The sequence below is a fragment of the Trichomycterus rosablanca genome, chromosome 17, assembly GCF_030014385.1.
Source record: "Trichomycterus rosablanca isolate fTriRos1 chromosome 17, fTriRos1.hap1, whole genome shotgun sequence".
NCBI lineage: Eukaryota > Metazoa > Chordata > Actinopteri > Siluriformes > Trichomycteridae > Trichomycterus > Trichomycterus rosablanca.
This window is the reverse complement of record NC_086004.1, coordinates 14,931,987-15,004,075: the sequence shown is the minus strand read 5'-3', so window position 1 is coordinate 15,004,075 and position 72,089 is coordinate 14,931,987. Positions and strand designations below refer to the sequence as shown.

The 72,089-nt window shown below is 40.6% G+C and overlaps 1 protein-coding gene across 1 annotated transcript; it reads left to right on the top strand.

The window, feature by feature from the left end:
- Positions 1-22,294: 22,294 nt before the first annotated feature.
- Positions 22,295-71,818, top strand: atp8b3 (ATPase phospholipid transporting 8B3). Its single transcript, XM_063013409.1, has 26 exons — positions 22,295-22,375; positions 22,568-22,681; positions 23,169-23,267; positions 24,255-24,316; positions 24,429-24,501; positions 24,608-24,678; positions 36,638-36,729; positions 45,342-45,500; positions 48,501-48,589; positions 51,031-51,224; positions 51,337-51,545; positions 55,900-55,928; positions 56,040-56,196; positions 60,609-60,797; positions 61,218-61,330; positions 61,492-61,656; positions 63,147-63,258; positions 63,364-63,439; positions 63,543-63,666; positions 63,832-64,018; positions 64,126-64,349; positions 65,910-65,993; positions 66,082-66,306; positions 66,401-66,539; positions 69,862-69,992; positions 71,409-71,818. The coding sequence occupies exons 1-26, from the start codon at positions 22,295-22,297 to the stop codon at positions 71,601-71,603; spliced, it is 3,393 nt and encodes a 1,130-aa protein (XP_062869479.1). The 3' UTR covers positions 71,604-71,818.
- The last annotated feature ends 271 nt before the right edge of the window (positions 71,819-72,089 follow it).

Here is a 72,089-nt window from a genome sequence, read left to right as displayed (position 1 = left end):
AAAAATGTGAGACACAGTATTCTCAATTATGATGATTACATAAAAATAAGAATAAGAATAAGATGAATAAGAAGAAGATGATGAAAGAAGAAAAAGTAGATGAAAAATAGAAGGCATGGTGGCACATCTAATACTGCACAGCAAAGTCCTGATGACTTGGTTTTGATGCTTATTTCCAGTCAATGTCTATTGTTCTGTCTGTTTTTCCAATATCTGTGTATGGTTTCTTTTGGCACTCAGGTTTCCTCCACTGCTCAAAACAAAACAAAAGTAGATTGGCTGATATAAACTGCTCATAGATGTAGGCCTAAGTGAGAGAATGGGTGTCCAGAGGGTATTTCTGCCTGTATTCCGAGTAGTGCTCAGTAATAATAATAATAATAATAATAATAATAATAATAATAATAATAATTAAAATGTAATAAACTGAATGCCATTTGACAAATGTACATATTGTTATGGAACACTTTATGCATTGAAATAGGTTTAATAGAATGTGGGTAAACATTGTAAATGTAACGTTATTAAATGTATGGCTAACTATTTTGATGAGCAACATAAATTAATTTAGAATTTTTTGCTTTATAATTTTTACAATTTTGTTGTTTTTCTACATGTCCTTACATAATAAAAATACAAAACTTACCAAGTAACTTAAAATATAACGTGGTTAAGTAGGTTTTTATTATTTCAAATCATTTCGATAGAAGGATAATTTGTGCCACAATGCGGTGTAAAACAAACCCTGTTGCTTATAGATAAGCGGTGTCTCACTGTATCTAATTTATCTGGTTGCATTGAACAAAAATACAAATTTCAAAAGTTTTTCTAGTTTGCTTTTGAGCTTTACTTTCTAAGTTATTTAAATTTTTTCGCATTCTTTTGCAGTAATGTTTCGGCAAGGCTGCCTGTTTTACCTGTAGTTGCGGTGTTGAATTACTGCTGAGAAATGATGAAGTGACCGGAGTGGAGTGCTTCAGCTTCAGTTCAATTAAATCAAAATCAGCGTATAAAGATCCGTTTAGCTGACTGGCCAGTGGGCGTTTGATAAGAAAAATCACGATTGTAAAGTTAAAGTTCTGTAGGCTGTGAGAGGAAAAAAATAGCTGATGTTTGGGTAAGGGGTTCATTTTTCCACCATAGCCGTTTATGGAGGCGGAAACTTTCAAACGTTTCTTTTATCGTCGGTATGACTCGTTGACTGTCCTGCTTGCCCTACTTTTAAATCTGTCACAGAAGCACCTACATTAGTTAACCGCACGAAGGCAATCTGCTGCACCATCACCCATTCAGCCTCGCACCAGAGCAGTTTGGGGCAATCAACACTCTTACCGGTTTGTCTTTTGGAAAGTTGGAAGAACACTAGAGTACCCAGAACCTACTTACTACACAGTGGTAGCATAATTCCTAACCTCAACAGTGTAACCCAAGTCCTGACCCTGCTGCTGTGTGGCACTTACACTATTTGCTGCCATAAGTTTTTTATTTATTTATTAATATATAAGCAAATGAGTTTCAATGCTAAAAAATAAAACTTCCCATGTCTTTAGCCATATATAAGGATCTGTGACAAATTATAAATATCCAACTTAATATGATCCAACTTGCTATCACATATTATAAACATCACAATCAACACCGCATGCTACTGAGCTGTACCAGTAGAATTGTTTTTATTCTGAGGTGGTTCTGACGGAAACCACCCGAGGTTGAAGCCTGTAAGACGAGACTGCTGTGTCAGCAATGCTGCTTCTGTTAGATGTGACTGGAACCTGGCATGTTTTGTCTTGAACTTTATTTGCTAGTTATAACTTTTAGTTCAATTTAATTTTGTATGATTTGTGTGAATCGTATTCATTCAAATTATTCTCCAGGCCACCCAAGGAGGATGGGGGTCCCTGCTGAGTCTAGAGAGTTTTTCCTTGCCACTGTTGCCCTTGGCTTGCTCAACAGGGGGGTTTTTGCTCTGTCAGTCCTGGATTCTGTAAAGTCGCTTTGAGACAATGTCCATTGTAAAAAGCACTATACAAATAAATTGACTTGACTTGATTACCACCAACAGAGACATAATCTAATACTCAGTGTAGATTATACTCAGCTAACCAGCTGGTTCTTTTGTGACCTCCTGGTTGAGTCATTGATGTGTTCTTGAATACATTTTGGCAGGCAGGCCATTCCTGGAAAGATTCACCACTGGTCCAAGTTTTCTCCATTTGTGGATAATGGCCATCACAGTGGTTTACTGGATTCCCAGAAATGTAGTAACAGCTTTGTAACCCTTTCCAGATGGGTAGATATCATTGGCTTTGTTTCGCATCTGTTTTGAATCTCTGCAGAGTGTGGTTAATGTGCTGCTTTTTGAGACCGTTCAGCCTGCCTCACACTGCCAGATTGTTAACTGGTTGCTAATGGGGCATTTCCGGAGGCAGGTTTCAAGTTCAAGAGGCTTTATTGTCATTTTAGCTATATACAAGTACATTTTGAAACTAAACCATGTTCCATCAGAATCAGGGTGCAAAACAAGTGCAAAGCAATACAATATACATAGTGCAGATAAAAACAGTACAATAAATACAAGAACCTACAATAAATACAAGAGACATTTCTAATCTAAAGAAATAAAGGGGGATGGGTCCAAAGACACATATAGTGTTGGACACTATATGTATAGTATGGTACTAAGTAAATGCTAAGTGAGTTACAAACATATTCTGATATACAATTAGCAGTGTAGGGTTAATATAACAGCAGAGATATTAAATACTTATGTGCAAAAATGCAAAATTGTGCAAAGATACAAGTGATATAGTCACTAAGCAGTTGTAGGTATTGGATTGTGCATGAGTGTGTGTATGTATGAGTGTGTATATGTGTAGGTAATTATGTGGCATAGTGTAAGTATATGCATGTGAGTTTGTGTGTGTGTACGTGTATGTATGTGCAAGTGCGTGTGGTTGTAAGTGAGTTTGTAAGTGGATGTAAGTGACTTTGAGTGTTAGTTTATGTATTTATGTGTAGGTGTGAGTGTGTATGTTAGTGTTAGTGGGTGTGTGTATGTGCATATGCATGTGTGAGTATGAGTGTATATATGTGGATGTATGCATGCAAGATTTTGCGTGTTTATGCATGTGTGTGTTTGTAGTGTGCGTATGTTTAGTGCTACAAATGACTAGCCCTACAAATAGAGCCAAGTATGGCTAAACAACGTTTTTCTTTCAATAAATAGTTTAATTTTTTATTTTATTTCACCAAAGGCTTAGTCTGTACAAGCAATCAAAATGAAGTTTTCTTAATACAAGATTGCAAATAGTTTAGGTCCTTTATCTACCTTACAAAAATATTATGAAATGATTCAAGGAATCTGGAGAAATCTTAGTCTGTATAGTGCAAGAACAGTAGCCTCTACTGAATGTGTGTGACTTTCGGGCCTTCAAATGACACTGCGTGAGAAACCATCATGCTACTGTGATAAATACAGGCACATAGGGAGTATACTTCAAAAAACTGTCAATGTCACTTAACACAGTGGACCACTGCATTAGGCAACCTAAAATCCTATTACACAAAGAGAAAGACAGACATTAATTCTATGCAGAAACACCACTGAGTTCTCTGGGCCTAAGCTCATCTCAGATAGATGAGCTGTACTGTGATCAGATGAACCCACATTTAAACTTGTTTTCTGAAAAAAAAGGACAGTGAGTTCTCTGTGACAATGACAAAAAGGGCCATCCAGACTGTTATTAGTGAAAGCTGCTAAAGCCAACAAGGTGGAACTTTTTGGAAGACATGGGTAGGACTAAAACTGCAATGCTCCATATGGCCATTATACCAACAGTCAAACAGTGGTGGTATTGTGATGGTCTGGGGCTGCTTTGCTTCCACAGGACCTGGTCAACTTTTCATAATTAATGAAACCATGATTTCTGCTGATCTTTCAGAATTAGAAAAATCTGAAGTATTTTCACCTGTCAGTTTGTGACCTAAAGCTACAGCGCAGTTGGGTTATGCATCAGGACAATGCTTTGAAGCACACAAGCAGGTTCATCTTTGAATGGCTCAAAAGAAACCAAATAAAAGTTGTGCAGTGGCCAAGTCAAAGTCCTGTCTTGAATTTCAATAAGATGCTGTTACATGACCTTAAACTGGTAGGTCAAGCTCAAAATCTTTATTTTCAATAAATGATGAACTTGTGTTGTCTTTATTATATATTAAAATTAGTTGGAAATTTTGAAACATTTAATGTCAAATCAACAAAAATAGCAGAACTTTTGTGGGGGGAAAAAGTTTTTACAGCACTGTGTTTATGTTTTCCATGTGACTAAAGCCAACACTGTGGGTGGTTATTTAGAGTGGTAATTGAATTTAATTGAATAAAAACCACTAGCCAAATCAGACCAAGGCTAAATAATAAATGTATGTATTGCACTACATAGAAGTGTAATTTTTGTGACTGATGTGGCGATCCTAAAATGCTGTACACGGTGGGAGATTCTTTGAAGTGATGCGATAGAAGTAGCAATTTAGTTATCTAAAAAAAATGATGGATGTTTTTTAAAGAAATTTTTTTTGTTTTCTGCCACAAAGTTCCATTTTTGGTTTCATGAAGAAATTTATCAAGAAAGGTTCATAGTTTTTTAAAAGGAACATTTTCTAGAGTGTGGTTAGTAGCAAAGTATTATCAAAAAAATAAACAATAAATAAATATTGCACCTGCAACACCAATACTTAACATTTCTCAGCAGTTTAAAAAGACAGGGTACACAGGTGTTAAAGTAGGGACATTTTGTATATTCTGGGTTAAAAGCAGGGAATGTTACTGTGGTAATTTGTGGGGTAGTCCAAACCATGTGGGGAGTGTTGGGTGTTGCAGCTTTGTGATTGGGGTAAAATTTTGTGGTTTTTGCTTATGTGGTTGTATGAATACGTGAGTATGTGAGTTTGGTAGGGTTGGTTTGTATCACTGAGTTACTCATCAAATCTTTGGTTACTGTGATTGTGTTGCTGGAAGTGACTCATAGCGGCTTAAGGTTCCTTAGAAAAAGACATTTTGAGTCAAAGATGAAAAGTGATTTTTAATGTAAAAGGCTGTCCGTTTAACAGAAAATAATGTATGTTAGGCAAAGACAAATATTAAACCCCACATGGACACAGTGAGAACATGAAGCTCGACTGAAAATTCAAACCCAGACCTTTCTTGCTGTGAGGCAACAGTGCTACTCACTGCACCACTATGCCGTCCGATCAAATAACAAGGTAACAAACAAAAGAAAACAAAAAATGCAAACCACTGTATGTAGATATCTTATTGTTCTTTATTTACTTTTGTTATTTATTTATTTACTCTTTATATTTATATGATATTTATATACTCTTTTTTTTTACATTCTCTTATGGACACTTTGTATTTGGCACCATGTTGTGTTTATTGTACTGTTGATAATGTGTAAGTATTGTGCAGGTCATGCCTCTTTGTTGAACTGTGTAATAAGTATAGGTATTGTGAGGGTCCTGACATACTCTTTTATTATACCATGGGTCTGGGAAAAATGTCATTTTGTCTCTGTACAGTGTATCACAAAAGTGAGTACACCCCTCACATTTCTGCAGATATTTAAGTATATCTTTTCATGGGACAACACTGACAAAATGACACTTTGACACAATGAAAAGTAGTCTGTGTGCAGCTTATATAACAGTGTAAATTTATTCTTCCCTCAAAATAACTCAATATACAGCCATTAATGTCTAAACCACCGGCAACAAAAGTGAGTACACCCCTTAGTGAAAGTTCCTGAAGCGTCAATATTTTGTGTGGCCACCATTATTTCCCAGAACTGCCTTAACTCTCCTGGGCATGGAGTTTACCAGAGCTTCACAGGTTGCCACTGGAATGCTTTTCCACTCCTCCATGACGACATCACGGAGCTGGCGGATATTCGAGACTTTGCGCTCCTCCACCTTCCGCTTGAGGATGCCCCAAAGATGTTCTATTGGGTTTAGGTCTGGAGACATGCTTGGCCAGTCCATCACCTTTACCCTCAGCCTCTTCAATAAAGCAGTGGTCATCTTAGAGGTGTGTTTGGGGTCATTATCATGCTGGAACACTGCCCTGCGACCCAGTTTCCGGAGGGAGGGGATCATGCTCTGCTTCAGTATTTCACAGTACATTTTGGAGTTCATGTGTCCCTCAATGAAATGTAACTCCCCAACACCTGCTGCACTCATGCAGCCCCAGACCATGGCATTCCCACCACCATGCTTGACTGTAGGCATGACACACTTATCTTTGTACTCCTCACCTGATTGCCGCCACACATGCTTGAGACCATCTGAACCAAACAAATTAATCTTGGTCTCATCAGACCATAGGACATGGTTCCAGTAATCCATGTCCTTTGTTGACATGTCTTCAGCAAACTGTTTGCGGGCTTTCTTGTGTAGAGACTTCAGAAGAGGCTTCCTTCTGGGGTGACAGCCATGCAGACCAATTTGATGTAGTGTGCGGCGTATGGTCTGAGCACTGACAGGCTGACCCCCCACCTTTTCAATCTCTGCAGCAATGCTGACAGCACTCCTGCGCCTATCTTTCAAAGACAGCAGTTGGATGTGACGCTGAGCACGTGCACTCAGCTTCTTTGGATGACCAACGCGAGGTCTGTTCTGAGTGGACCCTGCTCTTTTAAAACGCTGGATGATCTTGGCCACTGTGCTGCAGCTCAGTTTCAGGGTGTTGGCAATCTTCTTGTAGCCTTGGCCATCTTCATGTAGCGCAACAATTCGTTTTTTAAGATCCTCAGAGAGTTCTTTGCCATGAGGTGCCATGTTGGAACTTTCAGTGACCAGTATGAGAGAGTGTGAGAGCTGTACTACTAAATTGAACACACCTGCTCCCTATGCACACCTGAAACCTAGTAACACTAACGAGTCACATGACATTTTGGAGGGAAAATGACAAGCAGTGCTCAATTTGGACATTTAGGGGTGTAGTCTCTTAGGGGTGTACTCACTTTTGTTGCCGGTGGTTTAGACATTAATGGCTGTATATTGAGTTATTTTGAGGGAAGAATAAATTTACACTGTTATATAAGCTGCACACAGACTACTTTTCATTGTGTCAAAGTGTCATTTTGTCAGTGTTGTCCCATGAAAAGATATACTTCAATATCTGCAGAAATGTGAGGGGTGTACTCACTTTTGTGATACACTGTATATTAAACATTGTACATGACTGTGGCCACAATAAAGTCTTCATGTAACATAAAGTTACAAATTTAATTAAATAAAAAGGAAGAAAAATGAGTTCTATAACTTTATATTATTATCTTATGAAGTAACAATAGAAAAATTAATTATATATTTTTATATATGTGTGTGTGTGTGTGTGTGTGTGTACTATTTTGTTGAATGGTTAACATAAATATTAGATTTAGATTCATATATACACACACTTTTCATGCAAGAAGCATAGCAATAATTAATTCATTTAGCAACAATACAACCTACATACGCACATTATATTTTTACATTAACAAGCAGTGTAGTGACTGTAGGTGAGTGGTGCAATATGTGAGCAATATGTGCAATACACTAGAAATGTTTTCTTTCCTGCAATGACTGCTCAGGTATTATGCCATTGCACACTGCTGTGTACAGTACTACCAATCACACTGACTCATTTTCAAGAAAATGAAAACCACTTCCTTTGAGTTCTAACCACCTTTTATGATGACCTCATTTAATCTGGTCCAAATCCCATTGGTTTTATGTCAACATGAAGAACAAAGAAATCTACTTTGGTCATGAACAATGGCCATGAATCTAAAACTGTATATAGTCGTACCTTACACAAATAACAGATTAACCTTATGTGGAGATGCAAAGTCCTGATATCAGGACATTTTATTGTATTCCCTTCAATAATGATAATTGTAGATTGTCTTATAGAGAAGTATTTAGCCCCTAACCCTTCATTCCACTTAAATAATTGTCACAACCTGATTTGTAGATTTGTATAATTCAGCTTGGATCTGCAACATTTGAATCAGTTTTCTTTTCTTATAAGCATTTGTGCTCTCATCCTCAACATCCTTAGCAAGTGTTGAGTAGATATTCATCTTTATTTTGTATTCTTTGTAATGAAAGCTTTTTAGTGGCCATGGTAAATTTTCAAAGTAGCCCCCTACAACCTTCGAACACGATTGCATTTTCAAACAAGCACAATTTGCCGAGAAAACGAGGATATTACATTGCCTGGACATAAGGAGGAGCACTAAGTGCATCTACTCATTCAAAAGGCCAAAAAGAATGCATTTTTGATGACCAATGACAAAGTTACAGAAAACTATGAAGGCTCAAAAGTATCTATAACAGAGATTTGGATAAACAGATGATTCCTCTGGGTGGACAATTCTTAACTCTGGGTGTTAGCCTACCCGTAGACATGCCCCTGAATTGCATTAATTTAAAAATCAATGTAATTATTGTAATTACAGTACAATTCTTCACCATTTTTGATCATTTACTAATGTGAACTACGTTCATCGTTCATGATTTTCCACAATTTAATCTTTTTTTCTGCTTTTGAATTCATTTGAAAACAATTTCCACCATAGTGGAGGGCTTTAAACTGTAATTAAATTGACTGAACCGACAGAGTAATATGTTGCGTAAAGAGAGATAAATACTTTTAAAATCTAATATACAAACCCTATTTTGTATATAGCATTGCATGAGAAACCATCAAGCTATTGTGATACATATAGCCACATGGGCTCTGAAGTACAGGGTGAGTCAAAAGTCGCAGGACATTCTTTTATTTCAGAAACGAAAGGGAAAATGACATATCTGAATACACCAGCAAGTAATGGGTATGTAATGGGCAAGTAATCTCAATTTGTTTGAGATGACCCCAGAGATAAAAGTCGAGTGGTGTGAGGTCGGGTGATCTGGGCGGCCATTCCACAGGACCACGACGGCCAATTCAATGACCAGGGAATTGAATATCCAGCCACTGACGAACACCTGCTCCGTAGTGTGGTGGAGCCCCATCCTGTTGGAAATAACAGGGGAAACTGCCATCTTCGATCAGAATGGATGGGAACACTGTTTCCTGTAGCATTGTCAGGGTCTGGTCGATGAAAATGGGTCCGATTACACGGGTGCCCCATATTCCACACCACACCATAACCTTCACATCACCTACGACTTTGGTGTCTGCCGTCCAGTGAGGGTTTTCGTCACTCCAGTACCTCACGTTCTGGTGGTTGACCTCACCACTGACATAAAAATTGGCCTGGTCACTGAACAGAATGCCCTGTGCGAATGCCGGATCCCGTTGATGTTGGTCTAATGCCCAGGTGCAGAACTCAACACGTCTATCAGGGTCATCCTCTGATAGTTTCTGCTGCAGCTGGATCTTGAAGGGGTGCCACTTATTGGTATGAAGAATCCGTACAAGGTATGACTGGCTGACGCCACACTCTGTGGCGAGACGTCGCGTGCTGCGTCGTGGACTTTTCGCAAAGGCTGCCAAAACCATTGTTGAGGTTTCTTTGTCGGTAGCGGTCTTCGGACGACCACTACGTGGCTTGTTGTCCACAGTCCCGGTTTCTTGGAATTTGGCTATGAGGGATGCAACAGTGCTGTGTGAAATTGGTGGTCTTTCTGGGTGTCGGTTGTTGCGTTCCCCGGACATCAGAATCACCTCAATCCTCTCTTCTTTCATCAATTCCAACAAAAGTTTTGAACTTTTGAACTTTCTGTGTTGAGAACCACAAGAGATATTGCAATCGATTTCTGAGAAAATTCTGGTCTTCTTTGATATGCTACATGATATGCTTTGATATGCTACCTTCCCATTGGAAAAACTTGTCTTTGATCCAATATGGCGGCTTTCAAGATGGTGGCCATGTTTCGGACATAGCCTAAAAGATAGGCCCCTTCAACCATTACTTGCTGGGGTATTCAGATATGTAATTTTCCCTTTCGTTTCTGAAATAAAAGAGTGTCCTGCGACTTTTGACTCACCCTGTTCTTTGGAAAACTATTATAACTTAAATTATACAGTCCCCTCCTGCATTAAGAAATGCACTCTAAAGTTCTATTACCCAAAGAGAAGAATTTAAGAGTTGTGTCCTTCTGCAGTACCATTTGGCAGCAGAGAAGGCCTGAAGGCACAGATGATTGATGTGTCAGTTTCTCTTAATTGACAATTACTTGCACCTCTTAAGTGCACAGTTTTTCTTCCTCGCCAGCTTCTCTTGAACTTTTGATACCTGACTTGCTCTGTGCAATGAGAGCATACTTATCTCTTTCTGGGAACTTACCCAATGCTGTTTGGGGCCTCCTGACTGAACTGCCCTGGGACAGCAGATTGCCCCAGAGGGGCATGATGTCGGAATGGACCCCATCAGTAAATCCACATTATGTGCAGAGTGCTGATTGTGCATTGCCAGTGCCAATCTTTTCTTTTTTCTGAGAACCAAATTAAACTAAAAACGGCCAGAGCAGCCTGTCATATTGTGATAAGCAGTTCTTAGTTCAGCGTTATCCCTGTTCTATCCATTTTCTCCTTCGTATCACTTTCTCTCTCTTTTTGTGTCTTTCATTCATTTATTAGTAAATTATTACATTAATAGATATGCTTATGTTCAGTAAAAATTACTAACAAGCACAAAAACTATACTGTTTCAAAAAATATAAAACAGGTCAGGTAAATAGTGCATTTTCTTAATAAAAAGTTGGGCTTTTCTCTTTTAGAGTCAGTGGTACATATGCGTTTGTGGTGCTTTTTGTAACTCTTTGTTCTTGGTTAACAATGAGATTTGATTGCTTCAGAGCACCTGTGGACCTGTTTTTGGAGATGGTTTATATACAAATTGAGATATGTGTGCACTGCGGTTTAACAGGTTGTGAAGAGCAGTTAAACTGTAGTGGAAACATACAAGCCAAGCAGGGTCAATTGGTCACAATAGCTATGAAGGCCTGCAACTGTCTGCTACCAGCTCCTGCTCATCTCACAAACCACTATGTGACAAAAAGGCCACATTTAAAAATAGATAGGCCTGATAGCCTTTGACACACACTTTTTTTTTTTATCTCTGTCTGTCTCTCTCTCTCTCTCTCTCTCTCTCTCTCTCTCTCACACACACACACACACACAAACATAGATGTATGTATCTATCGATAGATAGATAGATAGATAGATAGATAGATAGATAGATAGATAGATAGCTATGTACATAAATAGACAGACAGACAACAGACAGACAGGCAGACAGACAGAGAGATAGATACTATATTAATCCTAAAGGAAATTAAGTAGCCTCAGTAACTTGTTACATACATTAAAAGTAATAGTACACACTACAAAGACTCACAGCAGACAAACAAGTACCTGCATAATAACACACCACGACAACATGGTATTTTATAATGTAATCTGTACAAATTCTGTTTACACTGGATAGGCCTCCAAATGCGCTTTGTATGCCGTGATTAAGATGTAGTGTAAATAAACAGCCACTAGATGGATGCAAAGTTAAGTAAAATGCACAAGACCAACAGTCATTGAAATTGTGATTGCTTTTGCTAATAGGCCGAGCTTTTCTATTTAAGGCTGTCGGGTAAATGATCTATTTGTAGTCATTATTTATGACTGGGACAGGATGTGAATTTTTGCTTTCTGGGCGTGACATAAAACCAGCCTTCACAAAAAATTACAGCAGAGCACTTTTTTTTGATTAACTGACATTGTCTAAAAGCAACTTTACAGATTACATGTCCAAAAACTCTCCAGCATCCAGGACAGGTAACCCAAAAACCTCTGTGGAGCAAGCCGAGGGCAAAATATCGGGAAGAAACCTTACGAGGAACCAGATTCAGCAAGGAGACATCGCCTTTGGGTGACCTGGAGGATCATTTGAATAAATTAGAATTAAACAAACCATAGATACACAAAAAAAGTTTTAAATAAAAGTTATAACAAGTAAAAAGAAAAAAAGAATTATTCAGTCAAGTCTGTGGTAAAGTCTGTGGTAAAGTCTGTGGTAAAGTCTAATAGTGAGTTCTGGACAATTTAATTGCAGACATGGCAGATTCCCATTATATCCAACAGGAGCGGCATGGCCTGAAGAACATTGCTGGTGGTTGTAGTTTGTAAATACACAAGGAACAAGAAACAGGGAAAGACTAAGAACCATCAAACTAGACAGACAGTAGCCAGACAGGAAGGCACTAAATGGAAACCCCAAGGTAATGATAATGCTAACAGTTAATGCTAACACTCATGCTAAATACAAGAACTTAAGGAGGGGTCCCTATCTAACCAAGTACAAATCCCTATGCTAATTCCTAAGCTATGCTAACACTTATCTAAGACTAACCAGGACAAGGGCTTTAAACAGAAGATCTACTCTACTCTCATGACAAGACAGGAACACAAGGACACACTACTAAAGGATAAGTTCTAGAACAGGAATAAGCGTACAAAAAACCAGGACTAGGACACAACTCACGGACAAGGTCAGAAACACATGGACACATTCAGGATCATAGACACGGCTAAAATCTCAGGCAAGCCCAGATTCAAGAAAGCATTAATAATGACTCATGAGGAATACAGGAGACAGAAGGAGGTAAATACAGTGAACAAATAATTGGAACTCGATGAACAGCTGTGGGCCATGAACATAGGAACCAATGAAAGGGAAGTGGTGGACACAAGGGGGGCATCAGACCAAAACTATAACAAGGAGCACATGAACACTGAGTGAAAGTGGCAGACATGTTACAAGGGCCTTGCTCAGGGGCCCGACAATGGCAATTTGGCAATGGTGAGGCCTACAATGGCCATAAAGGCATTAAAACAGGACTTCAGAGCAACTGAAGAATGCGCACATAATTTACTGTATACATGGAAGAGGTAGCACCAAGACACATTATGAAAAAAAGTCTGATCTGCTTAAAATTGTGTTTAATTCTATTTTAAAATCTATAGGTGTTACCCAAAATGTAACAGGACCCACTCACCGCTATAAACATACCTTAGACTTATTACTAACTTATGGTATGGTATACAACCTGGTAGTTCTACCACAGAATGACTTGATTTCTGATCACTCCCTCTTAATGTATGACCTGTCCCTATCTAATAATATACAGCAACTACATCATTTTAAATCTAAGCGTACTATAACGTCTGCAACTGCAGCAGTGTTCATAAACTGCCTACCAGAATTACCAACTATATCACCATCAGAGCCTAAAGATCTAGATCAGGCAACTCAACACTTAGAGTCCGTTTCTTCACAACTTTAGACAGTGTATCCCCAGTTAAAACTAAAGTGATTAGGGAGAAAAAGCTTGCTGTGACCACACGTGAGCTAAAACAAGCAGCTTGAAAATTAGAACGCAAGTGGCGGCACACTACACTGGAAGTGTATAAAATCGCATGGAAAGATGCTCTAACCAAGTATAAACATGCACTCATAAAAGCTGAAGCTTTATATTATTCTTCCTTAATAGAGAAAAATAAGAATAATCCTAGATTCCTTTTCGAGACAGTGTCCAAACTAAGTAAAAATGTCAATGAAACTGAATCTAATGTACCACCCGACTGTAGCAGCAATGATTTTTTAAAATTCTTTAATGATAAGATAGAAAAATATGACTTACTTGGCAATGTTAAGTATTAATTCACTTTGAGCAGCATGGGTGATAATAGTGACTTATCCAACCTTTAATCCTTTAATTGTCATGTTTACTCGACCCTGTTCCAATTCGTTTGCTTAAAGATTTACTCCCTGCCATTGTAGAGCCCCTGCTTACGTTAATAAATGCATCCCTTAGCCTTGGGTATGTACCCAAATTGTTCAAATGTGCTGTTATTAAACCCCTGATTAAAAAACCAAATCTTGATCCACACATTCTGTTTAATTATAGGCAAACCTTCCTTTTGTCTCCAAGATTCTAGAAAAAGTAGTTTCTAAACAGCTCTGTTCTTATTTACATGAAAACAGTATTTATGAAAAATTTCAATCAGGATTTAGACCCAACCATAGTACCGAAACTGCATTAATTAGGGTAGTTAATGATTTATTAATTTTCTCTGATAATGGATGTGTCTCTTTTCTTGTTCTATTAGATCTTAGTGCAGCGTTTGACACTGTCGATCATAAAATTTTACTGGATAGGCTAGAAAATACATTAGGTGTTAAAGGACTCACACTCTCTTGGTTTAAATCCTATTTAACTGACCGCTCTTAATTTGTCTATGTAAATAATAAATGCTCGAAAACTACAAAAGTAAAATATGGTGTTCCACAGGGGTCAGTATTGGGACCTCTATTATTTACACTATATATGCTTCCATTAGGAGAAATTATTCATAAACATGGCATCAATTTTCACTGCTATGCAGATAACACTCAGCTGTATATATCAGCCAAACCAAATTGCTAAGTTTTCTGTTTCTTCGCGATCCATCTTTATACTCAAGATATTAGTATCATCCATACATGTGAACAATAAAATTCACTCAATAAGCTTGAAGTCGTATTTATTGTTTATATTCCATTAAACTGAAGAGTACCTACATTCGTGGCGGCATAAAACTTCTCCCACTTGCAACTCTGCTCAACGCAGTCACATGTAATTATAGTGAGCAACAAAAAAATAATTCCAGCTAATAGAGAGCAAAATAAATGTCCCATAGAGATATGTCACTTTACCAAGGACACAAAATAATAACAAGAGGAATTATAATACAAACAATATGATAGATGAGAACATATAACTCAACACCCCCACTTGTTCTCATCATCTTTAGTCATGTACAATAAAACTATACACATTTCATTTCCAAACAGAAAATTTTTGAACTTGACCATTCTAACTTTTGATACAGCTTTTGTCATGATGTCTGCAATCATGTCTTCTGTTGGACAGTATTTAATGTGTATTTTTCCCTAGCTGACTGCAGCGCAAATAAAATGATACTTTACATCAATGTGTTTGGATCTTGATCTGCTCACTGGACTTTTACTCAGTGCAATAGCCCCCTGATTGTCTCCATAAATTCTGGTATAACAGTAAACACTATTATCCATCCCATTCAGCAGCTGAGTTAGGTACATGCTTTCCTGAGTAGTGTTTGCTAGACTAATGTATTCAGCTTCGCAGGTGGATAGGGCCACTGTAGGTTGTTTCTTGGACTTCCAGGGAATAGCAGGGCCTTGTTTTGTCAAGCTAAAATAGTACCCTGTAGTGCTACGTCTGTCCTCTACAGAAGATGCCCAGTCAGAATAACTGAATGCTATTAGGCTTAAAGCCTCATCTGTTTTCTTGAAAGACAATTCGTAATCTACTGTACCTTTTAGGTATCTCATGACATGTTTAGCCGACACTAAATCCTGTGCTTTTGGCTTTGCTAGTGTTTGTGAAAGTTTACTATCCAGCTTATGTCTGGTCTGGTACAGGTCATTGAGTAGATCAGGCTACCAACAATTTCACAATATTCCTTGGGGTTTTCAATATCGTTGTTTTCTTCCTCATTTCTATTCCACTCCATTTTTAGATCACTCGGTGTAGCTCTGGACTTACAGTTTGACATTCAGAACTTTTCAAGCATTTTTAGGATGTATCTTTTCTGGTTCATTTCAATTTGTTTAGAGTGACTCTGATGTGTTTTCCCTCCGGGTCCAGCAGTAACACCTCTGCATCACCTTGTTTTAATGCCACATTGTTCATCTTAGTTCCATCTGCCAGCTCCATGTAATGTGACTCTGGGTTGAAACTCTCATCAAATCTTGTGAATGTGTCTTTCTCTGTTATGATGTGGGATGTTGCTCCACAATCTACCATTAGTCCATTTTCCTTAATGTTGTCTGGTAGAAACTGTTGGCTGATCTTGAACACAAATGTCCGTTCTTCTTCGTGTTTTCCTTGTCTTTCCGCAGTTTGTTTTGCTTCTTTGTATCTAGTTTTTCTTTTGCATGTTTCATCACTGTGTGTTGAGCTCCTATGATAGCTGCACCATTTTGACACTGCTTTTTGGCGACAGTCTCTGGCCATATGCCCTCGATTTCCACATCCATAGCAGATTAGTGAAGAAATGTCCACTTTCATTACATTGTCTGACTTTGTTTTTGTACTGAATTTTTCTGTTTCTTCAAAACTTCTTAATTTAATTTTGAATTGGGTAAAAGTCAGTTCTTCATTGCTCTGTGTTGTATGAATTGCAAAGGGTTTGTAGGATTCTGGTAAGCCTTTAAGAACCATTGCTATTATCAGCCCATCACTTATAACTTCGTTTGCATTTCTTAATGATGTTGCCGCTTTTTCTGCTCGGATAATGTAGTCTATTACTGTCTCTTCGGGCTCTTTCTTTAACGAGGTGAGTTCAGTATACAGAGCGATAATTCTGGGTTTACCCTGACTGGCGTAGTGATTTCAGAGTATTTGTAGAGCTTTCCTGCCATCATCTGCAGCGTCTCTCATCACCAACGACAAGCTTTTATCATCGAGAAACTGGATCAGCTCAGCGTAACACTCCTTATTCTTTTCATTATCAACATTGTCTCTGGACAGTATCGTTTCTTTTAAGCCCAATATTCTCAGGTGTCCAAGAATTTTTACTTCCCAAAGTTCGTAGTTGTTTTCGTCTCCGTTGAAGAACCTGTGCCACCTTGCCGCCGTAGCGTTAGCTCTCCTGGGCCCATAACCTGTTAAGTTTTCAGTTTTTTCGCGATCCATGTTTATACTCAAGATATTAGTATCATCCATACATGTAAACAATAAAATTTACTCAAGAAGCTTAAAGTCGTATTTATTGTTTATTTTTACATTTAGCAGACGCTTTTATCCAACGGTTCCAGCGGAACACGATGAGCAATTGAGGGTTAAGGGCCTTGCTCAGGGACCCAACAGTGGCAACTTGGTGGTGGCGGGGCTTGAACTGGCAACCTTCTGTTTACTAGTCCAGTACCTTAACCACTGAGCTATCACTGGCGGTTTATATTCCAGTAAACTGAAGAGCACCTACATCCGTGGAGCACCTTTTTCCGCTTGCAACTCTGCTCAACGCAGTCACATGTAATTATAGTGAGCAACGGAAAAATAATTCCAGCTAATAGAGAGCAAAATAAAAGTCCCATAGAGATATGTCACTTTACTAAGGACACAAAATAATAACAAGAGGAATTATAATACAAACAATATGATAGATGAGAACATATAACTCAACACAAATGATACTGACACAATCAGTAAGACTGAAGATTATGTAAATGACATAAAAAACTGGATGACAAGTAACTTTCTTTTACTTAATTCAGATAAAACGGAGGTTTTACTTGTTGGATCTGAGGCTGCGAGAGACAAGTTGTCTAACCTGATGCTAAACCTAAACACTTTCTCTGTTACTCCCAGCTCAGATGTAAAAAACTTGGGTGTCACAATAGACTCAGATCTCTCCTTTGATGCACACGTTAATTGTTATGAGGTGGGGACGAAGGACCCAAGGATGCAGAGGATAGCAAAAACAGGTTTATTAAACAAATTATAAAAGACAAAATACAATAAAAAAACAAGAAATAAGGAGAACAAATGAACTTCGGGGAATCCCGAAGGCAGCCGCTGACGTCAGGAGCTAGGAAGGAAAAAGAAAAACACAAATAACAAAAACGGGGACCGCGAGGCACGAACCCTGGGCGCTTAGTTCCTGGCTGTCATTTAGAGAGCGCGAGTTATTAGGAACGCGGCACTGTCACCAGCGGGCATGGCTGGGAGGGGACCGCGTCCCTCTGAAAGCGCAAGGGGAAAAAAACGCAGCGGCGCTGTTACCAGCCGGCATGGCTGGGAAGGGGCCGCATTATAAAGGAACGCTCTGGGGAAAAACAGCGGCGCTGTCACCAGCCGGCATCCTTCCTAGCTCCTGACGTCAGCGGCTGCCTTCGGGATTCCCCGAAGTTCATTTGTTCTCCTTATTTCTTGTTTTTTTTATTGTATTTTGTCTTTTATAATTTGTTTAATAAACCTGTTTTTGCTATCCTCTGCATCCTTGGGTCCTTCGTCCCCACCTCATAACAGTAAGGTGCGACCATTATTGGACCCAGCGGAGGACCCCCGAAGCGCACTCCCCCAGTGGCTTCCAGCTACCGGAGGGAACGGGACCACCTACTAGGGACCTCAGGAGAGGTCCCTTTAAGGAGGGGGTACTGTTGGGCTCTGTGGCGTCAGGGGAATCTACCATCTCTCCCTGACGCCACAGGCCTTACAGAGCAGATACGAGCTGGCCTTAAATACCTGGCCAGCTCGTTAGGGCGAACGCGCTGCAGCTGCGCCTCCCCTTATTTAAGGGGATGGCGCTAAGCTGCAGGCGTCGCACCTTCTGTTTTTCCTGTTCGTTTTGCATTTCCTTTCTTTTGGTTTGTTTGGCACTGCGGTGCCCTTTTATGTTTGTTTGTTTTCTTTTGGCTGCACCGCACCAGCCACTTTTCTTTTGTCTAGAGCTTAGCTGGTTCCCCAGGCGCTGTATAGCGTTTGGGTGGGTAAGTCGTAAGGCTGAGGTAAAGTAGGTTTAGATTTTATTTTGGTGCGACTTCGTGCAGCCCACGAGCTGCGGTTTTTTGGTCTCAGTCTCGCGGGCGGTTTTTCCCCGAGACCTGCAGCGCTCGGCGCGCCTCTTAAGCGCCAGAGTCTTTTCTGTTCCCAGCCTCGCCATAGCGAGGTGTGTTGGTTTATGACCAGCGAGTTAGCGACCAGGGTTCGCGACTCGCGCTTTCCGTTTTTTCTCTTTGTGTTCTCTGTTTTTCTTTCAGTTGCCAGACGTCTTCGGCTGCGTTCGGGATTCATTGTTCATTGTTTATCGTTTGTTTATATTGTTTGTTATTATTCATTAAATAAAATCTCTTGTTTTTCTCTGCATCTTGGGTCCTCCCTCTCTCGCCTCGTAACATTAATAATATTACTAGAGTTACTTTCTTTCATTTGCATAATATCTCTAAAATAAGAAATATACTATCTGTAAATGACGCTGAAAAACTGATCCATGAATTTATAACTTCTCGGTTAGATTATTGTGATGCTCTTCTAACTGGATGCTCTGGTAGATCCATAAACAAACTCCAGTTGGTTCAAAATGCAGTAGCTTGAGTGCTAACCAGAACTAGAAAGTTTGATCATATTAGTCTTGTTCAATTATCTCTACACTGGCTGGCAGTTAAATTCCGCATTGATAACAAAATACTTCTACTAACTAACTACATGGTCTGGCTCCACAGTATCTGAGTGAACTTATTGATCACTACAGCCCAGCACATTCACTTTGCTCACAAGATGCAGGGTTACTTATAGTTCCTAGAATTAAAAAGATCACGGCTGGTGGAAGAGCATTTTCTTACAAAGCTCCACAACTTTGGAATAATCTCCCTGCCTCTGTCCGGGACTCGGACACAGTCTCGATGTTTAAGTCTAGACTGTAAACATATTTATTTACTCAGGCTTTTGATTAGTCTTTTTAAACTAAACAAGCAAACTTAGTTATGCTGTAATTATTAGGGGTGCCGGAGTCTAAAGCTACTCTCTGTATTTTACTCTTAACAATTTCACATTGTAACTACATCTTCTGTTGTTTTACCCCGAGGTGGTTCTGACGGAAACCTGTTTACCCTCTTGAGGTTAAAGACTGCAAGATGTGATGGACACCTGGCATGTATGCACCAAAAACTTTATCACAGACTGGACTGAATAATGAAGAACTCCAATTATTTTTTTGCTAGTTATAACTTTCAGTTAAATTTAATTTTGTGTTTGTATGATTTGTGTAAATCATATTTATTTAAAGTATCCTCCAGGCCACCCAAGAAGGATGGGTCCCTGCTGAGTCTGGTTCCTCTCAAGGTTTCTTCCTGTAATTTTAAGGGAGTTTTTCCTTGCCACTGTTGCCCTCGGCTTGCTCAATAGGGGTTTTTGGTCTGTTGGTCCTGGAATCTGTAAAGTTGCTTTGAGACAATGTCCACTGTAAAAAGCACTATACAAATAAATTTGACTTTGACACACTGTTGTGGAAATCACTTGCTTTTCATAATAAACACATTCCCTATGTACCAAAATCATCTGAAACTGCATGATTCCAAACAATCCCCAAAAAGATGGGACACTAGACATATTCATGCATTTAATATAAAAACAGAGAGAGATATTAAATGTTTGCCTTTCTAGTGTTTTTGAATATATGCTAGAATGTATGTACACTTATTTCTGAAATGATCAATAATGAAAAGCTTTACATAAAATTGTTCAAGATTTGTAAGCAAATAGTACAAAAATCTAAGAACAAATGTTTTATAATGCACGACTACAAGAAATTAAGGCGTTTTACCACTTACAGTCCATAACATTAAAAAAATGATTCAAAGAATTAGAGAAAATCTGGTGCAATGTCTATCAATATTACATGCTCGTTAACTTTAATTTGTTAAGCAAAACTGCACAGAAAACCAACATGTTTCCATAGTTACTATAACCATATGGGCTCAGAAATAATACATTAACTAAACTTGTTAACAAAGTATGTAAGTAAAGAAATGTATGTAAAGACTCTTCTAGGTAAGTCGTGTTCTTTGGGGCAAAAAATATGCAAGACCATTCCATTTGTTATCAACGCCAAAATCCATCATTCTGTAATGTTGTGGAGGTGTGTTGTTGCCACTACTACGGGTCACTTGCACATCTGTGAATCATTATCACACATTTCAAAGCAACAAATGCTACCTTCTAGAGCATGTCTTTTTCAGGGATTAGGCTGCTTGTTTCAGCAAGACAATGGCAAATAGCTGTTACATTCACATGTGACAAAAGCATGGCTTTGTAGTAAAGTAGGGTATAAGTACTAGACTGGCCTGGTTGCTAAAGTCATGGGCATTCTATATAGATTTTTGGCCTTGCACTTAATGCACAGGGATTTCAGCAGATTGAAACTTTTAGTATTGATACCAACTGTAATTTAATTAAACACAAATGCTTTGTAATTGACTTTTCACTTCTTCAGTGGGTATAAGGGTACTTTGCCCATCTTTTTTCCTAAAAAAGCTGAACTTTTAATGAACACTCCTTTAATACTCAACCGTGACAGCATCACCTGTCAGAATCACAGTTTACAAATTATTACTTTTTGTTTTTATTTGAATTTTACCTGCTGTTCCAACTTAACAAAAAAAAAGATATGTATTATTTTGTCTCAAAAGCTTAGCCTGTAATTAAGAATAATGACAACTGGGCTCTTGGGTGATCTTTTTACGTCATTGTTTTGTCTCAAGACTCTGGGGACATGATGTGTCTATGTGCTTTGGTGCTTCAAATGTGACTTTTAAGGCCCCTCCCTCTTCCACATGCAGGAACACATTCACTTTAAGAGAGAATCAGTTTAAGAGAGACTGGGGATGAGAGTGTTAGACTAAAAACATTGAGACATAATGGTGAGAGGATAATAGTGTGATTATTATAAAAAATAGACAGTCAGAGACTAATATAATTATATCACTTTGAGTACGGTCATTTAAAGTTTATTAATACAGGTGAGATCCTGGAGACTGGAATAAAGACACGTTCCTCTCTTGAGATGTGGCAGCTATGAACAATTGCCAGGTAGGGTGTTTAATGACAGCATTCCCAAGTGATTGTTATGTAACGAATAATTTTTTTAATAAGACCGGTGTTTCACTGTATATTAATGTAAATTTATTCACTGTATATTAATACAAATATTTTATAGAGAAAATAAAATGAAATGACAGAAAAATAATTGGCTTTTGGTTACAAAAACATTCTGTTAAATATTCTGTTAGAATCCACAGAATCAGACCCTAGGCCAGGGCGTTTTGAAATTCTTGGAATTTATTTCTCTGCAATGAGGTAAGCTTGGTAACAGCATGTAATAAGTGACCAAGTTGGCATAACATAAGTGACATGTCCTTCTTTTTACCATTAAGCTGACTAAACTTAAGTAAAAGCTAAAGGCCTCCTTGGATGTCACTCAATACATTCATCATGGTTAAGGAAGATAACTTATCCTCAGCAAGAAGTGGTGAGTATAGCAGATACATTTTAAATAATATAAACTACTTTACCTTTCACACATTAATGGTAAACAAAATACCTGTAGTCTGTAGACATATTCTGCACGTTTAACATAAGCAATTACACAGTATGTTAAAATGTGATTTAAAGTGTGATTTCAAGGCTCATGTATTAAGATTGATTAATAAAATTAGACTATTATTCTTTTGCAGGTATGACTTGGCAGGTGCAAGCGAACTGCCATCCTTGCCATAAACCCTCAATAAGCAAGAGTTTTCACTGGAAGAGAAAAAAAGTATGAGGTCTTCTTAAAATATTGCAATCAATTTTAACAGATTTTTTTAATCCGTTATATGGAGCTGGAAAAGAAAATAATCAAAAATCAAAATCGTCTCAAAATAGAAATGGTCAGTGTTAGCACTATCATAGCTCCTCAGACCCTGGCTATGTGTTCTAAACTTAATGTTTTTTAAATTGTTTTTCCCAGGATAACTTGGTTCGCAGTTATAAATACTCTCCCTTGACTTTTCTGCCCCTCAACCTGTATGAGCAATTCCAACGGGCAGCAAACGTTTTCTTTCTGCTTATTGTGGTCATGCAGGTATGTGCTTGTGATTTTTTCTTTATTAAACCCTGTTGTATATATTTTGCATTACAAGTAAAATTTAAGTTGTATTTAAAACTTACTCATCAAATGAATACAAATCCCAATTGTGAAATATATCTGTGTGAAAAAAGGATAAAAGGTAATGAACTTTAGGGGCCTTTAGAGGCGTATTTAAACAAAAGGAAACTCCAGTTGTGTCCTGATACCCTTTTCTGGTGATACCACATGGTTTTGCAATTATGTTAACAAGCAGTGAGACAAAAACCATTTACGTCACATTGAACAATCAGATTTGTATTTGCTTCTCATTTGCATAATATTTACAAATGTTATTGTAATCCAATATTCCATGCAGGTCTGCTTTTCAATAATTTTTTTGCATGTCTTTATAGAGTGAGGGTGGGGGTGTTACTTTGCTGCAATGTCAACATGCCATTATTATTAAAATATGATCTATAATTTGTGTCTTTCTGGTCTTCAGTGTGTTCCTGACATTGCAACCCTGCCATGGTACATCACCATGCTTCCACTGCTTTGTGTACTGACAGTGCGCGGGGCAAAGGACCTGCTTACAGACCTGGTGAGAAAATGACACACAGCAGGGGTAAATAAAGATACCATCATTAAACAAGGGTAGGTAGGGCAAGGTGTAGGTGGGGCTGTGTGTAAAGCAGCTGTCTAAAACTTGTAAATCTGACCACAAGTATAAAGTTATGTTTGCAGTTTGAATGCTGATGTTTTGGTATTAACTATAAAGTTGGGTAACTCCACTCTATATAACAATGTATGAGTGAGAGACTGACTAGGTACTTAACATCCAAAGTAGAAATTGTGTAGAAATAAATACATTGTATTAAATATAACCAAATTGTCATTAATACTAAACTTGTTAGAAAACAGCACGGGGATGACTCACCACAGAGTTGATTGTGGACCCGAAAGCAGTGGCTGAACAGAATCAGAACAAAAGAAAGCCAAAAAGTTACACTTCTAAATTTAAAGGAAATTCAACCACACGAGGGGATATTTGATAGGACGTCATTAAGCCTCAAGGACAAACAGCATAAGCAAACAGTAAAAAGAGAATTATAAGCTGGAAAGTCAAGAAAGCAAATGCAGTTGTAAAAAACAAACTGGACCTGATCGGATCGTGAAAATAAAAGAACATAAATAAATCAACAAACTAACTGCAGACAGTTTAACTACTTGGTCCACCAACATGCTGACATGTGATCACATACAGATGCATTCTTCTCTAGCCCTGGCTGCCAAACAAATATACAAAAAGGGGATTAACTGATCCTACTAGAATGTCTTGTATTAAGGGATTCATTTTATGAAATTTAGAGATCTCTGTAAAGATAACACAAACACTACACCGGCTTTCTACCTGGGCAGCTAGATTAAAACACTGTGCACTGAGTCAGCACTGCACTGATCAGAGATTATAGTGATCATAGCGATTTCATAGTGTTAAATATAAGTGTAATAAATGTGTATCTTCGTAGCCCATAAAAAATGTCTTTTCTGTCTGTGTTTTGATCCTGATTTTTCTGTTACTTTTCAGGGTAGACGTCATAGTGATAACAAGATCAACTCAAGGCCCTGTGACATTCTAACTGCAAATGGGTTAGTATTAAGGAGATAGGTTTGTGTACATTTAGACCAATAATCTTTGTTTTTGTTGTACATTTATGTTCTAGTTGCTATGTAATACTAAGTTATGATATTTTTTCTTTAGCTTTACAACAGCACAGTGGAAGGATGTGTGTGTTGGAAATATTGTGAGAATCCATAAGGACCAGGTCATGCCAGTAAGTAACTATGTGTTTGTGTGTGAGAAAGAGTGATAGAGAGACAGAGAAAAAGAGAGAGACTGAAAGAGAGGAAAAGTAGCATTTATGATTTTTTTTTTCCTAGACTGACATGCTTCTCCTGTGCAGTACTGAACCACACAGCTTGTGTTATGTTGAGACGGCTGATATTGATGGGTAAGAACAGTACTAGAAAGTTTCTTGGTTGTATTTCTTATATGACTGCCAATAGCCAGATAAAATACACACTGGACAAGCAAGAAAGCATTTTCCAAACAATTTATTATTTGAAGATAGCTTAAAAGCTGCAGTTACAATTACATACAGTGTATCACAAAAGTGAGTACACCCCTCACATTTCTGCAAATATTTCATTATATCTTTTCATGGGACAACACTATAGACATGAAACTTGGATATAACTTAGAGTAGTCAGTGTACAGCTTGTATAGCAGTGTACATTTACTGTCTTCTGAAAATAACTCAACACACAGCCATTAATGTCTAAATAGCTGGCAACATAAGTGAGTACACCCCACAGTGAACATGTCCAAATTGTGCCCAAATGTGTCGTTGTCCCTCCCTGGTGTCATGTGTCAAGGTCCCAGGTGTAAATGGGGAGCAATGCTGTTAAATTTGGTGTTTTGGGTACAATTCTCTCATACTGGCCACTGGATATTCAACATGGCACCTCATGGCAAAGAACTCTCTGAGGATGTGAGAAATAGAATTGTTGCTCTCCACAAAGATGGCCTGGGCTATAAGAAGATTGCTAACACCCTGAAACTGAGCTACAGCATGGTGGCCAAGGTCATACAGTGGTTTTCCAGGACAGGTTCCACTCGGAACAGGCTTCACCAGGGTCGACCAAAGAAGTTGAGTCCACGTGTTCGGCGTCATATCCAGAGGTTGGCTTTAAAAAATAGACACATGAGTGCTGCCAGCATTGCTGCAGAGGTTGAAGACGTGGGAGGTCAGCCTGTCAGTGCTCAGACCATACGCCGCACACTGCATCAACTCGGTCTGCATGGTCGTCATCCCATAAGGAAGCTGACGCACAAGAAAGCCAGCAAACAGTTTGCTGAAAACAAGCAGTCCAAGAACATGGATTACGGGAATGCCCTGTGGTCTGACGAGACCAAGATAAACTTGTTTGCCTCAGATGGTGTCCAGCATGTGTGGCGGCGCCATGGTGAGAAGTACCAAGACAACTGTATCTTGTTTACAGTCAAGCATGGTGGTGGTAGCATCATGGTCTTTGGCTGCATGAGTGTTGCTGGCACTGGGGAGCTGCAGTTCATTGAGGGAAACATGAATTCCAACATGTACTGTGACATTCTGAAACAGAGCATGATCCCCTCCCTTCGAAAACTGGGCCTCATGGCAGTTTTCCAACAGGATAACGACCCCAAACACAACCTCCAAACTGACAACTGCCTTGCTGAGGAAGCTGAAGGTAAAGGGGATGGACTAAACCCAATTGAGCACCTGTGGCGCATCCTCAAGTGGAAGGTGGAGGAGTTCAAGGTGTCTAACATCCACCAGCTCCGTGATGTCATCATGGAGGAGTGTAAGAGGATTCCAGTAGCAACCTGTGCAGCTCTGGTGAATTCCATGCCCAGGAGGGTTAAGGCAGTGCTGGATAATAATGGTGGTCACACAAAATATTGACACTTTGGGCACAATTTGGACATGTTCACTGTGGGGTGTACTCACTTATGTTGCCAGCCATTTAGACATTAATGGCTGTGTGTTGAGTTATTTTCAGAAGACAGTAAATGTACACTGCTATACAAGTTGTACACTGACTACTCTAAGTTATATCCAAGTTTCATGTCTATAGTGTTGTCCCATGAAAAGATTTAATAAAATATTTGCAGAAATGTGAGGGGTGTACTCACTTTTGTGATACACTGTAATTACATAAACAGAATCGTTCAAAAACTTACATGTATACCTTTGTATGTCTAGAGCAGGGGTCACCAACCTTTTCGAGACCAAGAGCTACTTCAAGGGTACTGAATAATACGAAGTGCCACTTGTTTGATACAAACGTCCTGAATAACATAAAGTTGCACGGTTCACCTTTAATTATATTATTATTATTATTATTATTATGATCAATATTCATATATATGAAGAGACTGTCTGATCATATGTTAATGTTAACGATTCCTCAGAAAAATTTTTAACAACGATTTACCATGGTAGGAAACATATATTTCAACATGTAACATTATTTATCTCCATTAATCTAAATCCGTTTACAATATTTGAAAGTCAGAGCTATCATATCTCTGAAATTTTTGTAAATATCTTTCTTGACAGTTTTGTATGAATGAGCACATTTGTAGCATTTTGATCAAAATCACACCATTTTTTGTACAGAAGTGATCACTTCTGTGCCATTTTTTTAGGAAATTCATTAACAGTCACATCTTCAAATCATGTCCCGTTTGTACTTATCACTTCCTTTGCAACATTTTAGAACAAATCATGAACTCGGTCCCATGTTTGTACAAATTATCAGTTATGTACGATTTTAAAAAAGCTGCGATGTACTGTGATGTACATGGAAGTTTTTGTGGCACGTACTGAAGTGTCTCTCCACATTCCTCCCAATCATTGTGAAAATATTAAGTTTTCTTTTCTTGTATGTTTTTTTATCATAGCTGCACATACGCAGCTTGCTTGTCTCAGCGTTATGCGCACGATATAAAACTCCGGACCCAGACAAGATCAGAGCTCATATAAACATACAACATTTTATATTCAGTATTGTCATTTTCAAATCTACATCAATGCAAGTCTTGTTATTGATTCAAAAAGAACAGCATCACAAATACAATTTTTAGACGGAGCTCTATAGTGACTAGTGCTTTTTTAGAACATGCCCTGCGGGCGACTCACTTGGGACCGGGTTGGTGACCCCTGGTCTAGAGCAATCATTAAATATCTCACAAATATCCCTTCATGAGATAATCATTCATTGTCTATTTCACCACCGCTTTATCTGATTCAGGGTCGTGGTGGGTCACTGGGCGAAAGGTAGAAAACACGTGTCAGCTGGTCTGCACATCCTTTGAGCATTCTGCCAGGAATGTTGTCTGGTCCGGCAGCTTTCTGGAGGTTGACTCTGCAAATAGTTTTCCTCACATCAGTCATGGTGAGACAAAGCACCTGGCTGTTGGGAGGAAGGAGGATCTTTCTCATCACCACATTGTTTTGTTTTTCAAAACAAGCATAGAAGTTGTTCAGTGCATCTGAAAGGGAGGTATTACTCTTACAGCCATATGGTGTAGTACTGAAATTTGTGAAGGGCTGGATGTCCTGCCACATGTGCCATGTGTCACCACTGTTCTAGAAGTGGCTTTGGATGCTCTGACTGTGTGTGCACTTTGCTTTTCTGATTTCCCAGGGCAGTTTGGACCTTGCTTTCCTTAGGGCGATCTTTTTGCCTGCTTTAAACGTGGAGTCTCTGGCCCTCAGCAGTGCATGCATATCCGCAGTCATCCACACCTTGTGGTCAGATTGCGTGGTGATTGTCTTGAAGACAGTGACATCTTTAATGCACTTGATGATGTAGCCGATGTAGGTTATTGATGTTGTGTACTACTTCAAGTTGGTGGAATCGCCATATGTTGAAGCCCCCCTAAACATATGCCAGTCAGTGTGCTCAAAACAGTCCTAAGGAGCAGAGATGGCTTCTAACGACAAGGTGTTCACCTGTTTCAGAACTGGTTTGGAGTGTCTGATAAGTGGTCTCTATTTTGGAATTAGCTTAACAGAGACGAAATCTGAGTAACTGAGGTGGGGACGGGGCTCCACACAGTACACGCTTGAAATGTTTGTGTAAACAAGTTTCAGCTCATTCATGATGAATGCTGCAGATTGCTAATAGCTCTATACTGTTTACACATTGCCTCATTCACATTTGTGCTAGGGGAAATACACCTCGACTATAAGCACGGAGGTAAATTCCCATGGTAAATGAAAGATCTGCCTTCTGACAAAACAAACTCCACCAGCTTAGAACGATACTTAGCAACAAGCACAGAGTTCTTGTGTGTACAGCTTTAACATGATGGATATTACATTAATAGCCTACTCTGGTTAGAATGAAATTAATCTCTATGCAAAACTAATCATATCTAAAAAGAAGCTAACATGGAAAAATATATGCAAAATTTCAGTAGATTTATTTATTTATTTATTTATTAGGATTTTAACGTCATGTTTTACACACTTTGGTTTCATTCATGACAGAACTGGTAGTTACTCGTTACTCAAGATTCATCAGTTCACAAGTTTAATGTCAAACACAGTCATGGACAATTTTGTATCTCCAGTTCACCTCACTTTCAAGTCTTTGGACTGTGAGAGGAAACCGGAGCTCCCGGTGGACACCCACACAGACGCTGGGGGAACATGCAAACTCCACACAAAAAGGACCCAGATTGCCCCATCTGGGGATCAATTCCAGGCAACTGCTACCCACTGAGCCACCATGCTGCCCAAATTTCAGTAGATAGAAATCAAACATACTTAACTAAAGTAATTTCATGTTCTGGAGATTCTTTAAATCTGTTTCCTACACTGGCTATGTATTGCTAAGGTTTTCCTGCATAGTCTTTGTTTGTTGTGTTGCTTGAGGTTCTCAATAACTAGCATTCTGCATATCCAATCAGGCATTTACTCTTGTAAATTAAATATAATCTTTGACCAAAAGTATGTACAAACCCCATTACCTAGAAAGTTGGAATAAAAACAAGAACCAGTGATTTGTTTAACTTTCTGGAACCATTATTTATCTAAAAAGTACTGAAATTACTTAATATTTTGGCTGATCCACTTGATTATATTGTCACGGGTTGCACTGGTGTGCCAGATGGTGGGAAGCTCACCAGTAGGGGGCTGGACCCAATTGCAGGGAAGGAGAGTGCTTGTGCAACAACAAAAGTGAACTTATTAAGCGGATGAAAGGTAAACTCCGCCAACCTCTCACCGTGGTAGGCCATGAAAACAGAATAAGAGAAATCAGAGAGTGCTAGGTGGAACCATAACCATGGTCAGTACCCCAGCTACTCAATCCACCAGGATACCAACACACAGTCGTGGCCCCAGTGCTTCTCTTCTTTTCTAATCAGAAAACAAAAGTAAAAATCGCGAGGGAGTCGATTACGGTATCGACTCCGAATCGATTCGCGCAAAACGACTCCGAACTAGGAGTCGACTCAGCAGCGGAATCGCTTGCGCAGAAAAAAGGACTTCCTAAATGCGGAAGTGAACGCTAAACGCGTTCGTATCTTTAGAGTGTTAACAAACCGCTGGCTTAAGTATAAAGTTACGGAAGTAAGGAGGAACGCACACCGGCCAACTACCTTACCGACTGAGTATGTCTCAGCACTGATCGCGTGGCTAAGGATCTCTTAAATAGAGCGCGATCAGGTGCTGCCAATTAGCGCAGATTAGCGCTGCCGCAGCTCCTGGGATTTGCAGTTCCTTTTGGACTACAACGAGTCGACCTGCGCTTCCGACTACGTGTGGAAATGGCCGCAGGTAATCGATCCGTTACAGAGCCCCCTCTTCTAGGGACGGCTCCTGACGTTCCAAGTCCTGCCGCTTGGTTGCGGCGAAACTCCCGAATAAGTTCTGGGTCCAGAAGAGAAGAGTTTCCCTGGGGGGGCATTACCAGGATCCGGCTCCTGCCGCTGAGCCTCTCGTATTGCCTCTTCAAGCCCCCATCGGAGAGGGGCGAGGATACGGGATGCTGGAATGATAGGCTCACTTGAAGGGGAAGAGTGTGGAGGTTCCCACTGTCTGGAAAGGGCATCTGGTTTAGTGTTCTTCGACCCCGGGCGATACGAAAGGATAAAATTAAAGTGGCCGAAGAACAGAGCCCATCTGGCCTGGCGGGGGTTAAGCCATTTGGCCTGCTGGATATAGGCTAGGTTCTTATGATCGGTCCAGACCAAAAAAGGGTGTTTGGAACCCTCCAGCCAGTGCCTCCATTCCTCCAACGCGAGCTTAATAGCTAACAATTCCTTATTCCCAACATCATAATTCCTCTCGGCTGGGGTGAGGCGACGAGAGAAATAAGCGCAGGGGTGCAAAACTTTCTTGAGACCTGCGCGTTGGGATAGGATTGCCCCAACACCTACATCAGAGGCATCAACCTCCACAATGAAAGGGGCCTCTGGGTCAGGTAGAGTTAGTACAGGGGCAGTTACGAGGCGGTTCTTTATTTCATTGAAGGCCTCCTGTGCCTCAGGCGTCCACCGAAACTTGCCTGCCTCCTTTCTGGTAAGAGCAGTAAGGGGAGCGGCAATGCCGCTAAAGTTTCGGATAAAACGCCTAAAAAAGTTTGCAAACCCCAGGAAGCGCTGGACCAGCTTGACCGAAGTGGGCGAGGGCCATTCACTAATAGACTTGGTCTTTGCAGGATCTATCTGTAATTGGCCTTGGGACACCACAAACCCAAGAAAAGTCACCGAGGAGTTATGGAACTCTGACTTCTCAAGCTTGACATAGAGTTGGTTGTCCAGAAGCCACTGTAGGACCCATCTTACATGAGTCACATGTTCCTCTAGGGTTCTACTATAAATTAAAATATCGTCCAAATAGACGAACACATATTGCCCCAATGCCTCCCAAAGTACTTCATTAATGAGTCTCTGGAAGACAGCCGGGGCGTTAACGAGCCCGAATGGCATCACTCGATACTCATAGTGCCCCGATGGTGTAATAAAGGCTGTCTTCCATTCATCCCCCGAGCGAATCCGAACAAGATTATAGGCATTGCGCAGATCCAACTTGGTGAAGATGGAAGCCTTTTGCAATGATTCAAATGCTGAATTCATGAGCGGCAGGGGGCGGCGATCTCTAATAGTTAAACTGTTGAGACCCCGGTAGTCGATGCAGGGGCGCAGGGAACCATCCTTTTTCTCAACAAAGAAAAACCCAGCCCCGGCTGGAGAAGAGGAAGGACGAATGTGTCCTGAGACTAGGGAAGTCTGGATGTACTCATCCATTGCTTTTTGCTCGGGGGCTGATAGCGAGAACAACCTGCCTCGAGGAGGGGTCATGCCAGGGAACAGGTTAATTGCGCAGTCGAAAGGACGATGAGGTGGAAGTGATAATGCCCTGTGTTTGCTAAAAACCAACCTAAGGTCATGGTACTCCGGGGGAACAGTCACCAAGTCAACCATCTCTGGGGGCCCTTCGGGTGTGAGTGGAACTGTTGGGTTCCCCCTAAGACATGTCCTTTGACAAATGGGGGCCCAAATAGAGATCTCACAAGTTCCCCAATCGATCCTGGAGTTGTGTTGCTGAAGCCACGGGAAACCCAGAATCAAGGGTAAATCTAGAGCCTGAGTGAGGAGAAAGGAAATTTCCTCAACATGGTTCCCCAGACTCATGATTATAGGTTGAGTCATGTGAGTGACTGCTCCAGACCCTAGCAGTCGGCCATCAATACTGGTTACAGGGCGTGGTGCAATGAGGGAGGTCTTGGGGATACCCAGGGTCTTGGCCAAAGATCTGTCCATGAAATTACCTGCAGAGCCGGAGTCAATAAACGCCTGCAGGCTTTTTTTTGCTGGGCACCCCAATGAATGGTGACCTCATGGAACATCCCTGAGGAGTGGGGAGCTAATATTGGGTCCGTCACAGGTCCCCTTCCCTGGGGCGGACCTGACCTTTTAACGCTGGATCTTGGCTGGGGTTATGGACACCCGCTTTATTATTGCCAAGCTTGCGCGCCCTCCTCCAGGAGTCAGAGCGCCGACAGGGGTATGGAAGGCTTGTGCCACCAACCTGCATGGCTTCCTCTTGCTCCTCTAAGGGGTGAGGAGACTGTGAAAACGCCTGAGGAGAGGGCCTGGGAGGGCTGTCAACCCACCTTCGTTGCCACTGGGCTTTGGCCCGACGGCCACGCTCACGCTCCTGGAGTCGGTTGTCCAGCCGCACCGTCAATTCATGTAATTCCTCGAGGGAGGTGGGTGGGTCCCTGGTTACTAGCTCGTCCTTGAGCTGTTCAGAGAGTCCCTCCTGGTAGGCTGCTATTAAAGCCTCAGAGTTCCACCCACTCTGGGCAGCGAGCGTGCGGAACTCAACCGCATAGTCTGCCACAGAACGCTGACCCTGTCTAATGCGAAGGAGTCGACTGGCCGAGTCTCGGCCAACCATGGGGCAGTCAAAAGTTTGCCTTAACTCCTCAGTAAAGCGATCAACCGAGGAGCATATATCGGGTCGGTTCTCCCAAATAGCCGTAGCCCATATCAGGGCCTGTCCAGACAGGAGGGCAATTATGTGGGCGACCTTTGATCGTTCGGTGGGATAACGCGATGATTGAAGCTCAAACGCCAGCGAACATTGCAGAAGAAAACCTCTACATCTACCCATTTCTCCACTAAAACCCTCAGAAGCGGGTAGTTGAGGTTCCGGGAGGGAGTGCCGAATTTCAGGCCCCTGGGACTCACGGGTAGGGGAAGTCGTTGAGGGCTCTGGGGCCTCAGCTCCAGCCCCGTTGCCCTGCAGTCAGTATCTGCAACTGTGCAAGGACTTCATGCAGTACCTGCTCATGCTGCCCGATGAGGGATCCCTGCCTCTCAATGGCACATTTAATTCTTTCCAGATCCGCTGGGTCCATTTCTGGCTGAGACATTCTGTCACGGGTTGCACTGGTGTGCCAGATGGTGGGAAGCTCACCAGTAGGGGGCTGGACCCAATTGCAGGGAAGGAGAGTGCTTGTGCAACAACAAAAGTGAACTTATTAAGCGGATGAAAGGTAAACTCCGCCAACCTCTCACCGTGGTAGGCCACGAAAACAGAATAAGAGAAATCGGAGAGCGCTAGGTGGAACCATAACCATGGTCAGTACCCCAGCTACTCAATCCACCAGGATACCAACACACAGTCGTGGCCCCAGTGCTTCTCTTCTTTTCTAATCAGAAAACAAAAGTAAAAATCGCAAGGGAGTCGATTACGGTATCAACTCCGAATCGATTCGCGCAAAACGACTCCGAACTAGGAGTCGACTCAGCAGCGGAATCGCTTGCGCAGAAAAAAGAGCTGCGTCCGGAATCGCATACTTAGAGAGTATGTACTAGATTGGAGGAAGTATGCACTACTCTGCCGGTAAAAAAGTACATACTTCCAGTACAGAAGTATGCAGTATGCACACAACACTGCTACGCACTACATCCGCCATCTTTCCAACGTCAAGTGATGACGTGGGACGTGATGACGTAATATCACCATGGTTACAGACTCATTACAAACCCCACTCGCCAAACTTTTGGATATTTATCATGTTTTTGTTATTAATTCGTCTTTAAAATGTTTTATTTTATTTATCTTACTTACACTTGTAAACAGAGGACCGCTATCTTTCTTGTTTCTTATTACACTTCGAACGCCTACGCAGCTCCAGTTGCATTATGGGATACATTAACGGACCGCAAGTGTGCATCGCTTGCATACTCAAACATGGCTGCCCAATAAGTAGGTCATCCGGGTACTTCTCGCGTACCTCTTTGTGTATACTATGTATTCGGACATACTAACCGCTCTCGCGTACTCATTTCGCGTACTATTGAGTATGGAAGTATGCGATAGATTGGAGGAAGTATGCACTACTCTGCCGGTAAAAAAGTACATACTTCCAGTACAGAAGTATGCAGTATGCACACAACACCGCTATGCACTACATCCGCCATCTATCCAACGTGGGACGTGATGACGTAATATCACCATGGTTACAGACTCATTACAAACCCCACTCGCCAAAGTTTTGGATATTTATCGTCTTTTTGTTATTTATTCGTCTTTAAAATGTTTTATTTTATTTATCTTACTTACACTTGTGAACAGAGGACTCTGTTTTCCGCTATCTTTCTTGTTTCTTATTACGCTTCGAACGCCTACGCAGCTCCAGTTGCATTATGGGATACATTAACGGACCGCAAGTGTGCATCGCTTGCATACTCAAACATGGCTGCCCAATAAGTAGGTCATCCGGGTACTTCTCGCGTACCTCTTTGTGTATGCTGTGTATTCTGACATACTAACCGCTCTCGTGTCCTCATTTCGCGTACTATTGAGTATGGAAGTATGCGATTCCGGACGCGTTCGTATCTTTAGAGCGTTAACAAACCGCTGGCTTAAGTATAAAGTTACGGAAGTAAGGAGGAACGCACACCGGCCAACTACCTTACCGACTGAGTATGTCTCAGCACTGATCGCGTGGCTAAGGATCTCTTAAATAGAGCGCGATCAGGTGCTGCCAATTAGCGCAGATTAGCGCTGCCGCAGCTCCTGGGATTTGCAGTTCCTTTTGGACTACAACGAGTCGACCTGCGCTTCCGACTACGTGTGGAAATATTTTGTAAATATAAACAATTTTTTAATGATTTTTATTATTTAATGTTATGTTATTTAAGTAACACCATTACTAACAATAAGCAGGTAAATTGGCTCATCAAGTTTGGGGCTCAGAAAATCAAAATAATAACAATAATAATAATAATAATAAATTAATGTATGGCAAGGCCAGAAATCCTTTTTTAATTTAATAAAGGTTCAAGAAAAACAACAAATCACATTATTACAATTCTTACTTGTACTGCATTTAAGCAAATGTTCTGACTATTTCAGAAATGAGGTTTTTAAATAAACTAAAAATTGTAGATATTTACTATAAATATATAAATGAATTATATATACAATTTTAAGTTGATATCAAGATGTTAGCAACAGATCCTTCAAGTCCTCTTAGTTGTGAGGTGGGGCATTTATTGGACTTGTTTGTTCAGTAAATTACACAAATGCTTGAACAAGTCCATTTTTATTTTCCTCAAAGTATTTATGAACATTTTTTTAGTGTGGTTGGGTGCATTATCCTACTAAAAGGGGTCACTAGCATCAGGGAATACCATTGCCATGAAAGGGTATACTTGGTCTGTAACAATATTTAGGAGGGATATGTCAAAGTAACATCTACATTAATATTAGGTTAGAAGGTTTCCCAGCAGAACATTGCCCAAAGCATCACACTACCTCTGCCAGTCCTTCTATGGTACATACTGGTGCTATCTCCTCCACATATGCAACCAACTGACGTTATGTAAAAGAAATGTAGTTCTTCTAATCATATCCCCTCTTTTATTGTTTCATGACCCAGTTCTGATGCTCATGTTTAGCTGCTTTTAAGTGGTGGACAGGGGACAGCATTGGCACTCCGACTTGTATGTTGTTACGCAGCCCCAAACACAGAAAACTGCAATACACTGCATGTTTCAACACCTTTTTAACATTGCCAGCATTAACTTTCCCAGCAATCTGTGCAAAGCAGCTCTTCACTGAGACCAGACCAGATGGGCTAGCCTTTGCTTCCCATGCGCAGCAGTGAGTCTTGAGTGCCCATGACCCTGTTGCTGGTTCACTGGCTGTCCCTCCTTGGACCATTTTTGGTTGGTACTAACAACTGCATACCAGAAACACCCCACAACACCTGCCATTTTGGAAATGCTTTAATCAAGTGATGGAGTCATGACAATAATGGCCCTTGGCAAAGTCGCCACTTTTCCTGCTTCAAATACATCTTCTTCTTCTTCCTCAGCCTTTATCCCGTTCGGTTGCGGGGGCGGCTCTCAGCGGATCATGATCCGCATTGATTTGGCACAATTTTTATGCCGGATGCCCTTCCTGAAACAACCCTCCCTATTTTAATCCGGCACTACAATGCACTGGTTTGTGCATCTAGCGGCTAGGTATCTATAGGACAATTCAGTGTTTCCAATTAGCCTGGTGGCATGTTTTTGGACTGTGGGAGGAAACCGGAGCACCCAGAGGAAACCCACACGGACATGAGGAGAACATGCAAACTCCGCACAGAAAGGACCCGGACCGCCCCACCTGTGGATCGAACACAGGACCTTCTTGCTGTGAGGCAGCAGTGTTACCCACTAAGCCACCGTGCCGCCATTGTAACAAAATAATCAATGTTATTTACACCACCAGTTAGTGAAGTGTACATATTAGTGTATGTTATTTTGTTGGAAACAGCTGAACTTATTTTTAAACAATTAAGTCTTCTTTAAGATTTCTGAATTCATTCTTTGCTGCTTGTTTCCAGAGAGAACAACTTGAAGTTTCGCCAGGCCCTTGCTGTTACCCACATAGAATTGACCAGTGGACCAATTGAGGAGCTTCTAACTCATTTTGATGGTTAGATCTATTTTCTTTCACTTTCTTATTTATCACTCTTATTTTATTTTAGTTTGTATGCTTACACTCACAAAGTGTTTAGATAACTTCAAAAACATATGCAGAAATCTGATGGTCGTAGGTCAAATAAAAATTGTAGGTTGTAGGTCAAACTTAGAGTAACTCAAAGTACTAGCGGTACTAAATAAACTGGATTTAAACAACACTACTCATTTTAGCAGTCTATGCTAAGAGTCTGGCTAGTGGTTTCTAGGATGCACAGGGATGGTACAAAACTAAAAAACTGGATTATGATGGAAATATTGTTCCATAATCCTGTGATAGAGACTAATCTTTTCAAATCCAGGAATCTGAGGGACTGCATTACCAAGGCTTCTTGCAACATGCTAGGCCATCTAAAAGATACTACGGGATGGACCAGAGAACGACTGAAATCCATTTCCAAAGAGTTATACAGGTTGAAATGGACCAGGTGACCCGGAGCCTGGAGAGAAGAACTGAAACATTAAGCATCTGAGAGGGACAGCCACTTTCCATTGATTAGTGTCACTGCTGTGGAAAAGGAGGAGCATGTGGTGACCATCAGGATCCTTTCCTTTAAGCCACCAGAGCTTGAAGAGTTTCAGAGATTTGATAAAAAGGCACTGTACAGCACCTGCATCAAGGTGCTGGGACCAGACTTCTCCTTGAAAGGATGCTGGAGGTTTCTGTATAAGCCGCCAATTGAAAAACACACTGTGGATTTGCTACACCTGAATTATTATTTCTATATTGTGAAAGGTTAAAACTTCATTTAAGCTTTTTAGAGAGTCTTTTTAGATGGCTAAACGGGGGAATTCTCTCTACATCATTTTATTAGCAGTTTTAAATACAATTTAAGAACAAACAGAAAATAATTTTACCTAACTGGATTTTAGGTGTAGCAAAGCTAGCAATCTGGTAATCCAGAAAAAAAAGAAAATCCAGGACACTAGGGTAATTTTATGTGAAGTTTGACAAGAGAGGCAGCTAATTCAGTGGTGTAATGTAACGAAGTAATAATACAGCAGCATCATAGTTTTTTTTTATTTCTTTTAAATAGCATTAAGATTGTTTAGATATCCAGGTAACATTTTCAGTTCCATTCGAAAAAAATTAATTCAGTGCAAAACTTATGAATATTTTCAAAAACTCACCTGCCGACAAATATTTCTTTAGATAACTTCTGTATTTGTTAAACTCTATTGAGTTTTGCATTAAATTAATTCCGCCAAAGTTCAGTGGTTATAGGTTATTGTTATATAGCTATCTACACTGCCTGGTGTAACGGTTTGTGGGCTAGACGGACAGGAGGGGCGGACACAAACGCGGAGATGTGTGAAAAAACTATATTTATTAATAATAAAGACAAGACAGGGTTAAACTGACAGAACAGGACTAAACAGACTAACAGGACTAAACAGACTGACGGGGCTAAACAGACTAACAGGACTAAACAGACTGACGGGGCTAAACAGACTAACGGGGCTAAACAGACTAACAGGGTAAAACAGACTAACGTGGCTAAACAGACTAATCTAAACGTGCATGAACTAAGCTAATAAACAAAGGCTAACAAACTGAGCTAACAAACAAAGGGGCAACTGCTAAACACACTAAACAGTTTAAACAGACTTAACAAGACTAAACAGGACTGAACAAAGACTAAACGGACGAAACAGACTAAACTGACCGACAGGAGCTAGGAGGAAGATAAAACAGAGTTACCAGGAGCAAACAGACAGAGATACCAGGAGCTAACAGACAGAGTTACTAGGAGCAAACAGACAGAGTTATCATGACCAAACAGACAGAGTTACTAGGAGCAAACAGACAGAGTTACCAGGAGCAAACAGACAGAGTTACCAGGAGCAAACAGACAGAGTTACTAGGAGCAAACAGACAGAGTTACTAGGAGCAAACAGACAGAGTTACTAGGAGCAAACAGACAGAGTTACTAGGAGCAAACAGACAGAGTTACCAGGAGCAAACAGACAGAGTTACCAGGAGCAAACAGACAGAGTTACCAGGAGCAAACAGACAGAGTTACTAGGAGCAAACAGACAGAGTTACCAGGAGCAAACAGACAGAGTTACACTCAATAATCTCCAACCAGCCTTTCCCTGAGCCTCTCCTAAATAGTAGCAGCTGGGGCTAATTAGCCCCAGCTAACCAATCAGGAGAGGGAGGCTGGTTGGAGACTGGGGAGAGAAGGGCGTGGCACACTGGAGCACAGGATCACCCTGAGCCTCTCCTAAATAGTAGCAGCTGGGGCTAATTAGCCCCAGCTAACCAATCAGGAGAGGGAGGCTGGCTGGAGACTGGGGAGAGAAGGGCGTGGCACACTGGAGCACAGGATCACCCTGAGGCTCCAAGCGTGACAGTAGGCCCCTCCCCGAAGGCACGACTCCTGGCGTGCCCAAATACAAAAACAAAAAGGAGGTCCTGGACCTTGAGGGGCAAATTCGAAGTAATTCAAAAAATTCCGAGGCAGGCATGACAAAAGTTCAGAAGCGCCATCTGAGGGCGTCATCTCGGAAACAGGAGCGCCATCTGGGAGTGCCGACGAGGAAACAGGAGCGTCGTCGGTGGGTGCCGATGAGGAAACAGAAGCACCTTCGAAGGACACCAACTCTGGAACAGGAGCGCCATCAGGGGGCGCCAACTCAGGAACAGAAGTGCCGTCGGAGGACACCAACTCAGGAACAGAAGTGCCGTCGGAGGACACCAACTCAGGAACAGAAGTGCCGTCGGAGGACACCAACCCAGGAACAGAAGTGCCGTCGGAGGACACCAACTCAGGAACAGAAGTGCCGTCGGAGGACACCAACTCAGGAACAGAAGTGCCGTCGGAGGACACCAACTCGGGAACAGAAGCGCCGTCGGAGGACACCAACCCGGGAACAGGAGCGCCATCGGGATGCGCCAACTCGGGAACAGGAGCGCCATCGGGATGCGCCAACTCGGGAACAGGAGCGCCATCGGGATGCGCCAACTCGGGAACAGGAGCGCCATCGGGATGCGCCAACTCGGGAACAGGAGCGCCATCGGGATGCGCCAACTCGGGAACAGGAGCGCCATCGGGATGCGCCAACTCGAGAACAGAAATCAACTGCGGTGAGCCTGGCGAAGAGGCTTCGGGAGTCAGCTGCGGTGAGCCTGGCGAAGAGGCTTCGGGAGTCAGCTGCGGTGAGCCTGGCGAAGAGGCTTCGGGAGTCAGCTGCGGTGAGCCTGGCGAAGAGGCTTCGGGAGTCAGCTGCGGTGAGCCTGGCGAAGAGGCTTCGGGAGTCAGCTGCGGTGAGCCTGGCGAAGAGGCTTCGGGAGTCAGCTGCGGTGAGCCTGGCGAAGCGGCTTCGGGAGTCAGCTGCGGTGAGCCTGGCGAAGAGGCTTCGGGAGTCAGCTGCGGTGAGCCTGGCGAAGAGGCTTCGGGAGTCAGCTGCGGTGAGCCTGGCGAAGAGGCTTCGGGAGTCAGCTGCGGTGAGCCTGGCGAAGAGGCTTCGGGAGTCAGCTGCGGTGAGCCTGGCGAAGAGGCTTCGGGAGTCAGCTGCGGTGAGCCTGGCGAAGAGGCTTCGGGAGTCAGCTGCGGTGAGCCTGGCGAAGAGGCTTCGGGAGTCAGCTGCGATGAGCCTGGCGAAGAGGCTTCGGGAGTCAGCTGCGGTAAGCCTGGCGAAGAGGCTTCGGGAGTCAGCTGCGTTGACCCTTGAGAAGAGGCGTCCGGAGTCAGCTGCGTGGACCCTTGAGAAGAGGCGTCCGGAGTCAGCTGCGTGGACCCTTGAGAAGAGGCGTCCGGAGTCAGCTGCGTGGACCCTTGAGAAGAGGCGTCCGGAGTCAGCTGCGTGGACCCTTGAGAAGAGGCGTCCGGAGTCAGCTGCGAGGACCCTGGCGAAGAGGCGTCCGGAGTCAGCTGCGAGGACCCTGGCGAAGAGGCGTCCGGAGTCAGCTGCGAGGACCCTTGAGAGGCGTCCGAAGTCACTTGAGAAAACACTGGAGAAACGTCATTCAGCTGCGAGGACCCTGGAGAGGCGTCCGAAATCAGCTGCGAAAACACTGGAGAAACGTCATACAGCTGCGAGGACCCTGGAGAGGCGTCCGAAGTCAGCTGCGAAAACACTGGAGAAACGTCATTCAGCTGCGAGGACCCTGGAGAGGCGTCCGAAGTCAGCTGCGAAAACACTAGAGAAACGTCACTCAGCTGTGAGGACCCTGGAGAGGCGTCCGAAGTCACTTGGGAAAACACTGGAGAAATGTCATTCAGCTGTGAGGACCCTGGAGAGGCGTCCGAAATCAGCTGCGAAAACACTAGAGAAACATCACTCAGCTGTGAGGACCCTGGAGAGGCGTCCGAAGTCACTTGGGAGAACACTGGAGAGGCGTCCGAAATCACTTGGGAAAACACTGGAGAAACATTCAGCTGTGTGGACCCTGGAGAGGCGTCCGAAGTTAGCTGCGTGGACCCTTGAGAAGAGGCGTCCGGAGTCAGCTGCGTGGACCCTTGAGAAGAGGCGTCCGGAGTCAGCTGCGTGGACCCTTGAGAAGAGGCGTCCGGGATCAGCTGCTTGGACCCTGGATATGCGTCAGAAGCCAGCTGTTGGGACCCTGGAGAAACTGGACTCAGCTGCGAAAACACTGGAGAGGCGTCCGAAATCAGCTGCTTGGACCCTGGATATGCGTCAGAAGTCAGCTGTTTGGACCCTGGAGAAACTGGACTCAGCTGCGAAAACACTGGAGAGGCGTCCGAAATCAGCTGCTTGGACCCTGGATATGCGTCAGAAGTCAGCTGTTTGGACCCTGGAGAAACTGGACGCAGCTGCGAAAACACTGGAGCCGGCGAACACACAGAAGGACCCCCGGAGCCCTTGGGGTTGAAACAGGAAACAGGACCTAAATAAGATTGACTGGCTCCTAACGTGGACTTGGGACAGTCACGAGCTTTATAAGCGGGCACTGGCTCCTGGACCACATCCGCAGTGGGCACTGGGGAAAATTTAACCTCCCCAGTGGGCACTGGATGCCAGGTATAAGCTGCAGTGGGCACTTTGCTACATGAAAATTTGGTTCTCATGAGGCCCTCAAAATCCTTCACCGAGTTCAGCACAACTCCCCTGTCAGACCAAAGCTGCTTAGCCCACTCATGAGCAGCACCCCTCAGTCTAGACATCATAAATCGTACCTTGTCGATTTCAGTTGGCTGGGGGTCCAGAAGGTTCTGCAGGTAGAGCTGGCTCTGTAGAAGGAAGCCTTCAACACTATGGTTGCTTCCATCATAAGGAGCCGGCCTACTAAGCGGGAAGACCAGAGGAAACCTCATAGAGCCAAAGTCTGGGAAAACGTGAACAAGCAACATCTCGCTGTGTCCTAATTGGTGGAGATTATTCTGTAACGGTTTGTGGGCTAGACGGACAGGAGGGGCGGACACAAACGCGGAGATGTGTGAAAAAACTATATTTATTAATAATAAAGACAAGACAGGGTTAAACTGACAGAACAGGACTAAACAGACTAACAGGACTAAACAGACTGACGGGGCTAAACAGACTAACAGGACTAAACAGACTGACGGGGCTAAACAGACTAACGGGGCTAAACAGACTAACAGGGTAAAACAGACTAACGTGGCTAAACAGACTAATCTAAACGTGCATGAACTAAGCTAATAAACAAAGGCTAACAAACTGAGCTAACAAACAAAGGGGCAACTGCTAAACACACTAAACAGTTTAAACAGACTTAACAAGACTAAACAGGACTGAACAAAGACTAAACGGACGAAACAGACTAAACTGACCGACAGGAGCTAGGAGGAAGATAAAACAGAGTTACCAGGAGCAAACAGACAGAGATACCAGGAGCTAACAGACAGAGTTACTAGGAGCAAACAGACAGAGTTATCATGACCAAACAGACAGAGTTACTAGGAGCAAACAGACAGAGTTACCAGGAGCAAACAGACAGAGTTACCAGGAGCAAACAGACAGAGTTACCAGGAGCAAACAGACAGAGTTACCAGGAGCAAACAGACAGAGTTACTAGGAGCAAACAGACAGAGTTACTAGGAGCAAACAGACAGAGTTACTAGGAGCAAACAGACAGAGTTACCAGGAGCAAACAGACAGAGTTACCAGGAGCAAACAGACAGAGTTACCAGGAGCAAACAGACAGAGTTACCAGGAGCAAACAGACAGAGTTACCAGGAGCAAACAGACAGAGTTACCAGGAGCAAACAGACAGAGTTACACTCAATAATCTCCAACCAGCCTTTCCCTGAGCCTCTCCTAAATAGTAGCAGCTGGGGCTAATTAGCCCCAGCTAACCAATCAGGAGAGGGAGGCTGGTTGGAGACTGGGGAGAGAAGGGCGTGGCACACTGGAGCACAGGATCACCCTGAGCCTCTCCTAAATAGTAGCAGCTGGGGCTAATTAGCCCCAGCTAACCAATCAGGAGAGGGAGGCTGGCTGGAGACTGGGGAGAGAAGGGCGTGGCACACTGGAGCACAGGATCACCCTGAGGCTCCAAGCGTGACACCTGGCCAAAAAAAGGTCACCACCTGGATTTAACTAAGCAAATAGGTAAGAGCCTCCCATTGGATAATTACTGCATGGGTGATTATGTTTCAGGTGGCAACAAGTTATTTAACCCTAACTGATGCAGTGAGTAGCTTCTCATTTGTTAAACAACAATGTCGAAAGACACATCCTGTGGTCGTGGAAAAGATGTTAATCTGTTTCAGAAGGGTCAAATTATTGGCATGCATCAAGCAGAGAAAACATCTAAGGAGATTGCTGAAACTACTAAAATTGGGTTAAGAACTGTCCAATGCATTATTAAAAAGTGGAAGGACAGTGAGTGGGGAAACAGCATCTTCGAGGAAGGAATGTGGTCGGAAACAAATCTTGAATGATCTTGATCGGCGATCACTTAAACATTTGGTGAAATCAAAACGTAGAAAAACTACAGTAGAACTCAGGTATATGTTTAATAGTGAAAGTAAGAGCATTTCCACACACATAATGCGAAGGGAACTCAAGGGATTTGGACTAAACAGCTGTGTAGCCTTAAGAAAACCACTTGTCAGTGAGGCTAACCGGCAAAAACAAATTCAATTTGCTAGGGAGCATAAAGATTGGAGCAATGGAAAAAGATCATGTGGTCTGATGAGTCCAGAGTGATGGGCGCATCAGGGTAAGAAGAGAGGCGGCTGAAGTGATGCCCCCATCATGCCTCGTGCCTACCGTACAAGCCTGTGGAAGCAGTGCTATAATCTAGGGTTGCTGCAGTTGGTCAGGTCTAGGTTCAGCAATGTTATGTGCCCAAAGAATGAGGTCAGCTGACTACCTGAATATACTGAACGACCAGGTTATTCCATCAATGAATTTTTTCTTCCCTGATGGCACGGGCATATTCCAAGATGACAATGCCAGGATTCATCGGGCTCAAATTGTGAAAGAGTGGTTCAGGGAGCATGAGACATCATTTTCACACATGGATTGGTCACCACAGAGTGCAGACCTGAACCCCATTGAGAATCTTTGGGATGTGCTGGAGAGGACTTTGTGCAGTGGTCCAAATCTCCCATCATCAATACAAGATCTTGGGGAAAAATTAATGCAACTCTGGACAGAAATAAATGTTGTAACATTGCAGAAGCTTGTGGAAACGATGCCACAGCGAATGCGTGCCGTAATCAAAGCTAAAGGCGGTCCAACAAAATATTAGAGTGTGTGACCTTTTTTTTGGCCAGGCAGTGTATGACTTGAATGTACAACCCAATCAGAATAAAAGTTGGGACAGTGTAGAAAATGCAAATAAAAAGACTCAGTGTTTCTTACATTTACATTGACTCTTATTTCACTGCAAATATGAACCCAAGATATTTCATGTTTTGTCTGGTCAACTTCATTTGAACTGTTAATATACATACAGTGTATACTTGCATTTTAAGCCTACAACACATTCCAAAAAAAATTGGACGGGTCGATTTAGGGCTAGTAATGAGGTAAAAATACTACATAATGACGTGATTTCAAACAGGTGATTGTAATCATAATTTAGCACAAATCATGTTCAGAGGGAAGGAAGAAAATTTATTTTGTTCTATATATTCTTCATATTTTGCTCCACAATTTTCATATTTTTCGAAATTCTGACCACTTGTGTTTTTATTACCAGCATTTACTTTTGCTTCTACTTTTAATGCTTAAGTACGTTTAATACAAGAAAATTACTTTTAATACTTAAGTACATTAAACATCAGATACTTTTAGACTTTTACTCAAGTGATATTCTAATAGGTGACTTTACTTCTATTAAAGTAAATTTCTAGTAAGATACTTGTACTTTTCCTCAAGTATGGATTTCATGTTCTTTATCCACCACTGGCTAATATTGCATGTTTAAACTAGAATATTAACCTGTTTTATTCGGCTGTAGGTTTGTAAATTGTATCCTGTTACTACTAAACTGAAAAATGTAACTAATTACTGATATTTATTGTTTAAAACTTTTTAGACAATAACAAATGTAAGGATTAAATGGTTTAAATAGGGTGTTGTAAACCTTAAAACCTTTCTCTCTCTTTCTTTCATTCTCTAATTCAGGGGTTGTTTGTTGTGAGGAGCCAAACAATCAATTGTACTCTTTCAGAGGAGAGTTGCAGTGGAGGGGGCATGACTATTTGCTGGACACACAGCACTTGCTTCTCAGAGGAACTGTGCTGCGCAACACACACATGGCATATGGCCTGGTCATTTACACAGGTATACATGCACATTTAATATGTACATGTAAATTTAAACATTTACAGAAAAGACACAAATAAGATACACTTGCCTTGACACAAATATACAGTGTATCACAAAAGTGAGTACACCCCTCACATTTCTGCAAATATTTTATTATATCTTTTCATGGGACAACACTATAGACATGAAACTTGGATATAACTTAGAGTAGTCAGTGTACAACTTGTATAGCAGTGTAGATTTACTGTCTTCTGAAAATAACTCAACACACAGCCATTAATGTCTAAATGGCTGGCAACATAAGTGAGTACACCCCACAGTGAACATGTCCAAATTGTGCCCAAAGTGTCAATATTTTGTGTGACCATCATTATTATCCAGCACTGCCTTAACCCTCCTGGGCATGGAATTCACCAGAGCTGCACAGGTTGCTACTGGAATCCTCTTCCACTCCTTCATGATGACATCACGGAGCTGGTGGATGTTAGACACCTTGAACTCCTCCACCTTCCACTTGAGGATGCGCCACAGGTGCTCAATTGGGTTTAGTCCATCACCTTTACCTTCAGCTTCCTCAGCAAGGCAGTTGTCATCTTGGAGGTTGTGTTTGGGGTCGTTATCCTGTTGGAAAACTGCCATGAGGCCCAGTTTTCGAAGGGAGGGGATCATGCTCTGTTTCAGAATGTCACAGTACATGTTGGAATTCATGTTTCCCTCAATGAACTGCAGCTCCCCAGTGCCAGCAACACTCATGCAGCCCAAGACCATGATGCTACCACCACCATGCTTGACTGTAGGCAAGATACAGTTGTCTTGGTACTTCTTACCAGGGCGCCGCCACACATGCTGGACACCATCTGAGCCAAACAAGTATATCTTGGTCTCGTCAGACCACAGGGCATTCCAGTAATCCATGTTCTTGGACTGCTTGTCTTCAGCAAACTGTTTGCTGGCTTTCTTGTGCGTCAGCTTCCTTCTGGGATGACGACCATGCAGACCGAGTTGATGCAGTGTGCGGCGTATGGTCTGAGCACAGACAGGCTGACCTCCCACGTCTTCAACCTCTGCAGCAATGCTGGCAGCACTCATGTGTCTATTTTTTAAAGCCAACCTCTGGATATGACGCCTAACACGTGGACTCAACTTCTTTGGTCGACCCTGGTGAAGCCTGTTCCGAGTGGAACCTGTCCTGGAAAACCGCTGTATGACCTTGGCCACCATGCTGTAGCTCAGTTTCAGGGTGTTAGCAATCTTCTTATAGCCCAGGCCATCTTTGTGGAGAGCAACAATTCTATTTCTCACATCCTCAGAGAGTTCTTTGCCATGAGGTGCCATGTTGAATATCCAGTGGCCAGTATGAGAGAATTGTACCCAAAACACCAAATTTAACAGCCCTGCTCCCCATTTACACCTGGGACCTTGACACATGACACCAGGGAGGGACAACGACACATTTGGGCACAATTTGGACATGTTCACTGTGGGGTGTACTCACTTATGTTGCCAGCTATTTAGACATTAATGGCTGTGTGTTGAGTTATTTTCAGAAGACAGTAAATCTACACTGCTATACAAGCTGTACACTGACTACTCTAAGTTATATCCAAGTTTCATGTCTATAGTGTTGTCCCATGAAAAGATATAATGAAATATTTGCAGAAATGTGAGGGGTGTACTCACTTTTGTGATACACTGTACATAAAGTAACAATTATTTGGTGGTGTAAATAGATCAATAATATTACATAACTTTATGGCATGGTCCTCTAATTTTTTGCTAGCAAGGGTGGACTAGAATTTGTAATGGAACAGGGCATGTCTCACTACTAATGTGGCAGTGTAGTAGCCCTGTACCTGCAAGACAAGGGAGGATGGGCCCAAACAAATATAAAACTTTGAAATAAAGAGTGGCTGAAATAAAAGAATTATTGAAAACTAAACCCAAAAGGAGCCAAAAGCAGAGAGGCGATAAAACAGATAGATGACCATGTTAGTGAAATAGGGGATATGGCACTCCACATGCTCATCTAGAAATAAAAAAGGATGTTTGCTTCACAGGGACATAAGCCTATGCTGTCCCCAGTGAACATAGAAAACTCAAGTGGCCATGCTCTAAAGAGACCTATCTGACACGCCACCAGCCAAACGCACAACCACAGAGGACAGTAGGAAATAATAAGGTAAAAGTAAAGGTGTAAAAGAGTTGCCACAGCACTAGCTACTTGGGTCACCAGTATGTTATAACTTACATTTTTGGATAAAGAGATAGGGAAATAAACACTCCTCACTGAAACAGCTCATATCCAGTGTGAATTCATCAATGGGGCTCTGCTCAAAAGAGTGCCACTTTGCCACCTCTGGAGGCAGCTTGCTCACTCAAAGTGGTAACTCAATGATTGCCAAAGGGCGCTGCAATGTTGGCTGAGTTTGTTGAAAAATGGAGGCATATTAGCCGATAGAAACAAAAGATACACTGAGGCATTGGTGTTTACTGTAATTATCAATGCATGTTGAATTTTAAAAGTATTTATAAAAGTATACATTGGGTTGTGTTAAAATGTTAAAAAGAAAAACCCAAAACATAACATTTACACCATGGTTAATTTTCAACCATGTATGGTTAATGGTATGGTTAAGTTGAAATGAGTGATGTATCATGAGCTTTAATAAACCTAATGCTCAGGTCTATATGCATGCTATGATAATACACTAAACTTGGCATGAACACTTTATTGTATAAAATCTGGTTGGAGATTATAGATATTTAATTGGATTTTTACAGAAACAGTCTCAAGTGCATGTCTTTATAATTACATTATACACTGATCAGCCATAACATTAAAACCACCTTCTTTTTTTTACACTCACTGTCCATTTTATCAGCTCCACTTACCATACAGAAGCACTTTGTAGTTCTACAATTACTGACTGTAGTCCATCTATTTCTCTGCATGCTTTTTTTAAGATAAACCTTTAAAAGTATCAGCTGTTAAAACACACTTATAAATTCTGCCAGGCTCAGACACCAAGATTCTTAGAAACTGTGGAAGTCTGACATTGAAGAAAACTCAGGTGGAGCACTTCCTTAACAAAGTGGTGATGACGGTAAGGACACAAAGGCACTGTGTACTTGTTTCTGTGACATCATAAATTTGAAATCATTTGTCTTGAATCTTTCTGATAAATACACAGGCAAAAAATGTATGTGTAGCTTGGATTTACTAGATTTCTATAATATATAGGCACATAATAAGAAAAATATTAATAATAATAATAATCGATGATAATGAAAAATAAATAATAGACACATTCTGCCTCAACCATTCACAGGAAAACCAGACACACCACAACTCTGACCAGGATAATACAAGTTTAAAAATTAATGAATATTAAATGTATATCTTTGACACATTTATTACTTATTCACTGTACAGTACGTGGTAAAAAGTATGTGAACATCTAGACCAGGGGTGTCAAACTCACGGCCCGCGGGCCAGATCCGGCCCGCCGCGTCATTTGATCCGGCCCGCGAGAGCTTAAACGACTTTGTGATGGTTCGAGTCGTTACAGAGACGCGCTTATAATTTAATGCGCTCCTGTGCCTTTAAGAGACAACGTGACATCGTAGTCATGGCAACTAACTTTAACCTTCGCTAAGAAGCCATGTGACTTTTACGGCAAAAGAACGCGGGGTAGCGTAGTCAGTAATGTAAACAGTAATAAATAAATACAAATAATTATATTGCAATATAATACCAAAGCATCGTCTGTAAGTAGTGGCGTTTATATTCTCAGTTGTTAGTAAATGTTTAGTGAGTATATCACAGCGTTTTAGTTACAAATTTACCGTAATTAAATACTGTTGTTACGTTACTATAGCAATTAGTATCTTTACACACAATTTTAACTCGTTATTTTACGTTTGGTTAAATCTCATATTGTACCAGATGTAACACTTGACTACAGCTGTGTGCTTTTACTGTATTAGGTTCTTTATTGTTTTTATTGTTTGTATTTTTACTTCAGCACACAGCTGGGAGCAAATAAACCAACTGTATTCTGAAGAGAGCTGTCTGTCTGTCTGTCTGTCTAGCTGAGAAAGGGGGATAAACTATTAGTGAGGGCAGAATGATTGTCTTAAAAATACACTGTAAAATCCTAAATAAACTGCATCTTTCAAAATGCAGGCTGATTTTGTGACCTGCAAAGTGACACAGCCTGCCAGTAGATGATGTTACACATATTTACACATGATCCTAAAATGTACAAAAAGATAATTAAGAAAATTAAGCATAAGGAGGAAATTTAATGAAAGTGAAAACAAGTTTGTGCTTCAGGAAGAGAAACCGGTGTGTCTCTTGTGTTATGAGGCTGTGTCTGTGGTAAAGTACAGTAGAACAATATAAATGCAGAATTCAGCCTCCAAGAAAAACAGCAATGTGACTGCAATCACAGCAGGATACGTTACAATCGGCCCTTTGATGAGTTTGACACCCCTGATCTAGACTATAACTTAAGATGAACAAATTCGTCAAATGAGACTGTAGAGTCTGTAGAGGTGCAAAACCAATTACATATGGGCAGAATCTTCACTAAATGTTGATGGGCTTTCTTGGCTATGGAGCTGTTGTTGAGGGACCAGTTGAGGTTTCCTGCCAGACGAAAGCTAAGAAATGTAGTGCTCTTGATAATCTCCATGGAAGAGCCTTTAATGTTCAGCAGAGAGCAGTCACTCCATGTTGTTCTGTTAACAACCACCTCTTTAGTTTTGTGCACATTCAGAGACAGGTAGTTGTTAACTCTCAGAATGAATTATGTTTTTCCACACCATTCTGTGCAAATTCTGAGGACTATTTTGGATGAAATGTTCACAGGTATCACTTTTTTTCATTCTGATATTTAATGTGAACATTAAGTGAAGTTCTTAACCCATGTCTGTGTAAGTTTATGCTGCTGCCACATGACTGGTTTATAAGTGTATATAGCATACTTAATTAAGCTATAACCCTAATAAATGTAATGAAGAAAATGTTTATAACAATGTATCATGTTATAATGGAAACTTTAAAACTTTTACTTTGAAATGGCTAAACTGAAGCTGGACTAGCAGCTACCAAATGTCTAAGTATTGTGTAATTATTGTGATTCATGGGAGGTTGCCATGACTAGAACCTAGCTTTCATTTAGAGTGATTAAGTATACCAATTAAAGGGATTAAGAACACTAATTAACATAGATTAAACAGTAAATCATATTAAATTTATATGTCTTAGACTTGATTTGTAAGGTGACAGATTGTATTATCCATTTTGCAATTAAGATGCAACATGGTGAGAGACATTTTTAATAACATTAATAAATGCCATAATTGCAAAAAGGCAAAAGGCAAAGTATTGATGTGTGCCTGTACAAATCAAAGAAATAACAATTACTTTAATTGTTTATTTAAAGACATATATTTGCTGCTAGTAAAACACATTTAGAATGGGTCACTTGTTAATTGTAAATCTATTCTTACATTATATATTTTCTGTTTTCTGTTTTAGATTATTCTTGTATTGCTGCTAGTAGTTCTCCTATTAGCTGTGGGATGTGGATTGTTTGAACATTTGGTTTCGCCAAATATCGAGGTTCTCTCTGCCATAAGGGGCACCTCCACTGCTGCCTATCGAGCTTTCCTAGCTTTCTGGGGGTACATCATTCTACTAAGCCCTGCAATGCCGATATCCCTCTATATCACGTAAAGCTTCTAAATATATATTTCTCATTTGGTCTTTATAATAATTAGATATAATTTTGAGTACATTTGTCATTTATTCTTGCTATTTAACTTGTGATTTTGTCCTGATAAGGTTTGAGCTGACTCACTTAGTACACTGCCTCCTAATTGGCTGGGACATAGAGATGTACTGGGAGGACAGCAACAGGCCTGCTCAGGCCCAAACCACCTCTTTGAATGAGGCGCTGGGTCAGGTGGGCCACCTTTTCAGTGATAAGACAGGCACTCTCACTCAAAACCGCCTCATCTTCCGCCAGTGCTGCATTGCTGGACAAATTTATGGTTTGTCTGCTTCTTAACTATACATCTATACTGCTAAAAATTAAGGGAACACAAAATTGAATCAGTTTATTTCCACATCAAGCTTTGTGTTCAAATGATCTGATTGCATGACAAATAAAGGAAACACTTAATCATCACAGTATAACACCAAGTCAATAAAACGTCAGGAATATCAATCGGTCCAGTTAGGTAGCATAAGCAATGGTAAATCAATTTCACCTGCTTTGGTGCAAATAAAAGTGACAACAGGTGCCTTGGAAAGGCATGAGCAAGACAAGTCCCAAAAAGGTAATGGTTTTGCAGGAGATGGCCACAGACAGTTAGTCTCTTAGATTAGATTAGATTAGATTCAACTTTATTGTCATTGTGCAGAGTATACAAATACAGAGCCAACGAAATGCAGTAGCATCTAACCAGAAGTGCAAGATAGAGACTATATACATATAATACACAGGTAAAGTGCAAAAGTGACCAGATAGGTGAAATGAGGAGACATATAAGAATAATGAGACTATTAAACAGAATATTAAGACTATTAAACAGATAATGATGATTGTACAGTGAATAGACTAATATGTATTTACAGAGTAATGAAGGTGACTAAAGTGGCTACATGAATGGGTAATGAATGTAAATAAATAAAGTGAAGTATATAAGTATAGCGAGTATATACAGTATATACATTATTATCGTGCTGGTGTAAACAGTGCAATAGTGCCATGTGCAAATTTGCAAAATACTGATTGTATATACAGTCAAGATGAAACATTTGTAAAAAGTACAGGGTTAAATGTGGTTTCAAAGTGCAGTGATATTTTTACAATGGTGTGCTGGAGTTCAGCAGGGTTACAGCCTCAGGAAAAAAGCTCTTCCTGAGCCTGCTGGTACGAGAGCGGAGGCTCCTGTAACGCCTGCCAGACGGAAGTAGGGTGAAAAGTCCATGGTTAGGATGAGAAACGTCCTTGATAATGTTCCTCGCTTTGCCCACGCACCGTTTGTGATAAGTGTCCTGTATGGTGGGTAACTGAGTGCCGGTGATGCGTTGTGCGGTTTTAACCACCCGCTGGCGAGCTTTCCGGTCAGCTGCGGAGCAATTGCCGTACCACACAGAGATGCAGTTTGTAAGAATGCTCTCAATGGTGCAGCGATAAAAGTCCACAAGTATTCTGGGACACAAGTAGGCTTTTTTGAGTCTCCGAAGAAAGTAAAGGCGCTGTTGTGCCTTTCTGACCAGGATTGATGAGTTGAGGGACCAAGAGAGATCTTCAGAGATGTGGACGCCGAGCAATTTGAAGCTGGGCACCCGCTCTACTACAGCACCGTTGATGCAGATAGGGGCGTGTGCCTGACTTGCTGTTCTTCTAAAGTCCACAATAGACTCTTTGGTTTTCCCTGTGTTAAGCTCCAGGTTGTTGTCCTCACACCATGCAGCCAGATGCTGAACCTCCTCCCTGTAGGCCGTTTCATCGTTGTCTTTGATCAAGCCTATCACCGTGGTGTCGTCCGCGAACTTGATTATGGAGTTGGAACCATAAACAGGAACACAGTCGTAGGTGAACAGGGAGTATAGGAGGGGACTCAGCACACAGCCTTGTGGCACGCCAGTGTTCAGGGTGATGGAGGCTGAGTGGAGGTTGCCTAACTTAACAGACTGAGGTCTATTAGTTAGAAAGTCCAGAATCCAGTTACAGAGTGACGTGCTGATGCCAAGCTGACTGAGCTTCAAAATCAGCTTGGATGGAATCACCGTGTTAAATGCTGAACTGAAGTCAATGAAAAGCATCCTAACATAAGTGTTATGGCAGTCCAAGTGGGTCAGTGTAGTGTGAAGTGCAGTGGAGATAGCATCCTCTATTGACCTGTTGTGACGATAAGCAAATTGATGCTGATCTAATGTAGCAGGTAGACTGGCTTTCAGGTGAGAGAAGATTAGTCTTTCGAAGCACTTGGAGATGATGGGAGTGAGTGCAACAGGTCGGAAATCGTTCAGTGCTGAAGCAGTTGAATGTTTTGGTACTGGCACAATGGAGGCTGTCTTGAAACTCGTTGGAATTACAGCCTGGACCAGAGACAGATTGAAAATGTCAGTGAAGACCCCAGCAAGCTGCTTAGCACAAGCTTTTAGCACATGTCCAGGTACTCCATCGGGGCCAGCAGCTTTCCTAGCATTCACCTGGTTCAGCATGCAGTAGACATCCGTGGTAGAGAGTGTGATTGGTTGCTCATCTGGAGGAAGATCATGTTATTACCCCGGTCAAAGCGAGCGTAGAAGTTGTTAAGCTCATCGGGGAGTGAGTCATTGTTGGCATAGGGAGCTGTATTAAGTGGTTTAAAGTCCGTGATTGTTTGGATCCCTTGCCACATACGCCGAGGGTCGGAGGAGTTGAAGTGGTCCTGAAGAAAGGCATCTCCAGGGCTAAACACAGCTACAAACAACGGATTGAGGCCCGCTGGAGACCGCTGGAGACCCTCTTCTGTGTTTTGCTAATGCGCTTGTCACTGCTAGTAGCATGAGGTAATACCTGCTGTCTATTTAGTTTGCACAGGTAGTTCAACTCCTCTAGGATGGCACATCAATAAATCATCACAAGAAAGTTTACTGTTTCTCCCAATACAGTCTCAGGAGCATGGAGGAGATATCAGGACATGGGCCATAATGCAAGGAGGGCTGAATAGGGCCATAGAAGGGCATCAGCCCAGCAGCAGGACCTGTATCTGCTCCTTTGTGCAAAGACGAACAGGAGGAACACTGCCGGAGCTCTACAAAATGACCTCCAGCAGGATACTGGTGTGCAGGTTTTTGACCAAACTCTCATAACAGACTCCATTAGGGTGGCATGAGGACTCAATGTCCTTTAGTGGGACCCGTGCTCAAAGCCCAGCACTGTGCAGCTTGATTAGTATTAGCCAGAGAACACCAGTATTTGCAGGTCACCCTGTTCTGATCACAGATGAAAGCAGATTCACACTGAGCACATGTGACAGATGTGCAAGAGTCAGGAGACACCATGAGGAATGTTATGCTGTCTGCAACATCATCCAGCATGATCAGTTTGACAGTAGGTCATTGATGGTCTGGTGAGGCATGTCCTTGAAGGGTCATTGCAGTGGGCCCTGGGTTCCTTTGACCATAGTGTGTAGGCAGTTCCTAGATGACAAAGGCATCTACTGGCAGTCACATTCCCCAGACCTGAATCTAATTTGATGCCGCCAAGTGGCACAGACGGTCCATGAGCTCAATGATGCCCCAATCCATGTCTGGGAAGAAATCCCCTAGGACACTATCCAACATCTCATCCGTTTCTGGCCTAGACGTTGTCAGGAGTGCATACTGACTAGGGAAGCCATACTCACTACTGAATCATATTATGAGTTGACATTGATAAATTTTGCACAAATTGAATCAGCCTGTGATTTAAAATGTTTCTTTAGATTTTTGTGTAATTTTAAATCCAGGTCTCAATGGTTTCCACTGATAATTTCCACTGATAGTTGTCACGTTGTATTGTTTTCAACAAATTACACAATTTATATTAGTAAAGATTTTAATTGAATCATACGTTCATTAAGATGTGTTCATTAATAAGTGCTCCCTTATTTTTTGAGCAGTGTGTGTAAATATAAATGTATGTATATACAGTTGCAGAAAAGTTAATGAATAGTCAACACCCCCAAACATTTATTTATCAGCTAAATGATGCAGCAAATGAGAAAAGAAAAAAAAGGTGAAGTTGATGACCTGACAGTTGGGAACTCTCAAGACCATTATTTTGCTTTAGCTGTGATGTGTTACACTAACATCACCAAGAGATGTTTTTAAGTCGGATTTTAACCATGGTGATAACTAGGGAACTGCACAAAAGCTGAGAAGATCATTTCCTTTAATCAAATCTGCAGTCCAAAGCGGAGAGACAACAGAACAAACAGACAAGTTTACAAGTGGAGAAGAGGACATCACACTCTGCATGCGATATAAAGGAAGATTTGACCCAAAACACACAAACCTCCCAAGCGTGAAAGCTCAAGTGGCCCGAGCTTGCCCCACAGAGGCCTTGGCAACACACCTCCAGTGCAACGCACAGCTAATGAAGACAGTAGGAAAAGTCAGATAAAAGACAGGTTAATATGGATTACCAACAGAATAGCTTCTCTGTTTATCAAAGTAATAACCTGAGTTGTAAAAGATGATCCTAGCCTAAGATTTTGTAGGTGTTCCGCAAGGCCAGCCTTTAAAGCTACTGTCACAGCTGAAATGCATCAGCTATACAAAATGCAACTGAATGCCTTTATTTTTTCTGCTCTTTTACCTTTATGTCTCTCTGTGTTGTACGTGGGAATTGATTATGTTTTGTAGGTAATGCAGGGGATATGCCGTTTTCAAAGGTAAGATCAAAATTTTACATTGAACTGTTATCAGTTATTGCTAAATGTAAGAATTGTTTTCAGTGTGCATAAGTAGCCTACTTATATCTAATAGTCAATTTTCCTTTACAGCCAAGGGACCTGAGCTGGAACCAATACTCTTGTGGTGGGCTATTTTTCTATGACCAGCAACTGGTCAATCGGCTGCAGGAAAGGAGCTGCCCTGACAGCAAAGAATTTATCACTGCATTGGCACTGTGCCACACTGTCATGAGCGAATGGAAAAATGGTCAGTGCCACTTTGTTACACCTCTTATTGTCCATGCTAATTAGGTCAATTAAGGCAATCTAACTACAAGACTAAAAACTGCAGCAACAACAAATTTAGTACATACAGTTTCAGGAATCTAAATATAGCTGAATGTTTACATTATGCCACATTTATGGCTCACAACATGCATTGTAAGGTGACCTGTTCCAATTAAAGAAAAAAAATGTTTGCAGTTGCCAGGTTTATCCATCTGCAGTCATGTGTAGGTTGTTACATAAACACACACACACACACACACACACACACATTCATTAGAATAGGCACAGTACTACATTGTCTACTAGCTTATATATCCAATAATACCCTGGGTGCAAGGCAGGAAAACACTGGACGGGGGCCTGTTGTGCCAACCAAGCATCTTTTTTAAAATGTTTATTGTGATTTTGGCCTTTGAGGGGTTCTCTCCCTCCATGTGTCATTCTGTTTTGTTTATGCTCCCACACCCTGTCACTGTCTATTATATTTGATAAGTCACCTGTCTATTGTTATCACCTGTTCTATTGTTAGCACCTATTGTTATGCAAAATCTAGGTTAAAAGTGCATACATTTGCAAAAAACAAATTTCAGGCATGAGTCATATATAGGACACCAAACACACATATCCTACTAAATTTAGCTGAGTAATAATGGTTGTGTAGGGAGATTTGATATGTAATCGTTTTTGTATGTTATATATCTGTTGTAGCCTAATGGTTAAGGTACCGGGCTAGTAATTGAAGGGTCGCTGGTTCAAGCCCCACCACTGCTAGGTTGCTGCTGTTGGGCCCTTGAGCAAGGCTCTTAACCCTCAATTGCTGGACAATATACTGTCACAGTACTGTAAGTCGCTTTGGATAAAAGCGTCTGCTAAATTGCCGAAAATGTAAATGTTTTTACATAAATAATCGAAACTAACTAAACCTTAAATTGGCAAATTTTTAAAGGCAATATTTGATAAATAGACAACTCATAAATTGATAAATTTTAGACAACTCAAACCCATGCATTACCCTCAAAAATGAATGATGTTGCAAAATCTGCCAGTTTTTAAAATACTTTAACCATCAAAGATTTTTTGTCCCTTGATTTACATTTAGACAGAAGACTGTCTACATTATTGTGTTACTAAAAAGTGCAGTTAAAAGTCAGTGGCACTGACAGAAATGTTAAGAAACATTAACAATTTGGGATGTAAAAATATGCATAAACATAGGCATGTGAATGAGATACACTATATGGCTGAAAATATTTGAACATAAGCTTGTCGGACATCCCATTTAAAAAACAAATGATACTACATAGAGTGACCTCTATGTGATCTTTTCAGCTATAACAACAGCCACTCTTATAAGAAGGCTTCTCTAAAGAATTTCTGCCTATTCAATCAAAGGAACATTTGTATGGCTGGGCATCGATGTTGGTCCAGAAAGCCTAAAATAAGGTTATAGTTTATTCCTGAGCTATTCAGTGCAGCTGGGGTCAGGGTTCTATGGAGTTTCTTTAAACTAAGCTTTTCCTTATGTCTTTAGAGAGAAGAAACATGTCTTTGTACACACGACGCAGTCATAATGGAACAGGAAAGCCTTCCCTAATATGTTGCTGCAAATTTGGAGGAATATAATTTCCTTTTTTATAACTCATATATTACACCTGTTAGCAATGATTATGGTTGTGAATGAAACATGAAATTAGTAATTTGAAGGGTTGTCTCAATACTTTGTTTGTTTATTAATTAATTAACTGTCCGTTTTACCACCTCTTTATCCTGGTCAGGGTCGCGGTGGGTCTGACACCCCAGGAAACATGGCAGGGAGGCAGGAAACACTCAGGACAGTTTACCAGTCCATCACAGGGCATACACACACAGACAAATCCACACTCAAAATTATTAAAATTTTTAGTAGCTCCAGTTGGCCTGACTGCTCTTTTGGAGGAAATCGGAGCATCCGGGTGAACAGAGATACAGGTTAGACATGGAAACTCCATAGAGAATGAACCCAGGCCCTTCTTGCTTTAAAGCGACAGCACTACCCACTATGCCACCATGCCTATATAGTGTATTAACAAATAATCTTTGCAAGACATTTTGTTACATAGGCACTACAGGAATTTGTTTAACCCTTAATTAGTAGTCAGAGTCAGAGAGAGTCAGAGTCAGAGAGGTTTTATTGTCATTTCAGCTACATACAAGTACATATTGAAACGAAACAGCGTTCCTCTAGGATCACGGTGTAACACGGTACAAAAAGTGCAAGACAATACAAAACACTGTAAATACAACAATAAATACAAAAAATCCTATAATAAATAACTACAAAAGATATTCCTAATTATCCCTAATCTAAACAAGTACTTAGAAGACAGGACTAAAGACAAGTGTTAGTACATGATGGTGAATAGATGGTACAATGGTTCATGAGGTAGTGACATGTTGTACATTAGCAGCGTAAAATTGGCAATGCAGATAAGGTGCCTAAAAAGTAAATATGGTGCAAAATACAAGTAAGGTGCAGAAATTATTGTGCATTTCCAGGAGGTGTGCAAAAATGCAAGTAACAGTCAAAAATGCAAGTAACATAGTCAAAAATGCAAGTAACAGTCAATACAGATCAGTGTGTGGCAGCAGAAAATTTCCGGAGGAAATATGTTAATTTGAAATGTAGTTGTATCTACTTCAATTTTTTGTGTGGTTAACTGATTATTAAGTTTAAATATAACTTTTGTAAATATACAACCCCAAATAAGAAAAAGTTGGGACAGTATGAAAAATGCTAATAAAAAAAAAAATGCAGTGTTCCTTACATTTACTTTGACTTTTATTTGATTGCAGACATGATGAACCTGAGATATTTCATGTTTTGTCTGCTCAACTTCATTTCATTTATTAATAAACCTCCATTCCTGCATTTCAGGCCTGCAACACATTCCAAAAAAAGTTGAGACGGGGGCAATTTAGAGCTAGTAATGAGGTGAAAAAACTAAATAATGATGTGATTCCAAACAGTTGATGTCAACAGGTTATTGTAATCATGGTTTGGTACAAAAGCAGCATCCAGGAAAGACAGGAGTCTTTGATGAGCAAAGATGGCCAAAGGATCTCCAGTTTATCAATAAATGTGTGAGAAAATTATTTAAATGTTTAAAAACAATGAACTTCAAATAAAGACTAGAAGGGATTTGCATATTTCTCCCTCTACAGTGCATAATATCATTAAACAATTGAAGGAATTGGGAGGAATTTCAGTGCGTAAAGGCCAAGGGTGCAAGCTTAAGCTGAATGCCCGTGATCTTCGATCCCTCAGACAGCGCTGCATCAAGAACCGCCACTCAATAATAGCTGATATAACCACATGGGCAAGGAATTACTTTGGCAAACCTTTGTCAAGCACCACAATACGGAGTTACATGCACAAATGCCACTTAAAACTTTACTGTGCAAAAAAGAAGCCTTATGTTAACCATGTCCAGAAGCAGCGTCGACTTCTCTGGGCTCGGAGGCATCTAGGATGGACCATCACACAGTGGAAATGTGTATTGTGGTCAGATGAATCAGCATTCCAGGTCTTTTTTGGAAAAAATGTACGCTGTGTGCTCCGGACCAAAGACGAAAAGGACCATCCAGACTGTTATTAGCAACAAGTCCAAAAGCCAGGGTCTGTCATGGTATGGGGCTGTGTCAGTGCCCTTGGCAAAGGTCATTTACACTTCGGTGATGGCAGCATTAATGCAGAAAAGTACATTGAGATCTAAGAGCAACATATGCTTCCTTCAAGATGTCATCTTTTCCAGGGACATCCATGCATTTTTCAACAAGACAATGCAAAACCACCTGCTGCAGACATTACAAAGGCATGACTGTGGAAGAAGAGGGTACGAGTACTGGACTGGCCTGCCTGCAGTCCTGACCTGTCCCCAATAGAGAATGTGTGAGAATTTTGAAGCGAAAAATGCAACAACGACGACCCCATACTGTTGCAAATCTTAAGACGTGTTTGCAGGAAGAATGTGACAAAATAAAAGGTGAAACACTAAATCACTTGGTATCCTCGGTTCCAAAACATCTTTTAAGTGTGGTGAAAAGTCCCAACTTTTTTGGAATGTGTTGCAGGCTTGAAATGCAGAAATGGATATTTATTAATAAATGAAATAAAGCTGAGAAGAAACATGAAATATCTCAGGTTCATCCTGTCTGCAATCAAATAAAAGTCAAAGTAAATTTAAGAAACTGTTTTTTTTATTATTTGCATTTTCCATGCTGTCCCAACTTTTTCTGATTTGGGGTTGTATACTTTTATCACAAATTTTAAAACAAGATCACTTTTTCAGCAAGCCTTGTGTTGGGTGTATGGGTAGAGATAGTAATAATGATTAATGTGGTCTGTTTACCTAGGAGTCCCTCAGTACCATGCAGCATCTCCTGATGAGGAGGCTCTGGTGTGTGCAGCTCGAGAGCTGGGCTGGGTGTTCCTCTCACGCACACGCGATTCCCTCACACTGAGTGAGCTGGGATGTACACGTCAGTATCACCTGCTGGCCTTGTTGGACTTCACCAGCATGAGGAGGCGCATGTCAGTGCTGGGTGAGAAAACAAAAGCCAGCCACCCCTTTTATTTTATTATACAGGGTGTCTCTAAAGTCTGGACACTTAGGAAACATTACTAAATATAACTAACTATATGTTTACTAATATACAGACACATACATATTGCATCACAAACAGTGGAAAACACATTGAAGATGCTATTGATTAATATTCTAATGTAATAAAATGTTGTTGAAAAATGTATTGAAATTTATTGAAAATATGCATTTTGCCTATGTGTCCAGACTTTAGGACACCCTGTAGTGCATTTCGAAAAACTCAGAGGGCTAAACATACAAGTATACTGTGGGATCAGTATTTTTTTTTTTTCTGATTTAATGTCAGTAATAATAAGGAAGCAAAGAATACTGTTTTTTATAAATGTAGGTGTGTGTGTGTGTGTGTGTGTGTGTGTAGTGAGAACAACAGAGGGAGAACTGAAACTCTATTGTAAAGGTGCAGATGCAGTGATTCTGCAGCGACTAGCAAAGAACAGTCAACATCAGGAAAGCACAGAGCGGGCTCTAGAGGTTGGAACTGATAAGCCACTTACATTTTAACTAATGTAACTCTTTCTCTCTTTATTTATTTATACTTGTTTTTTGTCCATGTTTCCTTAGCCCATTTTGGGCAACAACTCTTAACTTATAAGATATTTTATCTCAGTATTATTACATATGTGTTTGTGTAGGTGTTTGCTCAGAGCTGTCTGCGCACTTTGTGTGTGGCTGTGCGTTCTGTATCAGAGACTCAGTGGATGGAGTGGAGTCAGGCTCTACAACAGGCTACCATGGCAACCAGTTGCAGAGAGAGCATGCTGGAGGAAGTGTATGATCTCATGGAAAATGAGTTGATGGTATGATAATATATGCTGGTAAAATCTTGTTTAAACTATTTACAAGCCCAACTGTTGTTCTCCTGTGAGTAAAAGATTGGAACACATGCTTCTGGTTTTTCCATGTTGGTAGAACAGCCACTCCAGGAGAGGTTCAGCACAGTTCCAAGTTTTCTGCTTTCCATTGCTAAACAGGTTTTATTTAATTGATGTTTAGATTTGACAGGTCTGTCAGTAATCACACGTTGGTGCCTAGTGAAATTAAACCCATTTGTTAAATAAGTTTGTTTAACTGGTTGATTTAGTAGCTAAGGGAACAATTTTTTGAATACGTTTTGAATAAATCTTGGTCTCCAATATGTTGAATGATAATTTAAAAAAATGCATTTTGTGTTACCTGATGTTGTCTTATATAGAAAGTAGCTAAAACGTTTCATTAATTAATTCATTCTCCTTTTAACCACCGTTTCATCCTGGTCAGGGTCACGGTGGGTCCGTTTCATTGGACAAAAGGTAGAAAACAAGAAAAAGAGGTTGCCAGTCCATCAATGATTTGAACTAAATAGTTTTTTTTCTTTTTACCCATGCATGAATTTGGACTTAATCATGCATCACACATTAATTAGGCATAATGTTTTGTAAAATAATTTAAAAACTCTTGGCCACAAATTACATTAATGTTAATGGATGTTTCTGCAAGCTTTGGACACCTGAATTTGGGTAGTTTATTCATAAATGGCAGACTTTAAGTGTCGTCAGACTGGATGACGAACATCTGTAAACTGCTTTAGGTGTTCCACGGATGTTTAATAAGGATTTGAGACTAGGTATTAGTTTGGGTGTTAATAAACTTGCCCCAAAGCCACTCTAGTATTGTTTTGGCTGAATCTTTTGGGTCATTGTCGTGTTAAGAAGGAAAACTGTTGTCTCAGTCTATGTTTGTGTGCGTTTTAGAGAAAGCAGTTTGTTTATTTGGCTACATTCTGGCACCCCCTTACCAGTCTCCCTGTCCCTGCTATAAGAAATATAGTATATATTGCAGTTAAGTATTATTAAAGTGCTGACCTAAATGATGTAATGACACAGTCTGTTCCAACACTGCTATTAAACAGAAAAGGAGGTTTATAAATAATTTTGGAAACACACACACACACACACACACACACACACACACACACACACCTAAATAACTGTAACCTTTACCAGGTTCAATAAAAATGTTTGGCTAATAGTGTGTATATAGTGGGTTTTTTTGTTTTGTTTTTTTGAGGTAGGCCTACTAGGGAAAAGGAGAACAAGATTATTTTCCAATTTGTATTTTCATGAAATGTCTTAGCCATAATTAATTAAAAGGTAGGCATGCATTTGATAATCTAAGTGAACAAAATTGTTATCTAAGATCTACAAAACCAAGTTAACAATTATAATCAGAATAGCCAAACACTGGCTTATTACTATTCTAAATATTTAAGCATATTGTTCATAAAATGGAATTATGTGTTTTTATTAAGTTGCTGGGGGTCACAGCCATTGAGGATCGTCTGCAGGACGGCGTCCCAGAGACTATTGCCAGCCTTCGCCAGGCAGGGATAAGAGTGTGGATGCTAACTGGGGATAAGACAGGTACAATTATTTTAACATTCAAATCCAAGTGTAAGATTCCATAGCAACTCTTTACAGAGGTAATGTGGAATATACTGACTTCCATCTTACTCTCTAAATGCACAGAAACAGCTGTGAATGTGGGTTATGCCTGCAAATTATTAGATCCAGATGCAAGGCTGCTGCAAGGTGATGATCTCAGGTAAGGCTGCTCCAAGCTGATGAGCTGTAAAGCAGATGCATATATACATATACTGTACATTTGATTTGCAGTTTGACAGTGATGGGTATTTTCTCAACTTCAGACAGTTTCTTCAGTCTTCCACTGCAGAAGTTTGTTTTAATAAGGATAAAGGCTCCAAGGTTTGGACCACAAATAAAGCGTGGCGAGAGAGTAAACCTGCTCTCGTTCTTGACGGATTTGAGCTTGTGAGTATATATATTTTGCTTTATTTATAATGAGCTTCTACAAGGACTAGAAGCAGTAATTTTTGTTGCTTTGTAGCTTGCTCAAAAGATCAGTCAAGTTGTGTAAACTGAAATGATTCTGACATCACACCATGTTTAACTCTGACTTCCTCTTATGTTGTGTAGACAGAACTAATCAAAACACCAGAGTTGGGTGCCAAGTTTGTGTCCTTGTCCAACAACTGCCAGTCAGTGCTGTGTTGTCGTGTGACTCCTTGGCAGAAGGCTAAGGTTGTAGAGTTGGTCAAAAAGTTTTCTTCCTCCATCACCATGGCAATAGGAGATGGTGCCAATGATGTGAATATGATTAAGAGTAAGTTTTAAAAAAAGGTATAATAAGACTTACTTATTGTAATGCCTTCATGCAAGCTTTAACTTTATATAAATGACTCTTTTCTTCTTTTCCTCTTATTAATGCAGTGGCGCATATAGGTGTTGGCATGTGTGGTGTAGAGGGCAGTCAGGCAGTACAGAATGCAGATTTTGCACTGGCACAGTTTGGCTTCCTGCGCAGGCTGCTTTTGATTCATGGTCACTGGTCTTACCACCGCATATGCAGCTTTCTGCACTACTTCCTGTATAAAACCACCTCCTATGCTTTGGTACACATCTGGTTCAGCTTTTACAATGGCTTCAGTGCCCAGGTAAGAAGTGGACTTTTTTAAAAACCAGATTCTCACTATTCTCAACAAAATACTCACTAAAAGCAACAAAAAAGAATGTTATTTATTAAAAATTTGAAATAAAAAATAAAAATGCCAGCAGTGTATAAGTACGAATGTTGACATAGCAGAGCATGGTTTTATCTGTACTGTGCACCATTCATCAACCATATCCATATAAGCAGTCCCTGCATACTGGATTTGGCAATTAGGCTGTTATCTGGCTGTACCCTTACAATATTTATGCCACCTTATTCTTAATAGAACAATTAACTTTCTGGCACTGTGCTTGATAGTCTTCCAATGGTTGTTTTGAGAACAAGTGCTTTTCCTAACAGCTTTTTTATAAAATACATTTTTGGTGTACAACCCCAAATCATTTACTGTGGTTTTGCATTGTCTTCTTAAAAATTCATGGCTGTTCCTGGAAAAGGCAGCATATGTTTCTCTAAAACCTCCTTGTACTGTAGATTACCTTTGCCAAGGGCACTGACACAACCCTATACGAAGACAGACACTGGCTATTGGACTTGTAAAAAATTTGTATTTTCATGAAATGTCTTAGCCATAATTAATTAAAGGGTAGGCATGCATTTGATAATCTAAGTGAACAAAATTGTTATCTAAGATCTACAAAACCAAGTTAACAATTATAATCAGAATAGCCAAACACTGGCTTATTACTATTCTAAATATTTAAGCATAAGGCTATTGGACTTGTTGCTGATAACAGTCTGGATGGTCCCATACGACTTTGGTCTAGAGCACACGGAATCTATTTATTTCACAAGAGATCTGAAATACTGATTCGTCTGACCACAGTACACGTTTTTGCTGTGACTGTCCATCCCAGAAGCCTCAGGGCCCAGATAACTCGATGCCGCATCTGAACATGGTTAACATAAGGCTTCTCTTTCGAACAGTAATGTTTTAAGTGGCGTTTGTGAATGTGACTCTGGATTGTAGTGCTTGACAAAGGTTTGTCAAAGTAATCCCTTGCCCGTGTGATTATATCAGCTATTAATGAATGACAGTTCTTAATGCAGTGCTGTCTAAGAAATCAGAGATCACAAGTGTTCAGCTTGTCCCATGGAATATTGGGTTCATACTGTCTGTAAAAATCAATGTACAAAATGTTTTTTTATTTGCATGTTCTACACTGTCCCAACCTTTTCTAATTTGAGGTTGTAATATATTAAGACATGGCTAGTCCGTGAACATACAGTGCAACCATTGGTATTTTAATGATTAATTAATTAATTGAAATGAAAGGTGCAGCCTGACCTAAACTGCATGGCTGTATTCTTATTATTATTATTGTACTGTATATTGTTATTTTCTTTATTTATTATGGGTGGGCTAAACTGAGTGCCGAGATAAGTTTATATGATTTGTTTGTTTTTATTTATGTTAATTATATAAATACATTATTTATTTAGCTTATATGAAAGGTGCAATCTAAGACACTGAAATGAAACAATAGGGTCCTACGGTCCTAAATACTTTTTAAAAATAACTAGCATTTTCTTTTTTGTTAACCAGCCTATGTATGAGAGCTGGTTTGTTGCCCTCTACTCCATAATGTACACAGCACTGCCAGTTCAGTGCCTGGGCTTCTTTGATAAGGTTAGTGAAGAGTCATCCAGATATTACACTATAGATTGCTTCTAAATCACTTACTGCTTTAGAATAATACATTTGTGCATCTGTGTAGAACATGAGTGCTGAGAGCTGTCTTTGCTGGCCTGAGGTTTACATGATAGGACAGAAAAAGGAGCTTCTCAACCCTCTCAACGTGGGAGCGACACTACTCTACTCAGTCTACACCTCAATAGTCATTTTCTTTTTCTCCATGGCAGCCTTTCAGAACTCTGATCTGGACTATCAGACTATGGCTGTTACTGTGGAGACATCAGCTGTATTCTCAGTTACTGCTGAGGTATTGTTTTAGTAATTTTGTAAGAAAAAAAAAAGTTCGTTAAATACAGTATTATCATTAAATAAATGTTTAACTGTATTAAATTGTGTCCCAGATTGTTTTACAGACCAAATACTGGACCAAGTACAATTTTGCAGCAGTGCTGGTCAGCATAGGACTATTCTTTCTCACCACTGTGATCCTTCATAGTCCTCGTATGTTTACAGCTTCCCCTAAAGACTACCTTTTCCTAGGTATTCTTTTAATCTTCATAAACATAATCATACTATACATGCATAAATGTTATGGCCAAAAGTATGTGGCCAACTTATTTTTATGTTCAGATGTTTTAGATGCCACATCTATTTCTAACAGATGCATACAATTAGGCACACGAGCAATTTCCAAAAACATGATGAATCAGTTATCTCTGATATTCCTATTATTATTAGATAGAATATCTATTATTAGAAGATATACTTTGTTTGTCATTTATACATATACAGTTGTACAGTACAATTAAATTCTTTCTTCGCATATCCCAGCTTGTTTGGAAGCTGGGGTCAGAGCGCAGGGTCAGCCATTGTATGGCGCCCCTGGAGCAGACAGGATTAAGGGCCTTGCTCAAGGACCCAACAGTGGCTGCATAGCAGAGACTGGATTTGAACCGCCCATCTTCCGGTTGATAGCCCAAAGCTCTACCCACTAGTGATGGGTCGGTCGCGAACGATCCAGCTCTAAGAGCCAGCTCTTTAAAGTGAACGACGGGATCCGGCTCCTGACTGGGAGCCGATTCGTTTTTTTCCGGGTTTTTTTTTCTCTGTCAAAACCGCACGTGATTGGTCAAGATACGTGGTGGCGTTTGTGTAATTACATTGAGCAGGAGGGGAGGGGTTACACACACACACACACACACACACACACACACACACACACACAGAGACAGCGTGCACACGAACGAGAGAGAGAGAGAGAGAGAGAGAGAGAGAGAGAGAGAGAGAGAGAGAGAACTCAGCGCTTTACACAGCCAGACATTACACGCTGGAAAGGTGAGGAAAATGAGTGAGAGGAAACATAGTAAAGTTTGGACACGAGAAGCCCCTTTTACAGAGAAGTTCAGACCCACTGAACCAAGTGTTCACTGGGAGACCAAATGTTCAGTCTACCCACATCTTATACATGTGATGGCACATAGACTGTGTATCTGTCCCCTCAGAGAGAATCTTTTTTAACAGGGCAGATCATAACAGAAATGAGAAACAGGATCAAGCCATCAAAGATGAGCTCCTTGGTTTTTCTGAATGCCAATCTTCACTAAATACTTACAAATACTGTCACCTGGATGCTTTCACCTGGATTTTCTTTATGTTTTGCACATTTTCATTTATATTTTGTTGAGTGTGAGTGATGCTTCGTTGATGTTGTGTTGTTTCACTCTAGATGCTTGTTTATTTTGTTTTGTTTATTAGGATTTTAACGTCACGTTTTACACTTTGGTTACATTCATGACAGGAACATTCACCTCACTTGCATGTCTTTGGACTGTGGGAGGAAACCGGAGCACCCGGAGGAAACCCACGCGGACACGGGAAAGACATGCAAACTCCACACAGAAAGGACCCAGGCTCTTCACCTGGGGATCGAACCCAGGACCTTCTTGCCGTGAGGCGACAGTTCCAACCACTTAGCCACCATGCTGTCCCACTTTAGATGCAAACGTACAAATAATATACACAATCAGATCTTTTTGTCTAATTGAGATGGGTCTTTGTTTTTGTATTTTATAATTTATTGTTGTGGCACTCTGTTCCATGTTGAGTATATAAATAAAGCAATTTAAATAATAAACATTTGATACAATGTTTTTTTACATTAGTAATTCATTTTACATGTAATTTGGTAATAAATTAATTTAAGCAACAAAAAAATCTAAGGAGCCACTTGGGAGCCGAAAGAGCCGGCTCTTTTTAGTGAGCCGAGCCAAAAGAACCGGCTCTCTAAAAGGAGCTGAAATTCCCATCACTACTACCCACTAGGCTACCACTGTCCCTTGAAATTAAACAATGATATTAAACAATTAAACAGTAATAGTCACTAGAAGCAAAAAAAAAAAAAAAAAGCCTGGTTGCTAACTATGTGCTAGATAAAGTTTGATAGTGAGTTTCTGAACAATGTGAGTGAAGTAATTGCAGATTTTAATTACATCCAGCAGTCTAACAGGAACAGCACTGTTAGTATGGCAGTCTCAACCCTTTGGGCTTCAGCCTCAGGTGGGTGAAAAGGTACACACCAGCACCACCTTAGGGTAAAAAGCTCCAGCATCCCTTATTATTACAGCATTACTCAAAGGGAGAACTAAAAGGTACCTCGGTCATGTTTGCTCTTTTGGGCATCAGCACCCACCTCCCCTACTGTCAACAAACCTGATTGTATGTGAGAGGCAGAATGACAACAACCTAGCACCTGTAATCACCACTTATTACATAAAACTGAGTCAGCAGTTGGGACAGACCATGAGAGCACCAGACTGCCCAGACCCCATTCCACGACCAGAGTCACACACCGATGGTTTAAAAAGCCTAAGCTAATGAGTTTTCAATCTGGACTTGAATATTGTGACTGTATGAGAATGCTCTTCCCTCTGCTGTAAGGAAAGTAACAACACACTTTGCAAACAAAGTAAACATGCTGGGTTCTATCAGTCAAATACTATGAAGACTTCGGCACGTTCTAGTAAATTGTTTTTAACTTTTTAATTTCATTGTTTTGGTGTATCTGACAACAATTCATATGTTAACAAAAGTACATAATTTCCTTTCCAGGTTTGTGAAGTTACTTTTTTTATGCATTTTGCTCCGGATTTAGCGCACTCAGTTTTGTCTTCTGCTGCTGAGAGATACCAGGTTGCATCCAAGGAGAGCACTTGGCTATACACTGCATTACGCACAGGCGTCTGTTCCGCCAATCAGGGTCCTTACACAGCGTATGAAGACCCACCCACCCACACATAGTCCGGCCCCCACCCTGCAGATATGGTGGCCAAATAGTATCTGCTGCAGGCAATGCCAATTATGCCCGCCAGATGGCACCCAGCCGACCGGTGGCAACACCGAGGATCGAACCAAGGAGTTCAGAAACTCGGTGCTGGTGTGCTAGTGGAATATCCCGCTGCGTCACCTGGGTGTGTGAAGTTACTTTTGAAGTCTGTTCCAGCTAAAAGTTCTTTTTTTACTATTTATAAAACCTCTAAAACCTCACCTTCAAACTAATTTCTTTAATTGATTTGGACTGGAGTAATTGCTTTCCCTAAAATTAACTGTTTTATAAATGGATTGTAAATGATTAATTAATTTAACTTTCATTATCATTGCTATTACGTCTTGAAAACCAGATCACATTTTATGAAAAATCATGGTAGTTCCAAAAGGCAACTGTATATTCCCCAAAAAATCACATTCCTTGCCACATTATGTCTGTATTCATTGGTGCATTTATAAATGTTTTTGTTGGTCTTCTCTCTTGACATTTGAGAACATCAGTTAACAAACAGTTAAATTGTTCATATTGCTTTGACAGGAGCTTCAACGAATGCCTTTGTCAATCCAGTGGTGTGGTTGGTTGTGTTTCTTACAACATGCACTGCTGTCCTTCCCTCTATTACAAGAAAAGCTTTAAAGGTGATACTTTTAAACCCCAACAGACACAAGGTGAGGCAACTATTTGCTAATTTATTACAAATGATAACAAACTTTCTCTAAAAAAGCATTTGTCTCTCTCATGTTTTCCTTTACTTTTTAATTTTATACTAAGTGGTTTTTGTTTGTTTGTTTATTTGGATTTTTAACATCATGTTTTACACCCTTTGGTTACATCCATGACAGAAACGATAGTTACTCATTACACAAGATGCATCAGTTTACAAGGTTATATTGAACACAGTCATGGACAATTTGGTATTTCCAATTCACATTAATTGCATGTTTTTGGACTGTGGGAGGAAACCGGAGCACCCGGAGTAAACCCACGCAGACATGGGGAGAACATGCAAACTCCACACAGAAAGGACCCGGACTGCCCCACCTGGGGATCGAACACAGGACCTTCTTACTAAGTGGTTTAAGATTAGTAAACTGAATTTAATATAAAACAAGAATAACAAGGGGAAACAAAACATTTCTTTTAATTTAAATTATTTAAGAAAAAAGGTCATGCATGTTTAGAATATTGTATTTTAGTAATGATTATTTATATTTATTTATTATTTAATCATGATTAAAATTTCATAATTAACTAGCTGCAAAGTAAGTATTTCACATGTTTATAGTGCTTTATTAAATGTATCACTCTGATGAAGCTACTGGTAAAGCTACACATGTCTATTAAGATTGTATGTGTGGTGCAGCAGTTGGTACTCTTTCAACACAGCTTCAGGGACCTTAATTTATTCCTTATCTGCGATACTGTGTATCGGTGTTTACTTTCAACTCTTTATCTTAAACATTATCTTAAATGGTCTGTGGTTATCAAGGTGTTTTTGGCAAATGTGGGACAAGCATTTTTGTGCCTATTGGTAAGTGGTTCTTTTTTTGTTTATTAGGATTTTAACATCATGTTTTTACTCATTACACAAGGTTATTCAGTTCACAAGGTTATATCAAACACAGTCATGGACAATTTTGTATCTCCAATTCACCTCACTTGCATGTCTTTGGACTGTGGGAGGAAACTGGAGCTCCCGGAGGAAACCCACGCAGACACAGGGAGAACATGCAAACTCCACACAGAATGGACTCGGATTGTCCCACCTGGGAATCAAACCCAGGACCTTCTTGCTGTGAGGTGACAGTGCTACCCACTGAGCCACCGTACCGCCCTTGTAATGGTAAAATTAAAAACACTGACCTTATCTGAGATATTCAAGACTTGTTTCTCATGTTTGTCTGGATTCTTTTAAATATTTAAAACTTTATTGTGTTTACTGAAGTTGTTTGTCTTATGTTTGAAACAATAAGTGTGACAAATTTGCAAAAATAAAATACATTAGAAAAAAAGAAATACTTTTTACCAAGACTGTAAAATTAAACATATATTCAGTATACAGTTAACATTTTTGTGTTGTTTAGATCCATTCATCAAAGGAGCCAGCTGAACTACTATGGTTTAGGAGAGGTGCTTTACATCGACGTTCTTCTTATGCTGTATCCCAGGGAAAAGGCTTTGGGAGGTTAGTGACTTCAGAAGATGGAATCTGTTCTACAGGGACCAATTTGGATGGTACAATAATCACAGACTCTGAGGGCAGTTTAAAAAGAAGATAATAAAGTGAAAATACAAGAAAATCACACATGGAAGAAAACTTTACTAGCTATTACCAGGTCTTAACAGATCTGTAGACTGGTTTTCTTTAAAAACACATAAAATGTAGATGTTTTAATTGGCATTTGATGGCATACCTTAGGTGTATGAGACTGCTTTACTAAGGGTCTACATGTCTACAATGTTTTACAGCTTTTTTATTTCATGTTGCCAAACATCTAGGGATTCAAAAAGTAATTTTTTTTTTTACATTTTGTTTATTTAAATTAGATTTTGGATAGAAGGGAAAAATGCTTTTAAAAAAACTTATATGAAGAGACCAGTAATGCTTAAAGTATATATTTTATGTAACATTTATAATGGGTGTAAAGGTAGTGGTGCAGTTTGTGTTGGTGTAACACAGTCTTTATCTTTATCCACAATCCTTAACTTTAATTACTGCCTTTATAGATTTCCTCATATGTGCCAGGAATTCAGTCATTCAGAAT

Bases quoted from the DNA above. Each gene is read 5' to 3' on its own strand.
- atp8b3 (XM_063013409.1), top strand. From the start codon at position 22,295: ATGACTTGGCAGGTGCAAGCGAACTGCCATCCTTGCCATAAACCCTCA. The intron at 51,225-51,336 runs GTAAAGCTTCTA...TGTCCTGATAAG, and splicing joins CCGATATCCCTCTATATCAC to GTTTGAGCTGACTCACTTAG. The intron at 69,993-71,408 runs GTGAGGCAACTA...TGTGTTGTTTAG, and splicing joins TAAACCCCAACAGACACAAG to ATCCATTCATCAAAGGAGCC.